Source organism: Trichomycterus rosablanca, chromosome 16, assembly GCF_030014385.1.
Source record: "Trichomycterus rosablanca isolate fTriRos1 chromosome 16, fTriRos1.hap1, whole genome shotgun sequence".
In the NCBI taxonomy this organism is placed as follows: Eukaryota; Metazoa; Chordata; class Actinopteri; order Siluriformes; family Trichomycteridae; genus Trichomycterus; species Trichomycterus rosablanca.
This window is the reverse complement of record NC_086003.1, coordinates 14,774,388-14,844,117: the sequence shown is the minus strand read 5'-3', so window position 1 is coordinate 14,844,117 and position 69,730 is coordinate 14,774,388. Positions and strand designations below refer to the sequence as shown.

The 69,730-nt window shown below is 39.5% G+C and overlaps 5 protein-coding genes across 6 annotated transcripts in view; all 5 read left to right on the top strand.

Moving 5' to 3' along the window:
* The window catches only part of LOC134330438 (E3 ubiquitin-protein ligase RNF14-like), a 9,325-nt gene extending 7,198 nt beyond the window's left edge, over positions 1-2,127 (top strand). For both annotated transcript variants that reach the window (XM_063011576.1, XM_063011575.1), the window contains exon 6: positions 792-2,127. In XM_063011576.1, the coding sequence (XP_062867646.1) occupies positions 792-917 (126 nt within the window). In that variant the 3' untranslated portion in view covers positions 918-2,127. The remainder of the gene's footprint in view (positions 1-791) is intronic.
* Positions 2,128-11,195: 9,068 nt separating this feature from the next.
* LOC134330245 (E3 ubiquitin-protein ligase RNF14-like) lies at positions 11,196-21,496 on the top strand. Its single transcript, XM_063011291.1, has 6 exons — positions 11,196-11,350; positions 11,429-11,559; positions 12,919-13,440; positions 16,307-16,535; positions 17,352-17,521; positions 19,110-21,496. Exons 1-6 carry the CDS (start codon positions 11,203-11,205, stop codon positions 19,233-19,235), a joined length of 1,326 nt encoding a protein of 441 aa, XP_062867361.1. The 5' UTR covers positions 11,196-11,202; the 3' UTR covers positions 19,236-21,496.
* A 189-nt stretch (positions 21,497-21,685) lies between these two features.
* On the top strand, positions 21,686-33,213 carry rnf14 (ring finger protein 14). The gene is made up of 8 exons (XM_063011240.1): positions 21,686-21,769; positions 23,097-23,263; positions 23,342-23,472; positions 24,123-24,644; positions 28,409-28,637; positions 28,747-28,919; positions 31,841-31,971; positions 32,698-33,213. Exons 2-8 carry the CDS (start codon positions 23,116-23,118, stop codon positions 32,750-32,752), a joined length of 1,389 nt encoding a protein of 462 aa, XP_062867310.1. The 5' UTR covers positions 21,686-21,769; positions 23,097-23,115; the 3' UTR covers positions 32,753-33,213.
* A 4,599-nt stretch (positions 33,214-37,812) lies between these two features.
* endou2 (endonuclease, polyU-specific 2) lies at positions 37,813-47,713 on the top strand. The gene is made up of 6 exons (XM_063012012.1): positions 37,813-37,914; positions 42,401-42,497; positions 42,681-42,802; positions 44,024-44,136; positions 45,902-46,055; positions 47,389-47,713. Exons 1-6 carry the CDS (start codon positions 37,813-37,815, stop codon positions 47,635-47,637), a joined length of 837 nt encoding a protein of 278 aa, XP_062868082.1. The 3' UTR covers positions 47,638-47,713.
* A 3,096-nt stretch (positions 47,714-50,809) lies between these two features.
* On the top strand, positions 50,810-69,501 carry LOC134330160 (NEDD4 family-interacting protein 1-like). Its single transcript, XM_063011166.1, has 8 exons — positions 50,810-50,978; positions 63,123-63,210; positions 64,176-64,306; positions 65,343-65,430; positions 66,278-66,402; positions 67,075-67,141; positions 67,656-67,781; positions 68,654-69,501. The coding sequence occupies exons 1-7, from the start codon at positions 50,949-50,951 to the stop codon at positions 67,757-67,759; spliced, it is 633 nt and encodes a 210-aa protein (XP_062867236.1). The 5' UTR covers positions 50,810-50,948; the 3' UTR covers positions 67,760-67,781; positions 68,654-69,501.
* Positions 69,502-69,730: the final 229 nt, after the last annotated feature.

Here is a 69,730-nt window from a genome sequence, read left to right as displayed (position 1 = left end):
CTGAAGAAGAATGTCTCTCCATTAGTACAAGCACAAGAGCAGCTGGGTTGTGCAGCATGATTCAAAGTCCTGACTTGAATTTCGTTGATATGCCGTGGCAAGACTTCTCATGCTTGAAAACCAATGTAGCCAAATAATAACAATTCTGCAAATATGAGTGGGCCGAAATTCCTCCACAGCAGTGAAGCATAGTCGTAGTAGCGTAGTCAGTTTGTCTTCCACTGCTGGGGGATCCCTGATTGCAGTCGAGGTGGGTATATTGCTGCTCACGCCTCCTCCGACCCATGCACAGCCCTTAGCGGAACCCTTTTTCACCCATGCGTTCTGCATAGGCGCCTCTCTATCTGCTAATCAGGGTCCTTACACCCACATAGTCCGGGCATCCCGCCCTAGCAGAAACGTGTCTGCTGCAGGCACTGCCAGTTATGCTCACTAGATGGCACCCAGCCAGAGTTTCGAACTGAGGAGTTCAGAATCTCTGCGCTGGTGTGCTAGTGGAATATCCCGCTGTGCCACCTGGGCGCCCCTCCACAGGACATTGAAGACTGTTTGCAGGTGATCACAAATGTTTGATTGCTTGTTACTGCCAAGAGTGGGACAACATGTTATAAGGGTTTTAGGGGGGTTTAGGTTTTATATAAAACTAAATCTTCAAAAGATGGAATGATCATTTAAAAGCTGTATTTTGTATCTACTCATGTTTTTTATTTTATATTAAAATTATTGTGTTTCTCCACTAGCATAACTGAAAAGTGATATGATCTTGTATTTTTTTCCTCTTTGCTCTCCAGAAGGAAGAAGGCTGTAACAAAATGACCTGCTCCTTCTGTAAACAGCACTTCTGTTGGACCTGCCTAGCACCTCTCTCCAGTGAGGACCCCTACAGCCACTTCAACGAACCCGGCTCGAGGTGCTAGAATAGGTACACTCTCTGCTTTACATGTAGCTGCTCATTGTTTATATGTACAGCCCAACTAAATTCACGGGAAAATGTGCTTAATTTCATGGACCTTGTAAATAACACTCATAAATTGAATGATAGAATCAATGGAAGCTACAATACACAGCACGGCCTACTTTAATAAATGAAAGACGAACATTTTTGTCCTTGTTTTCACACAACTCCCCTCTGCAACCACATAATCTGTTGGGAGTTTTCCAAACTCAGTTACCCGAGTCTTGTTTTTATCTGCTTTAGACTTCGACATCTTGGACATTTTGTCGAACTGATTGCTTAGTAACCGAGCATCTTTAGAGTTCTCTGTGTTCATAAAGTAAGAAATAAACTGTACATAGACAAACTATCTAGAGCAAAATACTTTACTGGCTTGTTCTTTTGAGGCACAGCACAGACTACACAGAGATGATCATGTGTGTAGAAAAGCACACTTTTACTTTGACTATGGAATCCCCAAAGGGACAAAATACACTCAGTACGTAAACACATTCATCAAACATTATTAGCACACTACACCACAGAAAAGTCTTATACAGTAATATCCGTGAATTAGGTAGGGCCTTATTTATGTGGCTTCCGATATCAGCTACATTTAGCGTACTGTGTGACCCAGTTTAAGCTTAGCACAGCATATATTCAGATAAATAAATTTCTACAGGTAATACTTCTATATAATTCTTTTAGGCTGTAAGCAGCCAGTCTATGGGTAGAAAGAACTAAGATTTTGCAGCAGCCAATAAGAAAAAGAGGATTCTCTACTTTTAAATACTGTATATTGCGAACCAATCCTCAAAATAGTGTGCAGTATGAGGCGGCTGTCAATTTACACCCTACTTGTGCCTACCTTATTGTCAAAATTTTCATGGAACACCTGACTATAAACTTACCAAACCTATCAAAAGAATATGAGAGTTGCTCCTTTTGCATCTGTACACATCTTTACACATCTTTATTATACTGTTTTTATAATACATACCTAACTAATCCTATTTTTATTCATGTGCGTATTATTATTACTGTTATTATTATGTATGTAGTACTATGTACATAGACATAATGCCATATATGTAAATAGCTATAGTTATAATTATATATTAATCATAGATATATATGTTTACTATTATTCTCTGTTTTTTTGCACAATGCTACTATTTGCACTTCTGGTAGATGCTAACTGCATTTCGTTGCCTTGTACCTGTACTGAGCAATGACAATAAAGTTGAATCTATCTATCTGTCTGTCTGTCTGTCTGTAACAGCATTTAATCTGTTGGAATTTGTGGCCTTCCACTGTCCTATAAGGTTACCGACAACAGTATAAAAAGATCCACAAAGTTGAATCAGTTCATGTGGACACAAATTTGTTGTAGAATACGTTTCCTCACTCATCCAAGTAACTTCTTCAGTCAGAGCTGGTGGTGAATACATTCCAAATTCGTACATAATTTTAAGTTAGGTGCCATCGAACAGTAAGTGGTTTTCTGTTGTTGATTTGGTTTTAGCATTTCAGTACATAAAGATCTTCTAGTGGTACCACTTACACGTTTAACAGATTATGCCAAGGATGTTGCAAATCTCCAGCCATCTAAAACCAGGTGTTGAGCTCATTGCATCTTACACCAGGATCAGCTTTGCTGATTTGCTTACCCATTGCAGAGCAATGTGCACATAATACAGTGATGTTGCAACAGCTCATTAAAGAGGGCCACAAGGCTAGCTTGTCTAAATTACATAAATTTACCTTAATTACAATCAATTTGACATAAATTGGTCAAAGAAACTGAACTTTTTTTCAGCGTTAGAAAAATTAACAAAATTCCCAAAGCCAGTACTTTCTTTTTTGGGCATGTGCTCTTTTTTTATTAATACTTATTTTATATTGGAGGCACCAAAGAGAGACATTGCTCATGGGCAACAGCAAGAAATGAGGACAATAAAAAATGAGGACAATAAAAATTTTGTTGACTTTGCAAACCATTTTTACATTAGGACTAATACCTTTAGACCTTTTTAGTCAAACGGTGAACAAAAAATTGGGTTGTATGTTGAAATGACTCTCATTACAATTAAAATATGTACTGTTCTACCCTGATGTACTGTTCTGAATCCTGCTACCCCATTGACTACAGAGGAAAATGGTGAACCAGATGAGTGTGCTGCTCTAACTAATGAACTTTGTTACCTTAGATTTGACCTACAGGAGACTGCACTTCCAAGTTCTGATGTAGACTTGTTTGTTGACAGATCAGCTTCTCACAACACTGAAATGGGCAAGAGTCAGATGGGCTTGTGGTCACTGCTCATGATGTAATTACAGGTTATTTACCATCACATTACTCTGCTCAGGCAGCTGAACTACATACTTTAGTTGAAGCATGTAAGTTTGTGAAAGGCAAAACGGTAACTATTTACACAGACATTAGGTATGTATTTGGAATGGTCCATGATTTTGGAAGCATAAAAGGCTTAATGCTATCCTATTTCGCTCCCCATCGTAGCTGCGCTCGCTTGCATGCCTCAGCAAAGAGTGAGATGGACCTTTTTACTTGCACACGATATACAGTAGAACTTCGCCCCCATTACATCAGAGTTCATATATACAGTGGTGTTCAAAAAAATAGCAGTCCAACACCATTAACCTGATAAATCACTGTTTTTAGTAGAAATGCTATTTCTACATATCAAAAAATTTACTTGAAAGTGTAGTAGAGTAATGACAACAAAACAAACCCAACAATTAGGACATGCATGCCACTCATTCTGAGTAATCGAAGCATTGATTGAAAGTGGGTTGTTCAAAATAATAGCAGTGAGGAGTTCAATTGGTGAAGTCATTCATTCTGCAGAAGAACGGGTGTCAATTTTGGCCCTTATTTAAGGTAGGAGGGTGGCAAATGTTGCACAGGTTGGTCATAGCACATTTCCTTCTGAAATACTGGGTAAAATGGGTTGTTCCAGACATTGTTCTGATGAACAGCGTACTTTTATTAAAAAGTTGATTGTAGAGGAAAAAACATACAGAGAAGTGCAGCAAATTATAGGCTGCTCAGCTAAAATGATCTCAAATGCCTTGAAGTGACAACCAAAACCTGAAAGACGCAGAAGGAAGCGTGGAACTACTGTTCGAATGGATCGAAGAATAGCCAAAATGGCAAATACTCAGCCAATGATCACCTCCAGAAAGATCAAGGAACATCTGAAGTTCCCAGTGAGTACAGAAGATGATTAAGTGAAGCCAATTTACCAGCAAGAACTCCTTTGCAAAGTCCCGTTGTTAAGAAAAAGACATGTCCTGAATGGGTTCAAATCTGCCAAAGAACACATTGACTGGTCCAAAGAGAAATGGCTCAACATTTTGTGGACTGGTAAAAGCAAAATTGTTCTTTTTGGGTCTAGTGGCCGTAGACAGTATGTCAGACGACCCTCGAGCACTGAATTCAAGCCACAGTACACTGTGAAGGTAGTAAAGCACGGTGGTACAAAATGATGATATAGGGATGTTTTTCATACCATGGTGTTACGCCTATTTATCACATACGAGGGATCATGGATCAGTTTAAATATATCAGAATACTTGAGGAGATCATGTTGCCCTATGTCGAAGAAGAAATGTCCTTAAAATGGGTGTTTCAACATGACAATGACCCAAAACATCCTGGTTACAGACAAACAAGATTAAGGTAATAGAGTGACCAGCCCAATCCCCTGACTTCAATCCCAGAGAGAACTTGTGTTCTGACATCTGAAACACGTTTTTTTGAGGCGAAACCCAAAATTGCAGAAGAACTGTGGAATGTCGTCTAATCATCCTGGACTGGAATACCTGTTCAGAGGAGCCAGAAGTTGGTCGACTCCATGCAACACAGATCTCAGAAACAATTGTTATGCCACTAAATATTAGTTATTATTAGTTAAATATTAAAGTAAAGTGAAACCTCAAACATTTTTTTCAGTTTATAGATACAATTGAGTTTTTAAAGAAAAATGCTGACACTGCTATTTTTTTGAACAGCCTAATATTCATTTTTCTTAACTTTCTGTAAAGGATGAACACAAACTGGCTACATTTTGTTAATGTTTTGAATTAGAATTGAAAGTGGAGTATTTTCAGTGCATTTGCAATTATGGAAATAAAAGTTATCATAATGATTTTGTGCTTTATTCACTTTTTTAAAATCACTGCTATTTTTTTGAACACTACTGTACATAAAACGCTTTTTGTTTTTAAAATGTTATATTCAGTATTGTCATTTTCAAATCTACTGTACATCAATGCAAGTATTAATGATTCAAAAAGAACAGTAAAACTAATATTATTTTTAGGCAGAGCTCTATAGTCATAAGTGCTATTTTTAGAAAACTTAGTGTGGTCCCTGCGGGTGACCAGGTGCCCGCGTACACCGTCTTGGTGACCCCTGGTGTATTTCCAATTAACCTGACTGCATGTCTTTTGACTGTGGGTGGAAACCGGAGCTCCTGGAGAAAACCCACAATGACACGGGGAGAACATGCAAACTCCACACAGAAAGGACGCAGACCGCTGAGAATCGAATGAAGATGAATAAAAGGCAGAGGAGAACTACTGTACCTTCAGGCACTTTAATGACACACTTCCCGTTGTGTACTTACCTATTTTCATTTTACTTTACCTTGTTCATTCAGAATTTAAAAAAGGCCCAGAATACTGACCTAGCACCCTAGTTTTTTCAGTAATTTTATTGTTGTTAATTTATATGAATAAATTATAAATCTTAGTGAGTGTACTCCTAGAATAATGGTTATTCTGCTGCTGTTCATGTTATTTTTAATTAAATGTACCAAGTAATGCCAAAGGAAACCATAATGTTCTGTTTACAAAGTGAAGACATCAGTACAATCAGTGATTGTAAAGGTTGAATCCTGAATGTAATTGTTATGGCTGTTTATGTCATATTCTTTAAAATGTCATGCTCTTGTTAAACAGTAAATATACACAGACTGATAAATTTGGCTTTTTTCTCTTTATACACTGCATATTCATGAATGTGTTAATTTCCTTTCTTTACACATATATAAGCATACAGTCATTTAATATTAGTATGTAGTGTTAGTGAACGATTACCATATTTATCAGAGAATAAAGTGTCGATCATCTGTGAGTCGAAGCCAGTTGAATCGATTCTACAGATATTGAATCGACTCTCCCTAAAACAATCAGAGAATCGACTCTTTCGAGACCGCCTGTTTGTGTCATTTCCTGTGTATCTTGGGCTGCCGGCTGTCCGGAATTGTTTTCTTCATCCACAGGTAAGACAACCATGATATTAATTTAACGCTGATTTACAGAGTTTATTTACCAAATTGGAAGCCAAGTTATAAATGAAGTTTAAATGATACACTCAGCAGTTTGCTTGCTAGCAGGGTACGCTTGTTAGCAGTGTATTTCACTAACGTTCATTTAAACCTGAACCTGAATAGATAAGTAATGTAACAGTGGCTCAAAGTACAGAACCCGCCTTCAAATTCTGTCGTTTGCCAGATAAACCAGTTTTACTAAGTACTCGTTAACTGGAGTTAGCTGCGTTGGCTAACAAACTAGTTGAAGTCTTAGCATGGTAGCCTACTAAGTTTTCTCTCCTCTCATAATACAGAAGGTTGACGAATGTAAGAAGAGCAACCTGTAAATGAATAAAGAAACTAGCACAGTGGCCTTCAAAGGTGTACTACATGTAACAATAAAGTAATTACCATCCCACCTTCCTCTGTGTCATGTATGAAAACCACAAGAATGCACAACTGACCTCGAGTTTTGATCCTTATGTAAATATGATGCAATATTGGGGAACGGATGGCAGGAGCTTCAGTCACAAAAAATGCTCAACTGGCCAAAGCATTACTAGAAAAAAATGACCAGAGAGACTTTATTGTTTTAGTTTGATTAAGTTATAAACAGAAAAACAACTGTTTAACAGATGATTAAGAATGTCAGTCAATACAAAAAGATCTGATTGATCCCCTGATCAATATAATGGTACATTGTTATCTGAATATGACCGCGCTGATATTCAGATAAAAATGTACCATTACATTACAGGGCTCTAGTGTGCGACCAGCCGTTTGAGGGGAAAAAAGTGTCCGCGACTCTGAAAGTCTCCCTGTGGTTCAACAACAGACACACATTAGGCCCATATCGTGGTCTAAACCTGATTACACTCCGCTACCTACCTACAACCCTACAACAGCTGTGAGTGAACGAGCATCCACAGTCAGGGGCGGAGCCAGGGGGGGGGGGCGACCAAACACGCAATTCAACAGCGCACCTCAAGCGAGTAGTTCTCCACCAAAACAGTGCAGTAATACACTCAACATCAATGTCAACCACCAACACAATTACAGAAGAAGTAGTACTACTGAGTACTAATACTACTGAGTACTAAAACTACTTAGTACTACTACTACTTATTAGTTGTGGCGCGCTACGAGTAAAGGCACCACTGCGTTCCAGTGTTGCCAGATTGGGCGGTTTTCCTCTAAATTGGGCGGTTTTTTTGAAAAACAATTTAATAGCAGTTAAATAACACTTTTATTTAAAAGAAAATATTCCGTTTTAAGAAGCTCCAGCATTGTAGAAGGCTATTAAAAGTAAAGTCAATTTTCAATGCTGATTTGGCTTAATAGTGTTGGTCAGTCTGTATCATATGCATTCACGCCTAGCATGTTCTGGGGTTCAGTTGAGTCTCATCAGTACACACAAGTTTGCAGTCAAATGATCAAGTATTGCAAAGGAATATCTTTGAAATTCTTCCTCGTAATGTTAAGGTTATAGGCTATATTTTAGTTTTTTTACTTGTCAGGGAAAATGAGAAAAAATAAAAAGCTTATTATGCTAGGCTTGATGTAATTCTACATGGCACTCACTGCCTGTATAGGTAAATGAGTGAGTGACCAAAACACTACTAGATCAACAGCCACTAGCCACATACAAAAAATAAGGTATCAGACAGTTTCTGTGCCACCCCTGTGTGAGCAATGGTCTCAGTCTGGCCACCCCTATGGAATTTGTCTGGCTCCGCCACTGTCCACAGTTGAAAAAGAAGCAGATGAAATAGCTGATAAGAGATGAAGGACTAATTCAGTGGTGTATTCAGCTTGTATTTCTTGCCAGAAACCAGAAAAGAGGTTTGCAGGTACAGCCATCCAATTTTGGTGTTCTTGGCAGTTTTTCTGACATTTGTATTATTTATATCGATATCGGAATTATATCGTATCGACTGAAATTAGGAGTTATATCGTGATATAAATTTTAGCCATATCGTCCAGCCCTACACACGATGCAATTTTGATGATTAAAAATACGTATTACTTCATATAGATAATACATCCCGATCCCATCTGAGCCGATTCTATGAACACATGATATAAACTTGCTTTTGATGTAGATGAGAGCAGAAAACATTACAGAGCCGAGCAGAGACAAAAGTTCATCAATTACTAAGTTGGTTAGTTCAGGATCCTCTGCTTTGACTGACTAAACTTTTACCTTCACAGGCAGAACGAGTCTGACTCGGTTATCTCTCTGTGGTAATAGCAGTGTAATTAAGCCTGAGCTTTATAATGTAAGCTAGTCACACAAAATGTTCCAGTAACTGGTGTTTATTTAAAACCGCGACATTCATTACAACAGTAAAAGAGATAACTGTGAAAAGAAACTCACGATTCGCATCATATGAATCGACTCATGACTCACTTATAGCGACACTGTGAACAGAGCATCTCCGACACCTTTCTTAAAGACACACACACGTACTATAACAGCACTCATTGTTTAGTCACCGATTTATCTTCACAGTTAGCCGTATTTTTAATCTGGATAACATTAAACGTGCGTTTGTGCGTGGTAATAACTAATCAAATATGTCTCCTGTGGATGAAAAATGAATTGCTTTAGTTTTAAAAGTAAAAAAAAATAAATCTCATAATGCCGCGCCCCCTGGACAGGCACTCGCGCTCCTCCAGACAGGTATTGGCGCCCCCCCTTTCTTGTTTGTTTGTTTGTTTGTTAAGATTTGAACGTCATGTTTTTTACACTTTGGTTACATTCATCACAAGAACAGTAGTTATTCATTACACAAGGTTCATCATTTCACACTTGTTTATTTCAAACAGTCATGGACAATTTTGTATCTCCAATTCACCTCATTTACATTTACATTTTCAGCATTTAGCAGACGCTTTTATCCAAAGCGACTTAAAGTACAGTTACAGTATACAATCTGAGCAACTGAGGGTTAAGGGCCTTGCTCAAGGGCCCAACAGCAGTAACCTGGCAGTGTATGTGTGGTGGGGCTTGAACCAGTGACCTTCTGATTACTAGTCCAGTACCCTAACCACTAGGCTACCTCACTTGCACGTCTTTGGACTGTGGGAGGAAACTGGAGCATCCGGAGGAAACCCACACAGACACGGGGAGAACATGCAAACTCCACACAGAAAGGACCCGGACCGCCCCACCTGGGGATCGAACCCAGGACCTTCTTGCTGTGAGATGACAGTGCTACCCACTTAGTCACTGTGCCCCCCCCTTTCTTGTAGAATTGTGCTTCAAATAAAGAACTTTATATTGACCAGATTGTTAGTTATTTACAAGTCAATATTGCCTATATGGACAGCGATTTAAAGAAAAAAAAAGAAAAGAAACTGCGGTGTTAAATGCGATGTGGTCAAAAATTTGGGTGCACCTAACTTTTGTGCTGGTGCACCTAAGAAAAAAAGTTAGGTGCACCAGTGCAACCAGTGCAAAAAGTTAGTCTAGAGCCCTGCATTAATCAGGTGATTAATCAGATCTCTTTGTATTGATTGACATTCTTCATTCATATTCATTCATATTTAGTGCCCCTAATTATAAGGCACAAAGGGTCACTGAAAGGTTTGGTTGTATAAAACAAATATTTATGCAGCGGCTTTCAACCTTTTTTCCTCTTAGACCCCCCTGAGTTCAAAATAAATTTCTGGAACCCCTTTGACATGGGTTATGATCTTATTTTTACATCCTTTCAGCAAGGATGACAAAAGGTATTGTGTTATTGCTCATGGGAAATTCAGTGCATCCATGAGAAGGAATATTATCTTGGATTTGTCTAATTTTGTTTGATATAGTGGGTTTACATCTGGTGAAAGGGCGACACGGTGGCTAAGTGGGTAGCACTGTCACCTCACAGCAAGAAGGTCCAGGGTTCGATCCCCAGGTGGGGCGGGTCCGGGTCCTTTCTGTGTTTTCTGTGCATGTTCTCCCCGTGTCCGCATGGGTTTTCTCTGGGTGCTCCGGTTTCCTCCCACAGTCCAAAGACATGCAAGTAAGGTGGATTGGAGATGCTAGATTGTCCATGACTGTGTTTAATATGGACTTGTGAACTGATGAACCTTATGTGGTGAGTGGCTACCGTTCCTGCCATGAATGTAACCAAAGTGTAAAACATGATGTTAAAATCCTAATAAACAAACAAACATCTGGTGAAATTCTACTTCAACGGGATCTGCATCAATAACTGAATCAGAGTCTTTTGTAGTTGCCGTCTGTTGACTTGCATTTTTGTGGTGGGCAAATCAAATATCTGTCCATTCTCAAAGACCCAACATAGGCTGAAGGAAGTTTAAAATAGATCTATATGACATCACAAGAGATCTTCCATATGCCTATAGCCTGTTGATTTTCCCATCCCATCACATGTGATTCTTTATTTTTTTTTTTTTTTTTACTCTCAATTAAATGCAATGAGACTTCCCTATAGATTCTGCCCCCTGCTATTATAGAGGATTCTAAACAGGGAGTATTTTTTATTTTGTGAAAATGGTATCCCCTCCCTCTTGAACAGTTCAAAATGCCAAATATGTTTAAAATAAAACGAATTTATGGCAACCGGAGTGGGATTTAATTAACCAATACTGTTTGAATTGGTGGGCTAGTAAAATAGACTTTTGCACCACTTTGCAGCACCTTTACTCACTGCTGATTTGGAGATATTTCAACCCGGTTGGCTCTTAGGTATTTATTCCTGACTTCTGTATTTAACCTGAGTACCTTGAGTAACTACCATCAGCACAACATTTAATATGTTCCTTGACTGTCACATACACAACTGTTATGAGACAGATATGATAATGATAATACTCAAAAACCTGCATACCTGTCAACATACAGTTTAGTGTACATTGTATCACTGACAGATGTCTGTCTTATGTTCATTCAGGAATGGTCAGTGATCCTCAATGGAGGACCGGGAAGCCCAAGATGATGAACTGCTGGCTCTAGTGAGTATTTATGATACAGAAGAGTTTCGTAGAGCCAAATCAGGCCAGGAAGGTGAAATCCATCTGTGTCTTGAGCTTCCCAAGGACTTCAAGCTGCTGGTTGATGGTGAGGCTGCTTTAGATTCATTCTAGTGTGCTGACCACTAGTTTCTCTGTGTGACCTTGTATTTATTTGCATTACCAGGGGAAAAACGCATGGAGTATGACGTGTCATTTTTGCCTCCCCTGGTTTTAAGCTTTGAGCTCCCTGCAGATTACCCTTCCACATCAGCACCAGTTTTTACCCTGAGCTCCAAATGGCTGTCCAGACAACAGGTGAGGAGGATTCTCTTTTATATAGATTATGGAAGAGCTGCTCAGTGCTGTTTTCTTATGCTTCACCACCAACTGGTCTTGTAGACATGAATTTGATCTTTGCCCCATTCACTTTGTGAATGCACCATGTACAGGGCAACACAGCCACACCTTCACTTACCTCACTAGGAACCTAGAAGCAAGATCAAATTCATTCAAATTAGGTTCCTAGAAGTTAACTACCTCACTTCTAGGAATCTAATTTGAATGTTTTTTTTTTTTTTTTTCTATTTTTCCAACATTTTTTCCTAATTTTCTCCCCTAATCTAGTTGTGTCAAATTACCCACCGCTGACTGAGGACACTCCTCAACTGACACAAGCCCCCTCCGACACGTCCTCAGTACAGACTGCCACACCCCCATCAGCATTATTACTCAGCCCTGTGCAGGCGCCATCAATCAGCCCGCAGGGGTCGTAATTGCACCAGTTATGAGGACCCATGATCCGGCTTGCCCCTAACCCTATGAACAACAGCCAATCGTTTATGCAGAGCTGAGATTCGGTTACAATGTATTCGAAAACCCAGCTCTGGTGTGTGCCACCTGAGCGGCTTAATTTGAATGAATTTGGGATGTAGGATCTAGGATCCCAGAAGTGGGGTAACGAAGGTGTGACTGTGTTGCCCTGTACATGGTGCATCTACAAAGTACACTATATGGGCAAAAATATTGGGGTACCCATTCTTAATATTGAATTCATATGTTTCAACCGAAACAACTAAAAACAGGTGTAATAAATAATTAATATAAAGGAAATATGTGATTCCAGTTCCATTTCTATTTTAACAGCATTTCTTTTTGAAGTGAGATGTCCAACAAGGTCATGGTCAGGTGTCTAAATACCTTTGACCATATAGTGTGTTTGCCCCCTGAAAACACTTTGACAACTTTTTGACCCTTCATTTACTCATGTTATACCACATCTTTATTCTAGTGTGCTCGGGGTGTGTCCGGTTTCCCCAGAGTCACTGGGCGCAATGCACTAATACACCCCGGATAGGACGCCAATCTATCATGGGGCCTTGGCCACCCCCTTCTTTCTCCCTTAAACATAACTAGTCATGTTTGTATGTACATACCTATATCTTAGGCCCTACGTAATGAAAATTGCATCATGGACCATGAAATGAGCCTTTTCCCATGTAATATGCAATTTGCTGTTTTTGTGTTTTGTGTTTATCGATTTAATGTTTTCCATTCGTGTGCCTCATGTTTGAGGCATTAAAATCCTAAACGGAAGCTTTTATGTGTCAGTATGGAGTCTACTTGAGTTTTCTGTTCAGTATTCATAAAGCATTTTATTCTCATTCCATTCATCAGCTAACAGCTCTATGCAAGCGACTAGATGAGCTTTGGCTGGAGAAACAGGGCAGTGTGGTGATCTTCACCTGGATTCAGTTTCTCAAAGAAGAAGCTGTGTACTTTCTGGGCCTGCAGTCTCCTCTGAAGATCCCCAGCAATAGCAGAAAACATCCACAGCTTGACCGCAGCATGAGTGAGGGAGCTACGAAACAAGCAGAAACCGCCGGGGTGGAGAAGAGGAAACAGCCAGAACTGGACCCTCGTGCCGTTATGGAGGTGGAAGCTGACGCTGACCTGCTACGTCTGTTGCTGGACTTTGACGAGGCGCAGCGGCAAAAGGTTTTTGATGGGAAACCCTTCTGCTGCGGTATCTGCTTCACTGAAAAGCTGGGCTCCAGCTGCATGCTCTTTAAAGAATGTGAGCATGTTTACTGTAAAGCCTGTCTGAAGGAGTACTTTGAGATTCAGATTCATGATGGCAACGTCCAGTGCCTTAGATGCCCTGAACCGAAATGTACCTCTGTGGCTACTCCCTCACAGGTATATCATAGTCGTAGACATGACTAGATTTCTTACATAGAAAAATCTTTAATTCCTGGAAGTAAAAATAAACCACAGATGCATGTTGACTACAGTACATAAGATGGTATGTGTACAAGACCACAAGCTTGTTTGGCATCCCATTTGCAAACCAGTCGTTAGAGTGACCAAGAGTTTGGAGTGAGTGGTAAGTTGGGAGCATTGGTATAGTCAGGCAGAGAAGAGCTGGTGAACAATTCACATTTACAAATAATTCCAAAACATGGTCACTCTGTGCAGTGTAATTTGTGGACAGTACAGTTGTGCTGGGACAGGACAGGGTCGTCCTCAAATAGTTGTCAGCATTTCATTTATTTTATATAATAAGCAATGGGTGTGGCTAAAATATCTGAACTTAATATGTACAGTGGTGCTTGAAAGTTTGTGAAACCTTTAGAATTTTCTATATTTCTGCATAAATATGACCTAAAACATCATCAGATTTTCACACAAGTCCTAAAAGTACTGTAGATAAAGAGAACCCAGTTAAACAAATGAGACAAAAATATTAAACTTGGTCATTTATTTATTGAGGAAAATGATCCAATATTACATATTTATGAGTGGCAAAAGTATGTGAACCTCTAGGATTCACAGTTAATTTGAAGGTGAAATTAGAGTCAGGTGTTTTCAATCAATGGGATGACAATCAGGTGTGAGTGGGCACCCTGTTTTATTTAAAGAACAGGGATCTATCAAAGTCTGCTCTTCACAACTCATGTTTGTGGAAGTGTATCATGGCACGAACAAAGGAGATTTCTGAGGACCTCAGAAAAAGAGTTGTTGATGCTCATCAGGCTGGAAAAGGTTACAAAACCATCTCTAAAGAGTTTGGACGCCACCAATCCACAGTCAGACAGATTGTGTACAAATGGACGAAATTCAAGACCATTGTTACCCTCCCCAGGAGTGGTCGACCAACAAAGATCACTCCAAGAGCAAGGAGTGTAATAGTCGGCGAGGTCACATAGGACCCCAGGGTAACTTCTAAGCAACTGAAGGCCTCTCTCACATTGGCTAATGTTAATGTTCATGAGTCCACCATCAGGAGAACACTGAACAACAATGGTGTGCATGGCAGGGTTGCAAGGAGAAAGCCACTGCTCTCCAAAAAGAACATTGCTGCTTGTCTGCAGTTTGCTACAGATCACGTGGACAAGCCAGAAGGCTATTGGAAGAATGTTTTGTGGACGGATGAGACCAAAATAGAACTTTTTGGTTTAAATGAAAAGCGTTGTGTTTGGAGAAAGGAAAACGCTGCATTCCAGCATGAGAACCTTATCCCATCTGTGAAACATGGTGGTGGTAGTATCATGGTTTGGGCCTGTTTTGCTGCATCTGGGCCAGGACGGCTTGCCATCATTGATGGAACAATGAATTCTGAATTATATCAGAGAATTCTTAAGGAAAATGTCAGGACATCTGTCCATGAACTGAATCTCAAGAGAATGTGGGTCATGCAGCAAGACAACGACCCTAAGCACACAAGTCGTTCTACAAAGAATTGTTAAAGAAGAATAAAGTTAATGTTTTGGAATGGCCAAGTCAAAGTCCTGACCTTAATCCAATCGAAATGTTGTGGAAGGACCTGAAGCGAGCAGTTAATATGAGGAAACCCACCAACATCCCAGAGTTGAAGCTGTTCTGTACGGAGGAATGGGCTAAAATTCCTCCAAGCCAGTGTGCAGGACTGATCAACAGTTACCGGAAACGTTTAGTTGCAGTTATTGCTGCAAAGGGGGGTCACACCAGATACTGAAAGCAAAGGTTCACATACTTTTGCCACTCACAAATATGTAATATTGGATCATTTTCCTCAATAAATAAATGACCAAGTACAATATTTTTGTCTCATTTGTTTAACTGGGTTCTCTTTATCTACTTTTAGGACTTGTGTGAAAATCTGATGATGTTTTAGGTCATATTTATGCAGAAATATAGAAAATTCTAAAGGGTTCACAAACTTTCAAGCACCACTGTAATACTGTATACTTATATACTGTAGTACTGTATACTTAAGGCCATGTAGTGTATGTATGTTTTTCCATTGCATGTATTTAGTTTTTATCAACCGCTTTATCCTGGTCAGGGTCGCCAATCCATCACAGGGCTTCAACCACCCAGCTCCCCCAGAATAGCCAATCATGTCTGTGTCGAGGCCCAGCCAGACGATAGCACTGCTGAAATTTAAACCTGGATCTAAGTGGAATAGACACAGTGTATGTTGATGTTTAGGGGGAATCTGGCATAAATATAGATGGATTTAAAACAGCAGTTGATTTTTTAAAAATTATTATTTTTATCCATGTGAATAATATTGTTTATCAGTGAAGGAAGTTTGAAGCTTTTCAGACAGTATTCATTTCATATGGGCCATTCCACCGAATCAGTGCCATTCCCGTCCCCAGGACATCATATGAATAATTGTATATGAAACTATAAAATGCATTTTTTTAATTGAGCAAAGTGCTTTGCACATTGATCTAATTGCAAATTTAGAATATATCATTTAAAACGTTAATAATAACTCCCTATAACACTGTAAAAATAGTATTTTTTCATGTTTCCACTCTCTAACTACACATTAGAGTAAAATCTTTCAGAAATCCTTTTGTCCTTGCATTGTTTCGTGACTCCATATCCCATCTATGTTTTTAATATTCATTTTCTATAGAACAAAATTATAGTAATGTGGTTAAAATACATGTTTTAGTCATGTCCCCAAGTCAGTCCTGTTGCCCTAACATTCGGTGGAATGGCCCATATACAGTATAGCCAATTGGAAATGTTTAAATGTAGGAGTGATTCACTTGTGTCTCACTAACAGGTAAAGCTGCTGGTTGGGGAGGACGAGTTTGCACGCTATGACCGCTTGCTGCTGCAGTCCAGTCTGGACCTGATGGCGGATGTTGTGTACTGCCCACGGACCGCGTGCGGTATGGCTGTGATGCTGGAGCCAGATGCCAACATGGGCCTGTGTCCATCCTGCCGTTATGCCTTCTGCACACTGTGCAAGCGCACCTACCACGGTCTCTCACACTGCCCCCCTACTGTCGGTAAGTGACTTGGATTGACGTTGTTGTAGCGATATAAACAGTATTGGTGGAAGTCTGTCTAGGCTGTGTAGGTACCGTTATTCACTACAGCGAGACTTCCAACACTTAACTTTCCAAGATCCACTACCACTATCACCAGAAAAATTATGCGTCATGTCATGGCTAAGGAAATCGATACTGAAATCGATACTGGTCCATACCCACCATAGAGATAAACTTTTTTTTCACTGACCAGATGATGTTTGGTTAGTGGGCCATTTCCGAAACTGCATTGACACTTACATGGTATCATCATGACAGGGTGTGGTGTTCCGGTAATAAGTGTATAAGGTGCAGCAGTGATGTAGGAATTACTAGAAACACATACCCTGGTAGCACTTGTTACAGGTGTTTTCCTTTTTATGTGTGTTAATCATCCTCTAGTCTTTCATCACGGGACCCTTTCTGATCATAGGATGCATTTGGCTTTATAATTTTGGTTGGAGCACTGTGCCTAGAACTGCTAGTAGTGGGGCTAGCATAGTATGGTGCTGCGTCACTCAAGTGTCATACAGATCTACATGTGAATAAACTGTCAATGCTGTCAGGAAATACTTTCAATGTTGTGTATTGTTCGTCGCTCATTGGAACAGCCAGCAAAAAGGGGTTTTGCCGTGTACCATGTGAAACATGTAAGCACTGCAGGAAGCAGCACTATACACACATCCTTACGATAAATGAAGCATTAACTGCTTATGATGTAAAAGCCTACACATTTAACTTCCATTTTTGTTCTCTGAAACTAGAAGCAATGTGTTTGTTTTTGTTGTTTTCCAGAGGAGCTTCAAAGACTGCATGAAGATTATCTTAATGCCAGTGCGGAGGAGAGAATCTTCTTGGAGCAGCGCTTCGGGAAGCATGTGATCAGGCGTGCCCTAGAAGAATGCAGCAGACAGTGGCTTGATGAGAACTCCAAAAATTGCCCGCGCTGTGGCAGTCACATCCAGGTCAGTGGCCACTGTTACCCCTCTAGAATTTGAAAAAACGTGAATTATATAGAGTTATATAAACCAAACCACTTAGTTGTGTCACAGCATGGTGACATTCGCGAACATTGTTAGTAGAAAGTGTAACATGTTTTTTTAATGTTTATGGAGGGTTTGGGTATTCTGGTTTTCTCTCACATTCCTGTGGTAAACTGGCTACTCTAATTGTCCCTTGGTGTATGCATATTAGTAAATTTGTGAGTGTTGCCCTTTGATGGATTAGTACCATATGGAGGGTGTATTCCTGCCTGTCCAGTGTTTCTTGAAGGCCCTAGACCAGGGGTGCCCAAATAATTCCTTATAAGGGGCCAAAAGTTAATCTCAGTGAAGGGCCACGGGCCAAAACTAAAAGGTTATGTTATTTTAAAATTGCATTAAATTAAAATATCATGTTTTTATTGTTAAATAAAACACTACTGTTTATTTTAATTAACAGTGCTTTTATTGATTTCAACGAATGATAGAAAATCTTTCTTTTTAGAAGCAAATGTAAATTTATAAAGAAAAACATGCAGAGCAAAATATTATCTTTAAAAGAAGATGAGATTTAGAGGTAATATAAACTGAGTAATATAGAAAGAAAAGCAACTTTTTTTCTGAAAAGCTCTGTAAAACTCAATGAGCTTTGTTAAATTAAAGTTGAAAACACTTTGATGGTCCACTTTGTTAAATATGTGAAAAAGATTAAGCTTAAACACTTAAGGTTAGATTAAACAATGTAAATTTTGCATTACAGAACACAAGATGCGCATATGTAACAGACCTTGATGTTTTGTTTCGTAATGCAGACGGATGTTATACTCCTTTAGCACAGTCATATTAAAAATTCATATTCATATTAAAAATATTAAAATGTTAAATGTTCGTTTATCCGTATGCCACTGCCTTATACGCTTCATGATTAACAGCCTCATCATAGGTTATCTTTGCTGTCAGGAGCTCCACAGCGCCCCCCTCTCCTCTTTACTGTTCCCAGCTACTGACAAAAGTGGGCCCTACTTTGATCTTACGAGGCGGGCCGAAAAAAAGAGACGGCGGGCCCACGGGCCCCAAATTGGGCAGCCCTGCCCTAGACCCACAGTGTTTATTTAAAATCTTTAAATGAATGGTCATATGTGTTGTCTATTACGTTTGAGTCTTATTGTGTTTGCGTCTTTTTCGTCAATTCTGTAACAGGCCCACCTGTCGTGGAGATCGGCAGTGGGTTCAGATTAAAGAATTATGTCCATCTGCCCAGCCACCAGTGGCTGGCAGGGGGCATGGAGGTGCAGATGACTGTGTATGGACAGTCTCTGTGTCTCATCAGCAGTGAGCCTTTAATAATACATGTCTTTTTGGGCTTCTGCTTGCTGGCTTGTTGGTTTTTTGTTGTATAAAGGTATAAAACTAAATCTTCGAAAGATGAAACGATCATTTAAAAGCTGCATTTAGTGTTTACTCATGTTTTGTTTATTTTATATTAAAATTATTGTGTGTGTTTCTCCACCAGCATAACTACTGAAACTGAAAAGTGATATGATCTTGTATTTTTTTCCTCTTTGCTCTCCAGAAGGAAGAAGGCTGTAACAAAATGACCTGCTCCTTCTGTAAACAGCACTTCTGTTGGACCTGCCTAGCACCTCTCTCCAGTGAGGACCCCTATAGCCACTTCAACGAACCCGGCTCACAGTGCTAGAATAGGTACACTCTCTGCTTTACATGTAGCTGTTCATTGTTTATATGTACAGCCCAACTAAATTCACGGGAAAATGTGCTTAATTTCATGGACCTTGTTTTTGAAAAATCACGGATTTCATGGATTTTTAAAGAAAAGTGCCACATTTCATGACAGTCATTAAATAACACTCATAAACTGAATGATAGAATCAATGGAAGCTACAATACACAGCACAGCCTACTTTAATAGATGAAAGACAAACATTCTTGTCCGTGTTTTCACACAACTCCCCTCTGCAACCACATAATCTGTTGGGAGTTTTCCAAACTCAGTTACCCGAGTCGTGTTTTTAGCTGATTTAGACTTCGACATCTTGGACATTTTGTCGAACTGATTGCTAGTGTGACCGAGCAATAAATTATGAAATAAACTGCACGTAGACAAAATCTAGAGCAAAATACTTTACTGGCTTGTTCTTTTGAGGCGCAGCACAGACTACACAGAGATGATCATTTGTGTAGAGAAGCACACTTTTTCATTGACTATGGAATCCCCAAATGGACAATACACTGAATGCGTAAACACATTCATCAAACATTGTTAGCACACTACACCACAGAAAAGTCTTATACAGTAATATCCGTGAATTAGGTAGGGCCTTATTTATGTGGCTTCCGATATCAGCTACGTTTAGCGTACTGTGTGACCCAGTTTGATCTTGGCACAGCATATATTCAGATAAATACATATCTACAGGTAATACATTCTTCTTTCAGGCTGGAAGAAAGAACTAAGATTTTGCAGCAGCCAATCAGAATAAAAGGATTCTGAGCTAATTGTACTGTACTTTTAAATACTGTATATTGCAAAACTTTAAAATAGCATACAGTATACTGTCAATTTACTACCTACTTGTGCCTAACTTATTGTCTACATTTCCATGGGACACCGGACCATAAACTTATCAAACCTATCAAAACAATATGAGGGTTGCTCCTTTTGCATCTGTTTTTATAATACATACCTAACTAATCCTATTTTTATTTATATGCGTATTATTATTATTTTGTTTATAGTACTATGTACATAGACATAATGCCATATATGTATATAGCTATAGTTATATATTAATCATAGATATATACGTTTACTATTATTCTCTGTTTTGCACAATGCTACTATTTGCACTTCTGGTAGATGCTAACTGCATTTTGTTGCCTTGTACCTGTACTGAGCAATGACAATAAAGTTGAATCTGTCCACCAATCCATCCATCCATCATGCATTTATTCACCTGCACCAGCCGAGTTCATGTGCGAATCAGCCCTGTGCACTGAGAGCCACACCCTGATCAGCATTATTCCTCTACATTGTGCAGACCTCATCTACCAGCCAGCAGAGGTCGTAAATGGTTCAGTTATGAGGTCCCTATCCGGCTCCTTAACCCTGTATGTACAACAGCCAAACGTTGTTCAAATAGCCGCCCAGCCCAGCAACATGCCCTGTGGGCGACTCGCATGGTCCCTACGGGCGACTAGGTGCCCATGCGCACTGTGTTGGTGACCCCTGGTGTATTTCCAACTTAACATTACTGCATGTCTTTAGACTGTGGGTGGAAACCGGAGCTCCTGGAGAAAACCCACACGGACACGGTAGAACATGCAAACTCCACACAGAAAGGACGCAGACTGCTGAGAATCGAATGAAGATGAATAAAAGGCAGAGGAGAACTACTGTACCTTCAGGCACTTTAATGACACACTTCCTGTTGTGTACTTACCTATTTTCATTTTACTTTACCTTGTTCATTCAGAATTTAAAAAAGGCCCAGAATACTGACCTAGCACCCTAGTTTTTTCAGTAATTTTATTGTTGTTAATTTATATGAATAAATTATAAATCTCAGCGTGTGTACTCCTAGAATAATGGTTATTCTGCTGCTGTTCATGTAATTTTTTAGTAAATGTACCAAGTAATGCCAAAGAAAACCATAATGTTCTGTTTACAAAGTGAAGACATCAGTACAATCAGTGATTGTAAAGGTTGAATCCTGAATGTAATTGTTATGGCTGTTTATGTTATATTCTATAAAATGTATTGCTCTTGTTAAATAGTAAATATACTAACAATGACTGATAACCTTGGCTTTTTTCAATTTCAATATAACCTTATGAACTGATGAACCTTGTGTAATGAGTAACTACCGTTCCTGTCATGAATGTAACCAAAGATGACGTTAAAATCCAAATAAACAAACAAACAAATACACTGCATCTTTATGAATGTGTTAATTTTCTTTCTTTACACATATATAAGCTTACAGTCATTCAATATTAGTATGTAGTGTTAGTGAACATTAACGATTACCATATTTATCAGAGACCAAAGTGTTTAGAGTCTGTGAGTCGAAGCCAGCTGAATCGATTCTACAGATATTGAATCGGCTCTCCCTAAAACAATCAGAGAATCGACTCTTTCGAGACCGCCTGTTTGTGTCATTTCCTGTGTATCTTGGGCTGCCGGCTGTCCGGAATTGTTTTCTTCATCCACAGGTAAGACAACCATGATATTAATTTAACGCTGATTTACAGAGTTTATTTACCAAATTGGAAGCCAAGTTATAAATGAAGTTTAAATGATTCAGTCAGCAGTTTGCTTGCTAGCAGGGTACGCTTGTTAGCAGTGTATTTCACTAACGTTCATTTAAACCTGAACCTGAATAGATAAGTAATGTAACAGTGGCTCAAAGTACAGAACCCGCCTTCAAATTCTGTCGTTTGCCGGATAAACCAGTTTTACTAAGCACTCGTAAAACTCGTAAAAGTTTGTTAGCTGCGTTGGCTAACAAACTAGTTGAAGTCTTAGCATGGTAGCCTACTAAGTTTTCTCTCCTCTCATAATACAGAAGGTTGACGAATGTAAGAAGAGCAACCTGTAAATGAATAAAGAAACTAGCACAGTGGCCTTCAAAGGTGTACTACATGTAACAATAAAGTAATTACCATCCCACCTTCCTCTGTGTCATGTATGAAAACCACAAGAATGCACAACTGACCTCGAGTTTTGATCCTTATGTAAATATGATGCAATATTGGGGAACGGATGGCAGGAGCTTCAGTCACAAAAAATGCTCAACTGGCCAAAGCATTACTAGAAAAAAATGACCAGAGAGACTTTATTGTTTTAGTTTGATTAAGTTATAAACAGAAAAACAACTGTTTAACAGATGATTAAGAATGTCAGTCAATACAAAAAGATCTGATTGATCACCTGATCAATATAATGGTACATTGTTATCTGAATATGACCGCGCTGATATTCAGATAAAAATGTACCATTACATTAATCAGGTGATTTATCAGATCTCTTTGTATTGATTGACATTCTTCATTCATATTCATTCATATTTAGTGCCCCTAATTATAAGGCACAAAGTGTCAATGAAAGGTTTGATTGTATAAAAGAAATATTTATGCTTTATAGTATATAGATCTTTATTGTATAGAGCAGTGGTTCTTAACCTTTTTTCCTCTTAGACCCCCCTGAGTTCAAAAGAAATTTCTGGAACCCCCTTGACATGGGTTATGATCTTATTTTTACATCCTTTCAGCAAGGATGACAAAAGGTATTGTGTTATTGCTCATGGGAAATTCAATGCGTCCATGAGAAGGAATATTATCTTGGATTTGTCTGATTTTGTTTGATATAGTGGGTTTACGTCTGGTGAAAGGGCGACACGGTGGCTAAGTGGGTAGCACTGTCACCTCACAGCAATGAGACAGATATGATAATGACAATACTCAAAAACCTGCATACCTGTCAACATACAGTTTAGTGTACATTGTATCACTGACAGATGTCTGTCTTATGTTCATTCAGGAATGTTTAGTGATCCTCAATGGAGGACCGGGAAGCCCAAGATGATGAACTGCTGGCTCTAGTGAGTATTTATGATACAGAAGAGTTTCGTAGAGCCGAATCAGGCCAGGAAGGTGAAATCCATCTGTGTCTTGAGCTTCCCAAGGACTTCAAGCTGCTGGTTGATGGTGAGGCTGCTTTAGATTCATTCTAGTGTTCTGACCACTAGTTTCTCTGTGTGACCTTGTATTTATTTGCATTACCAGGGGAAAAACGCATGGAGTATGACGTGTCATTTTTGCCTCCCCTGGTTTTAAGCTTTGAGCTCCCTGCAGATTACCCCTCCACATCAGCACCAGTTTTTACCCTGAGCTCCAAATGGCTGTCCAGACAACAGGTGAGGAGGATTCTCTTTTATATAGAGTATGGAAGAGCTGCTCAGTGCTGTTTTCTTATGCAATGGCTTATTTGACATTAAAGATGTTGCCCATAAACACTCTAGTCTGTTCTAACAAACTACAGCAAGACAGAGTAGACAGAGACAAGGTAGAGTGGTTGCTGCACCACCAACTGGTCATGTGGACATGAATTTGATTTTGCTCCGAGGTTTCTAGAAGTGAGATAATGAAGGTGGGACTGTGTTGCCCTGACCATGGTGCATCTACAAAGTACACTATATGGGCAAAAGTATTGGGACACCCATTTTAATTATTGAATTAAAATTAAGCACATTTTCCTGTGAATTTAGAAGGCCCTACCTATAACCAGCAAATAAGTCATGATTTCATTTGAAAAGATAAATTCATTTGCAAAAGTGGACACACAAGACCCACCCTCAGTGTGCATAGGCCCATTTACAGGCGTAGACAGTTCGCTGCAGCTTTAGCCCAGACTTTTAAACTGTACTTTTAAATGCCTTTTTATCATTTAAATCATGAATATTTTGCATTAAAATCCTAAATGGAAGCTGTTTTGTGTCAGTATGGAGTCTACTTGAGTTTTCTGTTCAGTATTCATAAAGCATTTTATTCTCATTCCATTTATCAGCTAACAGCTCTATGCAAGCGACTAGATGAGCTTTGGCTGGAGAACCAGGGCAGTGTGGTGCTTTTCACCTGGATTCAGTTTCTCAAAGAAGAAGCTGTGGACTTTCTGGGCCTGCAGTCTCCTCTGAAGATCCCCAGCAATAGCAGAAAACATCCACAGCTTGACCGCAGCATGAGTGAGGGAGCTACGAAACAAGCAGAAACCGCCGGGGTGGAGAAGAGGAAACAGCCAGAACTGGACCCTCGTGCCGTTATGGAGGTGGAAGCTGGCGCTGACCTGCTACGTCTGTTGCTGGACTTTGACGAGGCGCAGCGGCAAAAGGTTTTTGATGGGAAACCCTTCTGCTGCGGTATCTGCTTCACTGAAAAGCTGGGCTCCAGCTGCATGCTCTTTAAAGAATGTGAGCACGTTTACTGTAAAGCCTGTCTGAAGGAGTACTTTGAGATTCAGATTCATGACGGCAACGTCCAGTGCCTTAGATGCCCTGAACCGAAATGTACCTCTGTGGCTACTCCCTCACAGGTATGTCGTAGTTGTAGACATGACTAGATTTCTTACATAGAATTTAAGTAAAATTTAAGTCGTTAGAGTGACCAAGAGTTTGGAGGGAGTGGTAAGTTGGGAGCATTGGTAAATTCCAGCAGAGAAGAGCTGGTGAACAATTCACATTTACAAATAATTCCAAAACATGGTCACTCTGTGCAGTGTAATTTGTGGACAGTACAGTTGTGCTGAAACAGGACACAGTCTTCCTCGAATAGTTGGCACAAGTTGGAAGCACTTAATTTATTATATATTGTTAATTATACAGTGGGGAAAATAAAAAAGTATTTGATACACTGTCGATTTTACAAGTTTTCCCACCTACAAAGAATGGAGAGGCCTGTAATTTTTATTGTAGGGACACTTCAACTGTGAGAGACAGAATAAAAAAAAAAAAAGTCCAGATAATCACATTGTATGATTTTTAAATAATTCATTTGCATTTTATTGCATGAAATAAGTATTTGATCACCTACCAACCAGCAAGAATTTTGGCTCTCACAGACCTGTTAGTTTTTCTTTAAGAAGCCCTCCTATTCTGCACTCATTACCTGTATTAATTGCACCTGTTTGAACTCGTTACCTGTATAAAAGACACCTGTCCACACACTCAATCAATCACACTCCAACCTCTCCACCATGGCCAAGACCAAAGAGCTGTCTAAGGACACCAGGGACAAAATTGTAGACCTGCACAAGGCTGGATGGGCTACAGGACAATAGGCAAGCAGCTTGGTGAGAAGGCAACAACTGTTGGTGCAATTATTAGAAAATGGAAGAAACACAAGATGACTGTCAATTTTTCTCGGTCTGGGGCTCCATGCAAGATCTCACCTCGTGGGGTAAGGATGATCCTGAGAAAGGTCAGGAATCAGCCCAGAACCACACGGGAGGACCTGGTTAATGACCTGAAGAGAGCTGGGACCACAGTCTCAAAGATTACCGTTAGTAACACACTACGCCGCCATGGATTGAAATCCTGCAGGGCACGCAAGGTCCCCCTGCTCATGCCAGCACATGTCCAGGCCCGTTTGAAGTTCGCCAATGACCATCTGGATGATCCAGAGGAGGCAATGGGAGAAGGTCATGTGGTCAGATGAGACCAAAATAGAGCTTTTTGGTATCAACTCCACTCGCCGTGTTTGGAGGAAGAAGAAGGATGAGTACAACCCCAAGAACACCGTCCCAACCGTGGAAACATCATACTTTGGGGGTGCTTTTCTGCACATGCGACAGGACGACGACTGCACCGTATTGAAGGGAGGATGGATGGGGTCATGTATCACGAGATTTTGGCCAACAATTTCCTTCCCTCAGTAAGAGCATTGAAGATGGGTCGTGGCTGGGTCTTCCAGCATGACAATGACCCGAAACACATAGCCAGGGCAACTAAGGAGTGGCTCCGTAAGAAGCATTTCAAGGTCCTGGAGTGGCCTAGCCAGTCTCCAGACCTCAACCCCATAGAAAATCTTTGGAGGGAGCTGAAACTCAATGTTGCCCAGCGAAAATCCCTGCTGCAGTGTGTGCAAACTTGGTCAAGAACTACAGGAAACTGTCTGACCTCTGTAATTGCAAACAAAGGATTCTGTACCAAATATTAAGTTCTGTTTTTCTATTGTATCAAATACTTATTTCATGCAATAAAATGCAAATTAATTATTTAAAAATCATACAATGTGATTATCTGGACTTTTATTTTTAGATTCTGTCTCTCACAGTTGAAGTGTCCCTACGATAAAAATTACAGGCCTCTCCATTCTTAGTATCAAATACTTATTTTCCCCACTGTATACACCTGTAAGCAATGGGTGTGGCTAAAATATCTGAACTTAATATGTAAGCAGGGTGTCATTATACTGTATTTTTTAGGCCATGTAGTGTATGTAGGTTCAACCACCCAGCTCCCCCAGAATAGCCAATCATATCTGTGTCGAGGCCCAGCCAGACGATAGCACTGCTGAAATTTAAATCAGGATCTAAGTGGAATAGACACAGTGTATGTTGATGTTTAGAGGAAAAAGGGGGAATCTGGAATAAATATAAGTAGATGGATGTAAAACAGCAGTTGATGGCCCATATACAGTGCCTTGCAAAAGTATTCAGCCCCCTTGAACTTTTCAACCTTTTGCCACATTTCAGGCTTCAAACATAACGATATGAAATTGTAATTTTTTGTGAAGAATCAACAACAAGTGGGACACAATCGTGAAGTGGAACGAAATTTATTGGATATTTTAAACTTTTTTTAGAAATAAAAAACTAAAAAGTGGGGCGTGCAATATTATTCAGCCCGTTTACTTTCAGTGCAGCAAACTCACTCCAGAAGTTCAGTGAGGATCTCTGAATGATCCAGTGTTGACCTAAATGACTGATGGTGATAAATAGAATCCACCTGTGTGTAATCAAGTCTCCGTATAAATGCACCTGCTCTGTGACAGTCTCAGAGTTCTGTTTAAAGCGCAGAGAGCATCATGAAGACCAAGGAACACACCAGGCAGGTCCGAGATACTGTTGTGGAGAAGTTTAAAGCCGGATTTGGATACAAAAAGATTTCCCAAGCTTTAAACATCTCAAGGAGCACTGTGCAAGCGATCATATTGAAATGGAAGGAGTATCAGACCACTGCAAATCTACCAAGACCCGGCCGTCCCTCTAAACTTTCAGCTCAAACAAGGAGAAGACTGATCAGAGATGCAGCCAAGAGGCCCATGATCACTCTGAATGAACTGCAGAGATCTACAGCTGAGGTGGGAGACTCTGTCCATAGGACACAATCAGTCGTACACTGCACAAATCTGGCCTTTATGGAAGAGTGGCAAGAAGAAAGCCATTTCTCAAACATATCTATAAAAAGTCACCTGGGAGACACACCAAACATGTGGAAGAAGGTGCTCTGGTCAGATGAAACCAAAATCGAACTTTTTGGCCACAATGCAAAACGTTATGTTTGGCGTAAAAGCAACACAGCTCATCACCCTGAACACACCATCCCCACTGTCAAACATGGTGGTGGCAGCATCATGGTTTGGGCCTGCTTTTCTTCAGCAGGGACAGGGAAGATGGTTAAAATTGATGGGAAGATGGATGGAGCCAAATACAGGACCATTCTGGAAGAAAACCTGTTGCAGTCTGCAAAAGACCTGAGACTGGGACAGAGATTTATCTTCCAACAAGACAATGATCCAAAACATAAAGCAAAATCTACAATGGAATGGTTCACAAATAAACGTATCCAGGTGTTAGAATGGCCAAGTCAAAGTCCAGACCTGAATCCCATCGAGAATCTGTGGAAAGAGCTGAAAACTGCTGTTCACAAACGCTCTCCATCCAACCTCACTGAGCTCGAGCTGTTTTGCAAGGAAGAATGGGCAAAAATTTCTGTCTCTCGATGTGCAAAACTGATAGAGACATACCCCAAACGACTTGCAGCTGTAATCGCAGCAAAAGGTGGCGCTACAAAGTATTAACGCAAGGGGGCTGAATAATATTGCACGCCCCACTTTTCAGTTTTTTATTTCTAAAAAAAGTTTAAAATATCCAATAAATTTCGTTCCACTTCACGATTGTGTCCCACTTGTTGTTGATTCTTCACAAAAAATTACAATTTCATATCGTTATGTTTGAAGCCTGAAATGTGGCAAAAGGTTGAAAAGTTCAAGGGGGCTGAATACTTTTGCAAGGCACTGTATAGCCAATTGGAAATGTTTGGATGTAAGAGTGATTCACTTGTGTCTCACTAACAGGTAAAGCTGCTGGTTGGGGAGGACGAGTTTGCACGCTATGACCGCTTGCTGCTGCAGTCCAGTCTGGACCTGATGGCGGATGTTGTGTACTGCCCACGGACCACGTGCGGCATGGCTGTGATGCTGGAGCCAGATGCTAGCATGGGTCTGTGTCCATCCTGCCGCTACGCCTTCTGCACACTGTGCAAGCGCGCCTACCACGGTCTCTCACACTGCCCCCCTACTGTCGGTAAGTGACTTGGATTGACGTTGTTGTAGCGATATAAACAGAATTGGTGGAAGTCTGTCTAGGCTGTGTATAGAAGCAATGTGTTTGTTTTTTTGGGGTTTTTTTCCAGAGGAGCTTCAAAGACTGCATGACGATTATCTGAATGCCAGTGCGGAGGAGAGAATCTTCTTGGAGCAGCGCTTCGGGAAGCATGTGATCAGGCGTGCCATAGACGAATGCAGCAGCAGACAGTGGCTTGATGAGAACTCCAAAAATTGCCCACGCTGTGGCAGTCACATCCAGGTCAGTGGCAACTGATACTAGAATTCGAAAAACGTGAATTATATGGAGTTATATAAATCAAACCACTTTGTTGTGTCACAGCATGGTGTCATTCGCGAACATTGTTAGTAGAAAGTGTAACGTTTTTTTTTTTGTTTTTTTTTATATTTATGGAGGGTTTGGGTATTCTGGTTTTCTCTCACATTCCTGTGGTAAACTGGCTACTCTAATTGTCCCTTGGTGTATGCATATTAGTAAATTTGTGAGTGTTGCCCTTTGATGGATTAGCACCATATGGAGGGTGCAGGCACGTGCACAGACATTTTTGGGGGCAGGTGCTCAAGCCAAAAAAAAGGCACCCATTGCCAAAATGATTAATAAAATTAAAAAAAAACAAAACAGTAGGATATTTAAATTATATATTTATTTTTGTTAACACAATCAATACACATGTAATCAAATAACTCAAATGATCAAATTGCATAAATAAATGAAAAACAGGCAAAAACAAGGCCATATGGGATAAAAATAAGTAAGATTTTAAATTGAACAAAACTAGTAAACTTGTCTAATTTGTAAAACAGTAAAACTGTCTCTAAATTCTCTGTCTGTCTGTCTGCTGCAGTTTGTCCCCCTCCCCCTTCATTAAACATGACAAACGTCAGTAAACAGCTGGACAAGGCTTTGAAATCACGTATTTCATGACTCATGAGTACAAAACGTGTAGGCTATGCGTTATGCATGGATGCTCTTTGTATGAAACACTGTCATTACCTGTCTGTCTGCTGGAGAAGTGTGTAGCAGCGGTTTGGCCTGGCGCTCAGCACTGCATGATTGCTAACCGGAGGAGGAGGAGAGAGGAGCAAGGCGGGAGCTTGTGCGCGCCGCGGATCAGATCTGGGCGGAATTCTCACAAGAACTCAGATAAATGCCCGTCAGATATCAAAACACTTTTGGGGGGAATAGATGACCGAGAGGGTAATTTTTATTTTTTAATATTGATGAATGTAGAAAAAAATTGGGCTCTAGCAGAAAAAGCACTTTTCTCATCCAGGGCAAAAGGGCAGGTGCTTGAGCACCACTAGGGGTCTATCTGTGCACGTGCCTGGGAGGGTGTATTCCTGCCTGTCCAGTGTTTCTTGAAGGCCCTAGACCAGTGGTGGGCTGTTTAATCCGGCCCGCTGAGTATTTACAAAATTGTCCTAAAACCGCATTAATTTCACCTTTTTTTTCTGCCATACCCTGCGTTTTAATTGATTCCACTAGACGGCGCACGCCAAACACTACCGACCTTTGCCAAAGCCGAGTCTATCTGGTCTACACACAGATTCGTTACATTTGCCATCGCACTGAGCCCTACTACCCCTCTGGAGTCGCCTATCGCGCCAGCATGATCTAACCACTTGGCTGGTTTAAAACGTCACACATAAACCATTAACTTATGTCGAAAGTGCTGCTTTAAACGCTGAATTGGTTTTGTTTAGACGGCGATACCCCAAGTACAAACAATGATAAAAATACATTTAAAAAATCACATTCACGCATGTGTAAACGTGCACATAATAGGGTCAAAAATTCATCCTTTAATCACGAAAATTTTTGTCACCAAAAGTTTGAATGTCACCAAAATTCGATACACTGGCAAAAAGGGTGACCAACAACACTGTTCCCACTGAAACTAAAAAAGGTAGGTGGGCAATCTTTACTTCTTTATTTCACATGAGTGTCACATGTAATTTATATTAGTTCCAAACCCCCACCCCCGCACCCACCCGGTCCATCTGTCAAATTTTAAAACCCAGTGTGGCCCTTGAGCCAAAAAGTTTGCCCACCCCTGCCCTAGACCCACAGTGTTTATTTAAACTCTTTAAATGAATGGTCATATGTGTTGTCTATTACGTTTGAGTCTTATTGTATTTGGGTCTTTTTTGTCAATTCTGTAACAGGCCCACCTGTCATGGAGATCGGCAGTGGGTTCAGATTACAGAATTATGTCCATCTGCCCAGCCACCAGTCTTTTTGACTGTCACAGAGTAACCATGCAAGGAGGCTCTGCAGAGAGTGGTAAAGTCTGCACAGAGGACCATCGGATGCAGCTTACCACCCATCGGGGACATATACACAACCAGGTGTAAGGAAAGAGCCGCCTGCATCTTCCGTGACCCCACCCACCCTGCACATGGACTTTTCACCCCCCTTCCCTCTGGTAGGAGGCTGCGCTGCATCCGAGCAAAAACAACAAGACTGAAAAACAGCTTCTTTCCGGATGCAGTCAGACTGCTAAATTGCTCCACCCCTCATGTACTGTCTACGCACCAGTTACCTTAAACACCTGTGACCTGGTGCTGCCTTTTTCTGCTGCTATACTTTGAATCATGCACTTTAGATCCACATAAAGCTGCTGTAGTTCCTGTGCAATACTTGTGCAATACTTGAATGTATATGTAAATATTTAAAATTCCTATCTTAGTTATTTCTTCTAGTTTTTTAAGTCTTAAGTTTTATTTTTACTTAAAAAAAAAAACAGTTTTTTTTTTGCTATTTATATTTTATTATGTTTACACACACCGAAACTGCATTTCGTTCTAATCATGTACTTGGTTTTGAATGACAATAAAGCTGAGTCTGAGTCTGATGTTGGACGAACGAGTTGCCTCCAGAGCTGGTGGTATTGCTTCCTTTTAACTGGAGTCCCACAGATAAATCCACACTGGATGGGGGCTGTGTCAGTTTTTGTTAACCAAATTCAGTTGACAGTTTGGTCTAATTTCATTAGCCAAGCCAACCAGGGCATAAATACTGCCAGAGTCATTTAAAAAGCTGCATTTCGTGTTTACTCATGTTTTTTTATTTTATATTAAAATTATTGGGTGTGTTTCTCCACCAGCATAACTGAAATTAAAAGATGATCTTGTATTTTTTTTTTCCTCTTTGCTCTGCAGAAGACGCAAGGCTGCAACAAAATGACCTGCTCCTTCTGTCAACAGCACTTCTGTTGGGTCTGCCTAGCACCTCTCTCCAAAGTCAACCCCTACAGCCACTTCAACAATCCCAACATGCAGTGCTATAATAGGTACACTCTCTGCTTTGTGTAGCTGTTCATTCTGTATATGGCTTTAGATATCAGTTACATTTAGCATACAGTGTGACCCAGTTTAAGCTTAGCATAGCGTAGTCAAGCTGTCTGTATTGGCCTTGCTTTGTGCACCAGGGCTCAGTTATGCTTGAGCCAGAAACATTGTCCACGAGGTAGAACTTAGAACCACAGACAGACTACCACATAAGAGTTTAGGTGAGTGGAAACCAGAATAAGCAGAGCAAAGCCATGTTGTAATGGGAGACAGTTACCCCAGGTCTTTAGGACCCTGGTGCAATTATGTTATCACTCACGCTCACTCACTTTCTAAGCCGGTTATCGTAATCACTGTGGCGGGTGGCTGGAGCCTATACCAGCTCTCAATGGGCGCAAGGCACACAAACACCCTGCACAGGGCGCAAGTCCATCACAGTGCAGACATACACAAAAACACAGGGCAATTAACAGTTAAGACCAATTAACCTGACTGCATGTCTTTGGACTGTGGGTGGAAACCGGAGCTCCCGAAGGAAACCCACATAGACACGGGGAGAACATGCAAACTCCACACAAAAAGGACCCAGACCACTGGGAATCGAACCCAGGACCTTCTTACCATTATGCTATCAGTCACCCTTCATTTGTAGCTGAAGTGCTCTGTTGTAAGTTTGTAACTGGTACAGGGTCATTCTGTTGTTCTTAAAACATTTCTTTGCTTTCTAGATTGTTCCAGGGAATTGAAAATGAGGATGATATTTCGAGTGATGAAGATGAATGAAAAGCGGAGGACAACTACCTTTAGGCACTTTAATAACACGCTAGATGCTGCTTCCTGTTGTGTACTTCCCTATGTTCATTTTACTTTACCCTGCTCATTCAGAATTTAAGAAAGACCCAGAATACTGACCTAGTGCCCTAGTCATTTTATTGTTAATAATTTATCTCTGTACGTTTAATACAGATCAAATTAAATAATAAATCGTAGCAAGTCTGCTTCTAGAATAATGGTTTTCTCCTGCTGTTCATGTTATTTTAAGTCATTGTACCAAGTAATGCCAAAGGAAACCATAATGTTCTGTTTACAAAGTGAAGACATCAGTACAATCAGTGATTGTAAAGGTTGAATCCTGAATGTAATTGTTATGGCTGTTGCTGTAGAAGTATTCTTTAAAATGTCATTATCTTGTTAAACAGTAAATATACTAACAGTGACTGATAAACTTGGCTTTTTTCTCTCCATACACTGTTAATTTTCTTTCCTAACACACACACACACACACACACACACACAGCGATAACATTAAAACCACCTCCTTGTTTCCAAACTCACTGTCCATTTTATCAGCTCCACTCACCATATAGCAGCACTTTGTAGTTCAACAATTACTGACTGTAGTCCATCTATCTTCTCTGCATGCTTTATTAGCCCTCTTTCATGCTGTTCTTTAATGGTCAGGACTCTCCCAGGACCACTACAGAGCAGGTATTATTTGGGTGGTGGATCATTCAGAGCACTGCATTGACACTGACATGGTGGAGGTGTGTTAGTGTGTGTTAGTGTGTGTTGTGCTGGTTCTGATAAAATGGACAGTGAGTGTAGAAACAAGGAGGTGGTTTTAATGTTATGGCTGATCGGTGTATATAAATCATACAGTCATGCAATATTAGTGTGTAGTGCTCAGTGAACATCAACGTAAGGCACTTAAGAAAAAACAAAATACTGTATGTTAATTTATAACAAAATATGTATTAGCAAGAGATAATGGCTTTTAAAGCTTTACAGTTTGCTTTGTGCATTTTTTCACTCTGACATGACTCAACATGACATTTTTATTTAGCTTTTCTGGTGTTATCTAACATAGTGGTGCGGTGATGGCATAGTCAGGTTTAAGATAAGTGAAATTTCTGTTTAAAGCTGACTTTGTTCAGTTGGCTGAATTGTTGAATATTAAATGTGGTGGACTGAATAATTAAGTAACCCTAAAAACCCTGGAGTTTATACTTTTTTTAAAATAAAATGTTATGTTTAATATTATGGTATTAATATCATGACAGCTTACAAGCACTATGTCTCCTGGCTAATACTGTCCCCACGGTGAAACATGCTGGCAACAGCATCATGCTATGAGGGTGTTTATCTGCCCTTTGCAACAGAAGAAATTGAGGAACTAATGAATTCAAATAAAAACAGGAACATCTTTAAACTAGAGAGTGCATTTCCGGAGAAAATGCGAGTGTGATTGCCGTGTGCCGGTCGGCGGGCGTGCGCAGGTCGGGGGCGCGCATGCGTTTAGAAGTGGTGCGGTGCGTGGGGTGTGAATACTTTCTCCCAGACAGGCCACTGTATCTGTGCACAAGCTGTGGTGTGAGCACAAGTTCACTCTGGGTGTGTTTGAAAAGCCAAACCTGTAAAAAAATGCATTTCTGCACGTTTGTACTGCTTACAAATCAGTACTCATTCATTTACATGTGATTATCACTGCAGGGGCCATGGTATTGCGCAATCTATGATCGGCTGTGTCTCATTTACAGCTTTCAGGCATAGTGCACTCAGACTTCGGTCCCTCTTTTAGCATTTAGCAATTCCCATTGATTTCAATGCATCCGTTAGCCTTGAAGCTAACGGATATAAATATCTTTGTTTCTGTTGCAGCGCGAACGATATGACGCTCACTGCAAAGTCTAACTGCACTATAATTTCATTCTGTGCAGCGTTTTCATCTTAAAAATCACTAATACTTTAGTTACAGACCAAAATAAGTCAGATTTTTTGGCGGCCGCCATTTTCTATTCTCAGAACGGCCTGAAGATGCCGCCTACGTCATCACGTTGACGTTCTGTGGAAAGCCAAAGGTGTCAAGATTTTTGTCCAAAAATTCGGGCAAAAACGGGCATAAATGCCACACGGATGGGCGTATCCGGATGATTTTTTGGATTTGGGCGCTAATTAATGACCCGGTCGATCAAGGGTTGGAACGGCGTTGATAGCTCGAAATTCATTTCAAAATGAATGGGAGTCAATGGGGAAAAACGGGCACCTTAAAACGGGCACTGTGCCCACAGTGTTGGTTCGATCAAAAAGTTGTATACAAGCGCTCTATTCCCGTATGGGCCGGACGATTTGGCGCTGGAACGGGGTCGATATCTCGAAAACTGCGGGAGAAGAAGCACGGACAAAAAACGGGCAGAATAATAATAATATATTGAAAACGAAAATAACAATAACAATAGTGTGCTTGCATTCTGCAATCACACTAATAAAACCTTGAAAGTGTGCACAAGCTCAGACTTGGGCAACAGTTTACTCTTTCAAACCTGGAATGACCAAAAGCATACAGCCAAAAATACTTCACGTCAAGTCTCTGAATGTCTCTAAATGGTCCGGCAAAATACCAGGCTTAAAATCAACTGAACATGAGAGACTTGAAAACTACTGTTCAAAAAGCTCACCATCAAATCTGACAGAGCTTGAGAGGTTGTTATGAAAAATAGCATAAACTGCTCAAATCCGGGTGTGCTGAGATGTGTTAAGATCAGTGGCGGCTGCTGGTCTTTCAAAGAGGGGAAGCTCATTGTCGGCTTACATCATAAAATTTGTCAATTTATTTACACATAAATTCTGCCCTCTGTTCCTTTTACAAGAAATTGGCCTGAAATGGGTTGCAGCAGTTTGTCTTTCGACTTCACTCGCAAAATCCGCGATGGGACTGAAGCTCCTAGTGATTAAGTGACTAATGAAGCGTATTGCTTTGGCAATACGAATGTCCCTATTTGTCATGCCAATAAAGCTTCTTTTGAGTTTGAGTTTGAGAAGTGACGGTGTAGCGCTCAAACGAGCTGTCAATCAAAACGGGATTCAGCCTTTCCACTGATCCTCCAATTATCAAAGCTCAGCGTCCAGACCAGCCTACAGCCCCATTCACCCCCAGAGACGCTCAGCGTCCAGGGGTGGGACAAAATCGAGGCATTTATCCAATGACCAGCGAGTTTCAGAGCATTAAAAAAAAAAACTCAACGCAGTCCCATAGAAGTGAAGAGACGCTCAGCTTCTGCGGGCAAATGCATTGACGCTACGGGAATGTATGAGTTAAGTTAAGAAAATCGAGTCGATTTGTGATGATTGGCTGATTCTGAACGAACTCGTCTTCGAGATATACGTGTTCTAACGCATTTGTAGTCAATGAAATGTTAACACAACTGTACATATCTGACCATTTAATTTTGGACATTTTAGGGGAAGCTGAGCTTCCCTTGCAGCAATTTATAACACATACGCTGATCAGCCATAACATTAAAACTACCTCCTTCTTTCTACACTCACTGTCCATTTTATCAGCTCCACTTACCATATAGAAGCACTTTGTAGTTCTACAATTACTGACTGTAGTCAATCTGTTTCTCTACATACTTTTTTTAGCCTGCCTTCACCCTGTTCTTCAATGGTCAGGACCCCCACAGAACCACTACAGAGCAGGTATTATTTAGGTGGTGGATCATTCTCAGCACTGCAGTGACACTGACATGGTGGTGGTGTGTTAGTGTGTGTTGTGCTGGTATGAGTGGATCAGACACAGTAGCGCCTCAGGAGTTTTTAAACACCGTGTCCACTCACTGTCCACTCCATTAGACACTCCTACCTAGTTGGTCCACCTTGTAGATGTAAAGTTAGAGACGATCAATCATCTGTTTCTGCTGTTTGAGTTGGTCATCTTCTGGACCTTTATCAGTGGTCACAGGACGCTGCCCACAGGGTGCTGTTGGCTGGACATTTTTGGTTGGTGGACTATTCTCAGTCCAGCAGTGAAAGTGAGGTGTTTAAAAAATCAGCGCTGCTGTGTCTGAGCCACTCATACAAGCACAACACACACTAACACACCACCACCATGTCAGTGTCACTGCAGTACTGAGAATGATCCACCACCCAAATAATACCTACTCTATAGTGGTCCTGTGGGGGTCCTGACCATTGAAGAACAGCATGAAAGGGGGCTAACAAAGCATGCAGAGAAACAGATGGACTGCAGTCAGTAATTGTAGAACTACAAAGTGCTCTTATATGGTAAGTGGAGCCGATAAAATGGACAGTGTGTGTAGAAACAAGGAGGTGTTTTTATTGTTATGGCTGATCGGTGTATATAACTGTTTACAAAGAAACGTCCATAATGTCTAAAATAAAGGAACTGCAGTTCCTGACCTTAACCCTGTTGAATACCACTGACCTCCTAAATACTTATTTAACTTGTAGAAAGCCTAAAGACTGGAGCATAAATGCTCTCATAGCCTCAAACCTCATATTAATGCCCATGGTTTTGAAATGGAATGTCCAAAAAGCTCCTGTTCAGGTATCCACATACATTCGGCTATGCATTGTATGTTACACATAGACCCCCTGTCATTATTGTGGGACATTCAAAAGCATCATGACCAAACCTTAATCCCTTTGGCTAGAGTTGCTGACATGTGCTAACCTTTTCGAATGGACTCTCTGCTCTTTTCTCTCTGCTGCTTCATGCACTAATGTATTTCCTATACAGTCAACATTCACTGATCACACACTCTTAAACCTGCGTGATTCTACAAGTTAGCATTAAAACTGTCTGCATCACTTGAGGTGAGTGGGTTTGGTTCTGAAGAACACTGCTGAAACTGTAGCTCAGTCATACGTAAATATTTGTCAGCGTCTTTATTATAATTTAGACAGAAATGTGTTTTGTTGATAATTATATAAATCTGTGTTGTTATATAACAATATTTGGTTGAATTGACAGATTCTGTTAATGTTTTGATTTTGCTTAAGTTAAACTCCATAACTGTAGTGAGTCCTTTAGTATAAACATCATGATCGAAAGTGACCCAGAGCTTTCAGCTATGGTGCAAGAACTTTGGGACAATGACATCAATCGCCTGAGACCCGGGACAGATTATCGAATATCTCTACAAGTAAGTACCTATGAGTATATGTATATATACTGTATATTTACATAATTCCTGTCCATTTTCCCCCATTTGTACTGTTGCTGTGTCATATAAACATATACATCCACCTTGTAAATGATGTCATGATAGACTGAACTATAGTGCCTGTTTAGCATATGGTAGCATTGGGCTAACAATCAAAAGATTGTCAGTTCGAATCCTGGCTCTACTATGCAGACACTGTTAGGCTCTCGAGGGGCGCGGTACAATGGCTGATGCTGAGCTCTGACCCCAGCTTCCAAGCTGGGATATACAGAAAAACATTTAATTGTAATGTACATGTGTATGTATATATGACAAATAAGGGCATCTTCTTCTATTCTATTTTATATACAGACAAAATATGTGAACACCTGACCATGAGGTTGTTGGACATCCCATTCCAAAGGCATTAATATAGAGTTATATTAATATATGGCCTACACTTTTCCAAGAACTATTTACAAAATTTGGAGAGAACATTCAGTTAAACAAGCATTTGTGAGATCAGACACTGTTGAATGCTGAAGGAGAAAGCCTAGCTTACAAAGTGTAAAACAGCATTTAAAAAAGTTGAGCTCTGTGCAGACCATTGGTGTTCCTCCAAACCAAACTTATTAGACCAAATCATTATGAGCCTTACTTTGTGCACAGGGACATAGTCAAGTTGTCTTATTTATCTATTAGCAAAGGATGTGGCTAAAACACTTGATTAGAAAATATGTCCTCATAATGTTGGTTAAATAGCATATATTTAAAGTCAAAGGTTCATTTGACATGCCATGTCAGTCTTGCAATTTCAATACTTTGTGTAACTCTTTATTCTAAGATTGCTTCAAATATGATTCACTATAGCTAGTGGCACATAAATATGGCTAGTTTGACTGTACCCATTAAAAAGCACATGAAACAGTGGTCTCTTGCCAAGGTTAGAAAGAAATTCCAAACTTTCGTCTTATGCTTAGAGGACAGTTTGGTCTGCAATTTGAAAAAAAAAAAAAACATTAAAGGAAAAACGACTGTCATCAATTTAAAGCTGATAGAAGATTGGTTACACTGTTCACTGTCAAGTAACTTCACATCACCATGGATTTAGAGGAAAAATACCTGCAAAAACATATTTTATGCAAGGCAACATCTAATTTCATGGTGCTGTAAAGCTTCACTGTGGACCATAAGACCCTTTATTGCTTACACTTTTTTATCATAATACATCTGAGCAAATTCTCACTGATCATTCTCACAGCATGAGTTGACAGTTTGGGTTTTTCTACTAGCCTTGGCAGGAGCCACCATTCCTTGTACTTTTTGTTAGCTGCAGTAAAACCAACTACAATAGGAGTTCTGGTGAACTACAGCTGTGCAGCTACAACAGTAGAAGTTAAGGTGAACTACAGCTGTGTAGCAACTACAATAGGAGTTCTGGTGAACCACAGTTGGTGGAATATAGCTGTGCAGCTACAACAGTAGAAGTTCAGGTAGACTACAGCTGGTGAAATACAGCTGTGCAGCTACAATAATAGAAATTCAGGTAGACTACAGCTGGTGGAATACAGTTGTGCAGCTACAACAGTAGAAATCCAGCTGAACTACAGCTGTGTAGCAACTACAGTAGGGGTTCTGGTGAACTACAGTTGGTGTAATATAGCTGTGCAGCTACAACAGTAGAAGTTCAGGTGAACTACAGCCATGTAGCAACTACAGTAGGAGTTCTGGTGAACTACAGTTGGTGGAATACAGTTGTGTAGCTACAATAATAGAAATTCAGGTGGACTACAGCTGGTGGAATACAGCTGTGCAGCTACAACAGTAGAAGTTCAGGTGAACTACAGCTGTGTAGCAACTACAATAGGTGTTCTGGTGAACTACAGTTGGTGGAATACAGCTGTGCAGCTACAATAATAGAAATTCAGGTGAACTACAGCTGTGTAGCAACTACAATAGGAGTTCTGGTGAACTACAGTTGGTGGAATATAGCTGTGCAGCTACAACAGTGGAAGTTTAGGTGAACTACAGCTGTGTAGCAACTACAGTAGGAGTTCTGGTGAACTACAGTTGGTAGAATATAGCTGTGCAGCTACAACAGTAGAAGTTCAGGTAGACTACAGCTGGTGGAATACAGCTGTGCAGCTACATTAACAGAAATTCAGGTGGACTACAGCTGGTGGAATACAGCTGTGCAGCTACAACAGTAGAAGTTTAGGTGAACTACAGCTGTGTAGCAACTACAGTAGGAGTTCTGGTGAACTACATTTGGTGGAATATAGCTGTGCAGCTGCAACAGTAGAAGTTCAGGGAGACTACAGCTGGTGGAATACAGCTGTGCAGCTACAATAATAGAAATTCAGGTAGACTACAGCTGGTGGAATACAGCTGTGCAGCTACAACAGTAGAAATCCAGGTGAACTACAGCTGTGTAGCAACTACAGTAGGAGTTCTGGTAAACTACAGTTGGTGGAATATAGCTGTGCAGCTACAACAGTAGAAGTTCAGGTGGACTACAGCTATGTAGCAACTACAGTAGGAGTTCTGGTGAACTACAGTTGGTGGAATACAGCTGTGCAGCTACAATAATAGAAATTTAGGTGGACTACAGCTGGTGGAATACAGCTGTGCAGCTACAACAGGAGAAGTTCAGGTGAACTACAGCTGTGTAGCAACTACAATAGGAGTTCTGGTGAACTACAGTTGGTGGAATACAGCTGTGCAGCTACAATAATAGAAATTCAGGTGGACTACAGCTGGTGGAATACAGCTGTGCAGCTACAACAGTAGAAGTTCAGGTGAACTACAGCTGTATAGCAACTACAATAGGTGTTCTGGTGAAATACAGTTGGTGGAATACAGCTGTGCAGCTACAATAATAGAAATTCAGGTGAACTACAGCTGTGTAGCAACTACAATAGGAGTTCTGGTGAACTACAGTTGGTGGAATATAGCTGTGCAGCTACAACAGTGGAAGTTTAGGTGAACTACAGCTGTGTAGCAACTACAGTAGGAGTTCTGGTGAACTACAGTTGGTAGAATATAGCTGTGCAGCTACAACAGTAGAAGTTCAGGTAGACTACAGCTGGTGGAATACAGCTGTGCAGCTACATTAACAGAAATTCAGGTGGACTACAGCTGGTGGAATACAGCTGTGCAGCTACAACAGTAGAAGTTTAGGTGAACTACAGCTGTGTAGCAACTACAGTAGGAGTTCTGGTGAACTACAGTTGGTGGAATATAGCTGTGCAGCTGCAACAGTAGAAGTTCAGGGAGACTACAGCTGGTGGAATACAGCTGTGCAGCTACAATAATAGAAATTCAGGTAGACTACAGCTGGTGGAATACAGCTGTGCAGCTACAACAGTAGAAATCCAGGTGAACTACAGCTGTGTAGCAACTACAGTAGGAGTTCTGGTAAACTACAGTTGGTGGAATATAGCTGTGCAGCTACAACAGTAGAAGTTCAGGTGGACTACAGCTATGTAGCAACTACAGTAGGAGTTCTGGTGAACTACAGTTGGTGGAATACAGCTGTGCAGCTACAACAGGAGAAGTTCAGGTGAACTACAGCTGTGTAGCAACTACAATAGGAGTTCTGGTGAACTACAGTTGGTGGAATATAGCTGTGCAGCTACAACAGTAGAAGTTCAGGTGGACTACAGCCATGTAGCAACTACAATAGGAGTTCTGGTGAACTACAGCTGTGCAGCTACAACAGTAGAAGTTCAGGTGAACTACAGCTGTGCAGCTACAACAATAGAAATTCAGGTGGACTACTGCTGGTGGAATACAGCTGTGCAGCTACAACAATAGAAATTCATGTGGACTACTGCTGGCAACTTGTTCTTTTTTTGTATAAATATAGCCGTAATTATATGGGCAAAGAACAAGTCACCAGCTGTAGGCTACCTGAACTCCAGTTGCAGTTGCTGCACAGGTCCAGAATCCTGGAACCTAAATTGTCATTGTTTGGAGTGTGTTGTTCCTGTCCACACAAAGCTTTACTCTGGTTACTTTGGTTTTTTTACACACACACACAAAAAAACATGCTGGTTATTATTTTACTTAGGTGTAAGAAAGTAGATTGGTGTCTGTTCCAATGTGTGTTCCTATCTTGTGCCCCACCTCTTGGTGCAGAACTGGCCTACACCTACCATTCAATATCACATTCAGTTATATTTACACTGGAATAAATACAAAAGGCTAGTCAGAAAGCACTTACTACTGTGCTACTGTGACTGCTCAGTAGATTACAGCAGTCGATTCTTCTTTATGACTTTGTCTATTACATTTACATTTTCAGCATTTAGCAGACGCTTTTATCCAAAGCGACTTACACAATGAGCAATTGAGGGTTAAGGGCCTTGCTCAGGGACCCAACAGTGGCAACTTGGTGGTGGCGAGGCTTGAACCGGCAACCTTCTGTTTACTAGTCCAGTACCTTAACCACTGAGCTATCACTGGCCCTAATTGTCTATTACAGGGAAAAGCACTGAACACCACTGATGGGAGTGAAATACCTGGCGTTCCCTTGTTCACTTATGTGGATGAGTCCATCTTCAGAAAAGAGACGTTCCTGGGTAAAGACTAGATCTTGCTATCACTGTTCATCTGTTTCATCCAAAACGTTCTATTTCATGCACTTTAGGTTAATAAAACATGTTTTTTGTTTAAAATACATAAAACAGTAGAAATGTATGAATAATGAGAAACATAAAAAGAAAGGTTAAAAAACATAATACAGTAGTTTTGTAACTTTTCAGCCTTCATTTCTCTCCTGGATAATTACGAGAGTGATGCTGGTGAACCAGAGGTTGTTACCCCAGAGGAGGAGGCAGAGATTTACAGGTTTCTAGATGCCGTCATAAAGACTCCTGCAATGAAGGTAATACATAGAGTGACTAAAAATCGGTTGTGAGAAAGGCCTTCTCATTCAACATCAGCAAAAATTCCCAGACAGAAATGCACCTGAGCGGTGTGTGGAGTTTTTTCCCCCCCCTTTTTCTCCCCCTTTAGCGCATTCAATTGTTCAATTTGCATCGTGCTTCCTCTCTGTCTATGCCGAACCCTGCCTTGACAGAGGAGATCGAAGCTAACCCATATCCCCTCCGAAACATGAGCAGCAGCCGGATGCATTTTTGCCACCTGCACATTGATGAGTTTGGCGCCACCTAGCGTTGCATGCAGAGAGACACACCCTAAGGGCACTCTTCCTCATCTCTGTGCAGGCGCCTCTAATCAGCCGGCAGAGGTCGTAATCGCATTCTGACAGAGAGAGACCCACATCCGGTTCTTTGTCCCACCCCCCCACTGAGCAACCGGCCAATCGTTGCTCATACAGCCACTCAGCTTCGACCGGTGAAGCAGAGCTGGATTCGATACTATGTACTCAGAATCCAGCCCTGGTTGCAGCGTGTCTATTTTACCGCTGCGCCACCTGAGCGGCCTGTGTGTGGAGTTTTCTGTGCCAAAAACAAAAAGGACCATTAGTGGAGAGATGCAAAAGCCAACATCTGTCATGGCTTAATCAGTGCCCATGGCATGTGTTACTTGCATATGTGTGAAAAGCATCATTGACACAAAAGCATATATTAAGATATTAGTGAGACACATGCTGCCATCAGAGAGACGTCTTGGTTATTTTAGCAAGACAATGTCAGGCCTCCCTTATACTGCACAACCTCCAACAGCGTGGCTTAACAGACACAGAGTGCATGTGCTTGACTAGCCTGCCTGCAGTCCAGATCTGTCTCCTATTGAAAATGTATGTAGAGAATCAGTGACCATGGATTGTTGACCAGCTGAAGTCTTGTCTAGAAATGGGTTAAAATTTTACTTGTAAAACTGCAAAAATTAGGATCCTACGTTTTTAAATGATTAAACAAGTGTAATTAATAGGAAATATGATGTAACACAGTGCTAAACATGTCTCTGTCTCAACTTTTATTAAGTGTGTTAAAGATGTTAAATTTTACATTATGAAATACTATTAATACTCTTAGCCATTTGTATAGGTAATAACTAGGTAAGCCTTCACATGAAACGATTTTTAACACGTTGGCAAATTTGTGATAATTTTTGTTTTATGCTCCTTTATTGATCTCAGATTGTCCATAAGTATTTAGAGAAGAAGAATCTTTCTCCAGTGGATGCAGATGCATTCAAGAATCAGCTGTACCACATCTGGTTTGAGCTGTATGCCAGGAAAGGATCCATCAGGTACGGATAAATAAACCACAAAAGCCAAACAGGCATGTGCATTAAAAATAATGTAGGATTAGTCATGTTTTTGTACATTAAGAACTACAGTGGTGTTCAAAAAAATAGCAGTCCAACACCATTAACCTGATAAATCACTGTTTTTAGTAGAAATGCTATTTCTACATAGCAAATAATTTACTTGAAAGTGTAGTAGAGTAATGAAAACAAAACAAACCCAACAATTAGGACATGCATGCCGCTCATTCTGAGTAATTGAAGCATTGATTAAAAGGGGGTTGTTTAAAATAATAGCAGTGAGGAGTTCAATTGGTGAGGTCATTCATTCTGCAGAAGAACGAGTGTCAATTTTGGCCCTTATTTAAGGTAGGAGGGTGGCAAATGTTGCACAGGTTGGTCATAGCGCATTTCCTTTTGAAATACTGGGTAAAATGGGTTGTTCCAGACATTGTTCTGATGAACAGCATACTTTGATTAAAAAGTTGATTGTAGAGGGAAAAAACATACAGAGAAGTGCAGCAAATTATAGGCTGCTCAGCTAAAATGATCTCAAATGCCTTGAAGTGACAACCAAAACCTGAAAGACGCAGAAGGAAGTGTGGAACTACTGTTCAAAGGATCGAAGAATAGCCAAAATGGCCAATGATCACCTCCAGAAGGATCAAAGGAACATCTGAAGTTACCAGTGAGTACAGAAGATGATTAAGTGAAGCCAATTTACCAGCAAGAACTCCTTGCAAAGTCCCGTTGTTAAGAAAAAAACGTGTCCTGAATGGGTTCAAATTTGCCAAAGAAACAAATTGACTGACCCAAAGAGAAATGGCTCAACATTTTGTGGACTGGTGAAAGCAAAATTGTTCCTTTTGGGTCTAGTGGCCGTAGACAGTATGTCTGACGCCCCTTGAGCACTGAATTCGAGCCAAAGTTCACTGTGAAGACAGTAAAGCATGGTGGTACAAAATGATGATATGGGGATGTTTTTCATACCATGGTGTTACACCTATTTATCGCATACGAGGGATCATGGCTCAGTTTGAATATATCAGAATACTTGAGGAGATCATGTTGCCCTGTGTTGAGGAAGAAATGTCCTTAAAATGGGTGTTTTAACATGACAATGACCCAAAACATCTTGGTTACAGACAAACAAGACTGAGGTAATAGAGTGACCAGCCCAATCCCCTGACTTCAATCCCAGAGAGAACTTGTGGGCTGATATCTGAAACGTGTTTTTTGGAGGCAAAACCCAAAAATGCAGAAGAACTGTGGAATGTAGTCTAATCATCCTGGACTGGAATACCTGTTCAGAGGTGCCAGAAGTTGGTCGACTCCATTCAACACAGATCTCAGAAACAATTGTTATGCCACTAAATATTAGTTCAGTAATTTAAAGTAAAGTGAAACCTCAAACATGTTTTTCAGTTTATAGATAATCTTTTGATAATAATGAGTTTTTAAAGAAAAATGCTGGCACTGCTATTATTTTGAACAGCCTAATATTCATTTTTCTTAACTTTTTGTAAAGGATTAACACAAACTGGCAAAATTTTGTTAATGTTTTAATTTAGAATTGAAAGTGTAGTATTTTCAGTGCATTTGCATTTATGGAAATAAAAGTTGTTATAATGATTTTGTGCTTTATTTGCTTTTTTAAAATCACTGCTATTTTTTTGAACACCACTGTAAATGGTGTAGTTTTATATTAGGAACTAAAGAGTGTGTTATAGACAGTTTCCTTCATTCTGTTTCTCACTCTGTCTACAAGACCAGACTCCTCAGGGTTTGAGCATGTGTTTGTAGGTGAAACTAGAGGTGGACACACTGTTATTGGATTCCACAACTGGATACAGCTGTATCTGCAAGAGAAGCTTGGCCACATTGACTACAAAGGTTACAGTGTACAAGTCAACTCTCCTCAGGTTGGTTTCTGATATTTTGATCTAGCAGAACAACACAAATGATTTATGTAAGCTTAAAATAAGTATCATTACTCTAGTAGTCCTGTTTATTAGTTTCTAAAATTCACTTATTCATTAATTGTCTGTTATACCACTGCTTACCCTGGTCAGGGTCATGGTGAGTTTTATTCACTGGGTGAAAGGCATGAAACGTCTCCAGTCCATCACAGGGCACTCAAACCTAGGGGGACTTTTGTATCTCCAGTAAACCTGACTGCATGTCTTTGAACTGTGGGAGCAAACCCGAGCACCTAGAGGAAACCCACACAGACACAGGGAGAACATGCAAACTCCACACCAAAAAGCATCCAGTCTGCCCAATAATTGCCTTTGGTCTTAACATTGCTTACAAGTTGCTCCTGATGTGCGGGTAGAGTTGGAGAGTTTGACTTTGTAGACGAACTCAAAAAATGTCGATTCTTGGATTTTGATACTTGACCAGGTTTGATTGATTTCTGACTCAGGCTTAAGGACTTTTCTGTGTCTGAGGCCAGATGGTGATGTAACTTATTGCAGCTGCGACAAAGATTAGTGAAAATGCTGACACAGGTAGTGGAGGAACACAATGTGCATAGCTTTATCCTCCATACATGTTACATGTTTTTTTGTATTTCCTGTTTATACACTTCCCCCCCAACCTAGTTGTATTCAATTACCCGATCATATTTCGCCTCTATTGCTTTAGAACTCCAGTCCTCACCGAGCGAGTCACATCAGTTACACATCCCCTCTGACACGTGTGCAGAACTGATGCCAGGCGAGTTAATTTGGGGATCCGTTTCATGCACGAGAGTCATGCATCAATCTACCACCATCCCCTTTCTCACTGTACAGGCACCATCGATCAACCAGTAGTGGCCACAATTGCAGCAGTTATGAGTGAATTCTCTTCTGCCTCGTCTGCAGCCTTGTCCCTTACAAACACAGCCAATCGTGTGTCCGTGTTAGCGCCCGGCCGGCTGATAGCAGAGCTGAGATTCAAACTTGAGAGCTTGAGATCTCAGCACTGGTGGGCTAGTGTATTATATGGCTGCTCCACTCAAGCGCCCCCATGTTTATATCTGTGTATATTGTGTATATTGTATATTGTGTAAAATCATTCAGTGTTTAATATACAATAACAGAAGCAATCAAAACGGGGGCACTTACTTTTTTACCCCATGGCTTATTCATTTCAAATAGTCCTTTACCATCTATTAACCACACATGTATAAATAAAACCTTTTAAAAATATTTTCCACACAGCTAAACACAATGCTGGTTTTAAAAATACTGATAAAAATGTTGTTCACAGCCGGACGAGAACAAACACATCTTGGCCCTGCAGTTCAGCTGGAAGAATGGCATCAAGCCCAAAGGGAGCATCTTCATCGGTGTGAGCCCGGAGTTTGAATTTGCCCTGTACACCCTGTGTTTCCTTACATCTCCCAACGAACGAGTCAAAGTATCTTTCAGCCTGTACGATGTGGAGATTGTCTGCCACCACTATAACCAAAAGCACATAGGGACAACGTACCCTGTTTTAGTCAGATACAGTGAGTAGGAGGAACTCTTTCTTATGGGTTATGAGTTTTGCCTTTTATATTTTTATCTAATAGAGAAATATCAACAATAAATACTGAAGAAATGATTAACAGTCTTTTTTTTCTTTTACAAATCAACATATACTTGTACTGGCATTAATGATAAAATACAGACAGATAAGAAAGAACTTGAATAAATCCAGTGGAGAAACATATTGTGCATATATGCTTTACAGAGGTGTAACTTTACTTCAGCAGTTACATAATACCATATTATGTGTGCATAGATGAAAATGTCTAACAACGTTTATTCCACTTCACATTTAGAAAAGAAAGGTCATCTGTCTGTGAGCTAAAGCTGAGGCATAATTGTGTTATGCAGTCAAATGGTGATGCAAGACACAACTGCAAGTTAACATTTAAATAAACAGGTTTTTTTTGTTTTGCCAAAGCCTAGTCCTAATCCCAACTTAAACCCTAACTTTAAGAAACAAGCAGTTCATGGGCAAAAATCCAGCAGTGTGTTTGATTTAAAATGTATCCACAGCACTGTGAGAGATTAATATGAAATGACTTTTAGTTGCAGTCTGTGATTCTGAAGGAGGTGCAACTATTTATTAACTATTAATCATCATTATGATTTCACAAGAGTAATATAGGCATTGGATAACTTTGTCCCTTAAATGTAATGATGTTTTACACATACAAAGTTACAAAGGCAATAAAACTGGGCCAACTGTGTGTGTGTGTGTGTGTCCATCCTGTATGTATATGTTTGTCAGAGTCCATCGTGTGTGTGTGTCAGAGTCCATCATGTATGCATGTGTGTGTGTGTGTGTCAGAGTCCATCATGTGTGTGTGTGTGTGTGTGTGTCAGAGTCCATTGTGTGTGTGTGTCAGAGTCCAACGTGTGTGTCAGTTCATCATGTATGTATGTATTTATGTATGTGTGTGTGTCAGAGTTCAATGTGTGTCAGAGTTTATCGTATGTATGTATTTATGTGTGTGTGTGTGTCAGAGTTCAACGTGTGTGTCAGAGTCAATCATGTGTGTCAGAGTCCATCATGTGTGTGTCAGAGTCCACCATGTGTGTGTGTGTCTGTCAGAGTCCATCGTGTGTGTGTCAGAGTCCATCATGTATGCATTTGTGTGTGTCAGAGTCCAACGTGTGTGTGTCAGAGTTCATCATGTGTGTGTCAGAGTCCATCATGCATGCATTTGTGTGTGTCAGAGTCCAACGTGTGTGTCAGAGTTCATCATGTGTGTGTCAGAGTCCATCATGTATGCATGTGTGTGTGTGTGTCAGAGTCATGTATGCATGTGTGTGTGTCAGAGTCCACCATGTGTGTGTGTGTGTGTCAAAGTCCATCATGTATGTATGTATTTATGTATGTCAGAGTCCATCATGTGTGTGTCAAAGTCCACCATGTGTGTGTCAGAGTCCATCATGTATGTATGTATTTATGTATGTCAGAGTCCACCATGTGTGTGTCAAAGTCCACCATGTGTGTGTCAGAGTCCATCATGTATGCATGTGTGTGTGTGTCAGAGTCATGTATGCATGTGTGTGTGTCAGAGTCCACCATGTGTGTGTGTGTCAGAGTCCATCATGCAACTATTTATTAACTATTAATCATCATTATGATTTCACAAGAGTAATATAGGCATTGGATAACTTTGTCCCTTAAATGTAATGATGTTTTACACATACAAAGTTACAAAGGCAATAAAACTGGGCCAACTGTGTGTGTGTGTGTGTGTCCATCCTGTATGTATATGTTTGTCAGAGTCCATCGTGTGTGTGTGTCAGAGTCCATCATGTATGCATGTGTGTGTGTGTGTGTGTGTGTGTCAGAGTCCATCATGTGTGTGTGTGTGTGTGTGTGTCAGAGTCCATTGTGTGTGTGTGTCAGAGTCCAACGTGTGTGTCAGAGTTCATCATGTATGTATGTATTTATGTATGTGTGTGTGTCAGAGTTCAATGTGTGTCAGAGTTTATCGTATGTATGTATTTATGTGTGTGTGTGTGTCAGAGTTCAACGTGTGTGTCAGAGTCAATCATGTGTGTCAGAGTCCATCATGTGTGTGTCAGAGTCCACCATGTGTGTGTGTGTCTGTCAGAGTCCATCGTGTGTGTGTCAGAGTCCATCGTGTGTGTGTCAGAGTCCATCATGTATGCATTTGTGTGTGTCAGAGTCCAACGTGTGTGTGTCAGAGTTCATCATGTGTGTGTCAGAGTCCATCATGCATGCATTTGTGTGTGTCAGAGTCCAACGTGTGTGTGTCAGAGTTCATCATGTGTGTGTCAGAGTCCATCATGTATGCATGTGTGTGTGTGTGTCAGAGTCATGTATGCATGTGTGTGTGTCAGAGTCCACCATGTGTGTGTGTGTGTGTGTCAAAGTCCATCATGTATGTATGTATTTATGTATGTCAGAGTCCATCATGTGTGTGTCAAAGTCCACCATGTGTGTGTCAGAGTCCATCATGTATGTATGTATTTATGTATGTCAGAGTCCATCATGTGTGTGTCAAAGTCCACCATGTGTGTGTCAGAGTCCATCATGTATGCATGTGTGTGTGTGTCAGTCATGTATGCATGTGTGTGTGTCAGAGTCCACCATGTGTGTGTGTGTCAGAGTCCATCATGTATGCATGCATGTGTGTGTCAGAGTCCATCATGTATGCATGCATGTGTGTGTGTCAGAGTCCATCATGTATGCATGTGTGTGTCAGAGTCCACCATGTGTGTGTGTGTGTGTGTGTGTGTCAGAGTCCATCATGTATGCATGTGTGTGTGTGTCAGAGTCCATCATGTATGCATGTGTGTGTGTCAGAGTCCATCATGTATGCATGTGTGTGTGTGTCAGAGTCCATCATGTATGCATGTGTGTCCGTCCATATCCATATCCAGTCATATCCATGAACAAAAGGAAAATCTGTATACATTTTGCATCAGTGTTGAAAGCAAATTAGTAGTAAGTAAAGAAAATACAAACCATATTTCCAGAAAAGTTAATATGTTTTATAAAATGCAACATTATAAAACAGAATAAATCCATAAATAAACAAATAACACGGTGTTTGTAGTATTTTTTCAAAGAACAAAAAAACTACAAATCCCATAAAGCATTGCGAATGTTACGAAAGCAGTAAAAGCCATTAGATGTGCTGAACTGGTGAGGGCGTTAGTGTTCTACATTACCGGAAGTGTGAAAAGGCCAAGGGGTGGACGGAGACAAACACAAACACGAATCATTCCATAAGGCTTATTGTTGACTAAGTTAATTACATTTTAATTATTTAAGCACATTTGTACTATTTAGTGAGGATGGTGGAACCGAGCGGCAGATACCAGCAGGTAAGAAAAACGTAATTGCTAGCAACACTCGATATAACTAGCATAGGTGGCTAACTTGAGGTTTTGAACCTAATACTACTGTACTAAATAGTATAGAAAGATAATAACACCATTATGTATAGGTGATTTTAGTTTTTACTGTTTAGTATGCTAGTATACAGGGCGTATGTAGTGTTTAATATCTGTAGAGGAGTATTATTTATACAGCGCTAATTATCTGTGTTGTTTGGCGTGGTGGCCATTTATATCTCCACTGTTTACTGTCATCAAGAGCAATTCATCAGCGATCATTTTCTTACACAAACTGTTGTGTTTTAATCAGCTAATTTATTTAACCAACCATGTAATCATTCAACTGACCGTTTGTTCCATTTAACACAGAATTATTTTTGCTATTTGCTATTTGTAAAAGGTGTCTAGCTTTGGGTGAACTATTCTAAATTATGATTATTATTAAGACTACAGTGGATTTAGATAATATTCAGACCCACTCACTTGATTTTAGATTGATATGCTTGCCCTTTTCATATAGAACATGTTTTTATATGTTAAAAATTTTTCTTAAATGTATTAAAAGCCAAACACTTAAATGTTTTAATTACTGGAGTATTCAGACCCTTTTGGTCAGGTGAATCTTGCATATTTTCAAAATAATTTTTAACAACATTTTATTTTATTAGAATGTTAATCAATAACATCTTCAATGTGTCGTCACTATTTTTGATGCGATATGTATGTGTGTTTATGTTAGTAAACATATAGCTAGTTATAGTTAGTGATATTTCCTGTGTCCAGACTTTAGGGACACCCTGTAGAGCTCTGTTCGAGTCCACAACATTTTATTTTATTAGAATATGAATCAATAACATCTTCAATGTGTTTCCACTATTGGTGATGCAATATGTATGTGTGTTTATTTTAGTAAACATATAGCTAGTTATAGTTAGTGATATTTCTGTCCAGACTTTAGGGACACCCTGTAGAACTCTTTTTGAGTCCACATGTTACGCTTTGAATTATTTGAACATAGTTTGAAAAGAAACACATCTGGATCCGAAGCCATAAAATCCGAGGAACTGTCAAATTGTGTCAAGGCATAGATCAGAGCAAGGATATAAAACATTATAAAAGGCTTTGAGTGTTCCCACAATCCATATTTCAAATCATTTTGAAATGGATAACATCTAAAACAAACTTGAGTTCCTCAGCTGTTTGGGCTTCTTCAAATAAATACATAATGGTTCTGTATACTTTTATGTATAATAGATTTCATTTTCTAACATTTATAATGAAACAATTACACTCAAACTCAAAGTACATGCTTTCACGTTATTTTGAGTGTACATTGATGGGTTAAACTGGCAATTAAATCCACTAGAAATCAAATGCATAATAAAATAAAGGAGTCTGAAAGCTTTTAAAATTGACTATAAATAGAGAAAGATTTAGAACTCTAATATTATCTGCAGAACTTTAAATTAAGTTAAATTAAATTTGCTTTAAATTATTTACAGTTGAATGATGCATCAAGTGAACAAAGAACATGAATAATGATGTGTACCTGAATATTTTAATACTGACGTTACAATTATTCCGCTTCTACTATTAACATTTCTGTGATGTTATGTAAGTTATATAAGCTGTTTAGTAAGCTGAGAGAGATCATTTCACTCAACCAAAAGGGCGAGACACCAGTGGGGGTATTGTATAAAAATTTACTAGAGTTTTGACTTGCCATTAGAACTTGCCACATCAAACCTGTGTGGCCGTCAGACAGAGACCAAAATTTAATCCATAGTCCTTATCGATTTTATCAGGACAACGAGGATTTTGAATAGGCATACACAGTTCTGGAACAGAGTGCTTTGAAGACTTTGATGATTAGATTGAACGTGCTTTTTATTCCGTTGCGTGTGTGTCATGGGACAGACAGCAGGATGTCACGTGGTTTTGACGATGGTGGAAAGTCTCTTGTAGCTGAGTAAATTTGCTTTGTTCCATTTCCTTTGCGTTTACTATTAGGTTGCATATTTTTGCCATGCCTAGACAAAACGCAGCATATGTTAAAATTGCCATATTTGATATCTAGTACATTTTTATAAAACAACCCTGTTATTAACCAGTTTGCATTTCTCAGTTTTACTTTAAGCAGCTAAAGCTGTCTCTGCATTGATAGATCATATTTGTTCACATCGTACAACTAGTTTCAGTGTCACATTTTGTTGGTGCAAGATTTGGTACAGATGCCAAATTTAAGTCAGTGTGCCATGTCTTGATATAGTCTGGTTATAGCATACATACATTAAACACCTTCAGTTTAATACTGTGGGGAAAATGCCTATGCAAAATAAACAGAAATGTACAGGTTAACATTTTCTAGCCATGTAACTTATTTAATACTTAATAGGTTGTTTTGGATATTTTGTACATGCGAATAAAATAATGATTGGTTTCTTGTTATCATTTATTAAAGATAAATAGTGTATAGGATCAGACAGTATTTATTAAAACATATATATAGGAAAAAGAAAAGAGGCCAATGTAATGCTGCATTCATATGATGCTTTGTGTAATTCAGGGCCGGAGTGGGCCCCTTTTTCAGCCCGGGAGTTTTATGCCTAAACCCGGCCCACTTTTTCCATGGAGAAGAAATTTGAATAAATGAAACAGCAGCTAGCTCTTACAACGCCTTTTTATTGGGTATATAACAGAAAACACTTCACTTAAACATGTTCAATTCAAATTTAAATCAGATAAAGATTTTAAAGGTAAAAAAAATTTGATAAAGATGAAAACGTATTTACATTTGTACTGGAGCAAAATTTGAAATAAAAATAATTTGAAATTAATATTGCATGTCTTCCCAGCAGAGAGGTGCTCTATTGTTAGGTTTACACTAAACTCTTTAAGTAGCTTCACTACACGCATGTTTAGTAGGCTACCTACAGCATCAAAAGCCTCCTAAGCAGTGCACTGGTTTCTGCAACTTTATTAATAACAGTGTTATTGTCTAGAGACATGGCTTATCTGCTGCTCTGAGGCCTATTTTGCTGAATAACATAACATGAACATAACATGGTGTGAAATTGATAGTGATTTAGGCTAATTGTCTCTTTGTTAAAATAAATTAGGCTATCGTGCTGACATCTGTCTGAACAATTTAACAAATATCATGTATTTTCTCTACATTATATTTTACATTACAAATAACTATCCTAGTTTAAATAACTCGGTTAGACTATCCTGTCCCTTCAGTAGTCAGTAGCTTCCTCGGGATCATCAGTACAGTAGCGTCGGAACAAAACATTCCATTAATGAGTTAGGCTATTTAATATATTACACTTCAAATTATGTTTATTATTTTCAGCTTGAAACTGGATATTTGTGATTAATGGTGTGTATTGGGTTCTACAAAATAAACTACGCTAAGTTGACATTGCAAATGTCCATATCTCTCTTTACCGGCTGCAACTGGGGTCTGTCCTCTGGAAAACAAGTCTGTTAATTTGGCACATTTGGCAGCATCTTCTTCCAACCCCCTTTTTTTTTTTTTTTTGAACTGGTTTTTTATTATTTATCACACAGAACAATACATACAAATTTCCAACATGTATGAGATGTATTCATAATCACAAAAAAGAAAAAACAAAAGTGGTAAAAAACATAAATTAAATAAATAAATAAATAATAATAATTAAGAGAAGAGGTATTTACAGTTCTTGCATTTCAGGCATTAATGGTAACCATTTTTTGTTAAACAAATCTGATTTTAGCTGTAATCTTGCTGTAATTCTCTCCATAATAAAAACCTTTTTAACCATATCTCTCCATTGTATAATGTTAGGTGGTTGAGGCTTTAACCAACACACTGTAATCGCTTTCTTTGCTACCAGAAGCAGAATTCTTAATAAATATATCATGTCCCCGTCAGTCACATTGTCAGGTGGTATACCTAGTATATATAGTGCAGGGTCTAATGCAAATCTGATTCCTAAAATTTTAGTAATCTCTTTTTGAACTCTTTTCCAAAATTCTGATAATTTAGGGCAGTCCCAAAATGTATGAGTCAAGTCCCCCACTTGTCCACAATTCCTCCAACATAGCTCAGATGTATTACTATATTTTGATGTAACAGAAGGTGTATTGAAGTATCTCATTTTTATTTTCCAGTCAAATTCCCTCCATGTTGGACTATTAGTTAGTTTATGGCCTGCTATGAATGTTTCTTCCCATTCGTCATCTGTTACTATAATATTTGCCTCTAACTCCCATTTTTCTTTAACCTCTATATTATTATCTTCAGAGTCCGCCTGTAACGCTTTATACAGTTTAGATATTATTCCTTTTTTAGTCTCTTCTTCTGCATATGTCATTAATAATTCCTCTATTTTTGATGATTCTCGGCAAATATTCTCCCATTCCCTATGTTTCTGGAGGTAGTGTCTTACTTGGAGGTATTTATAAAAGTTGTGAGTTGGTAGTTCAAATTCTTGTCTAAGTTGTTCATATGACTTCATGTTTTGCCCACTGAACAGTTGTGCAATGTATATTAACCCATTATTTGCCCACATTTTGTATCCTGCATCCATAGTAGATGGCACAAAATCTGGGTTTATTGCTATTTTAGTGGCTCTACAAATGGAATTGGATAATTTTAACTTCTTTCGCACCACTGTCCATATTTTCATTGTTCCCCTGATCCATTCATTTCCTATTTTTAATTTTCTCTGTGTTCTTTCAGTTAAAAATGGAAGTGACTCCAATGGTACCACTTGGCATGACCTTTGCTCCATTCCCACCCATATTGCATCTGTCTCTTTAGTTATCCACATGATTACCGCTCTCAATTGTGCAGCCCAGTAGTAATTTTTTAAATTAGGTAGATTTAATCCTCCTTTGTCTTTTGGACAAAGAAGTGTCCTATATTTAATTCTAGCTTTCTTATTTTGCCACACAAATTTTAATATATATTTATTTAATACTTTAAAAGTAGAGCTAGGAACCCGAATAGGCAGTGATTGAAATAAAAACAACAACCTTGGTAGGACATTCATTCTAATAGTTTCTATTCTTCCTGTCAGGGTCAAAGGCAATATCTCCCATCTAATCAAATCCTTTTTTATCTCCTTTATTAATTTCCCATAGTTCTCTTCATATAATCCAGATGTTACAGGTGTGATAATAATACCCAGGTATCTAAATCCTTTATTAGTCCATTTAAACTGAACTTTCCCCTCTAGTTCTTCTGGACATTTTCCTGAGAGCATCATAGCAATTGACTTAGATTCATTGGTTTGGTATCCTGATAGTTCCCCATACTCCTTTAAGTTAATCAATAATGCTGAAATAGATGATGTTGGCTCACTAATGTATATCAATATATCATCTGCAAATAACGATACTTTATGTTCTATGCCCCCATCATCTCTTATTCCCTTTATATTGTTATTTATTCTTATTGATTCGGCCAATGGTTCAATACATGCTGCGAACAATAATGGACTAAGACAATCGCCTTGTCTTACTCCTCTTTTAAGATAAAAAAATTCTGAACAGTAACCATTAACTCTTACCCATGATTTTGGATTTTTATATATTACCTTTACCCATTTTATGAAGGTTGGATGAAACCCAAAAACTTCCAATGTATGATATAGAAAATTCCATTTTACTCGGTCAAATGCCTTTTGTGCGTCTAGGCTGAGCAACATGGTTGGCTGGGGATTCTTTTTAGTGCATGACACAATGTTTAACGTTCTCCTAATATTATTAGCCCCCTGCCTCCCTGGAATAAAGCCTGTTTGATCTGTTTTAATTAATTTAGTTATGTATCTCTGCATTCTTTGTGTCAGTATGCTTGTTAATATTTTCATATCCATGCAGAGCAAACTAACAGGTCTATATCCCTCACAAGCAGTTGGATCTTTGCCCTCCTTATACATGACTGAAATAATGGCCTCTGACCAAGTTTTTGGTGGGTCATCTGATGATAAAGAATAATTAAACACGCTAGCTAACACTGGTGTAATCTCTTCTGCAAATTTTTTATAAAATTCTCCCGGGAACCCATCGGTGCCCGGGGATTTATTATTTTTAAGGGTTTTTATTGTATCCAAAATTTCCTGTATTGTAATTGGTCTTATCATTTCATCTGCCTCTTCTTCTAATAATGATGGTAACTGTAGTTTTTCAAGAAATGTTTGTGTTTTTTTGTCTGTGATGTCAGATTCTGAGTCATTATATAATTCTTTATAATATTCTGCAAAGGTCTCTGCTATCTCTTTTGGCTTTCCCAGAATTTGTTTGGAAGTAGGGTGTTTGATTTTCGAGATTGTCCTATTTGTTTGTGCTTTCCTAAGTTGGAATGCTAGTAGACGGCTTGCTCTGTTGCCCATCTCGTAGTACCTTTGACTTGTAAAGCGTAAAGCTCCTTCGGCTCTATATGTCAAAAGTTCCTCTAGTCTGTGCCTGGTGTTTTTCAATTCGAGAAGTGTGTTGTTATCTCCTTTACTTTTATGTTCTATTTCCAATTCTTTAATTTTACTCTCCAGGTCTTTTTGTAGTTTCATCCGTATTTTTTTTAGTCTAGATGTTATTTCTATTATTTTTCCTCTTATTACTGCTTTACCCCCCTCCCATAAGATTGACGGTGATACTTCACCGTTATCATTTAATTGAAAGTATTCCAGTAAGCTTTGTTTTATTTCTTTTACCACCTTCTCATCTGACAGGATCGATACATTAAGTCTCCAGTATTTATAAAAATATTCTTTATCTATCTCTATTGTTAGTGTGATGGGGGCATGATCACTTATAGTTATGCTTTCTATGTTACAGTTCAGAACTTTGTGGGTATATTGCTGGGAAACACAGAAAAAGTCTATTCTTGAATAACTTCCATGTGGATTTGAATAGAAGGTAAAATCCCTCCCTCTTGGATTATTATTTCTCCATGGATCTACTAGACCTAATTCTCTAATCAAATTATTTAGTGCCTTAGATTTTGTTGTGATTGGTCCCTGTTCTGGTGGCAGTCTGTCTATTTTCCCATTCTGTACCACATTAAAGTCTCCTCCCATTATTATCATCCCCCTTCCATTACTGGTAATCACGTTTGCAATGTTTTTTTTAAAAAATATTTCTTTCTCCTTATTCGGAGCATACACATTCAATATCGTTAGAGTTATATCACCTATGTAGCCAACTACCATTACATATCTTCCCATGTTGTCTTGTATTACATTTTCTGCAGTAAATGGTACGGACTTATTGATTAATATGGCTACACCCCTTTTTTTCCCACCTGAGGCGTAAAATACTTGATTTACCCAATCCCTTTTCAGTTTTTTACATTCACCCTCCATTAAATGTGTTTCCTGTAGCAAAGCAATTGAGCACTTTAGTTTTTTCAGTTGGCTCAAAATCTTCTTCCTTTTGATGGGGTGGTTTAGTCCATGAACATTATACGAAACAAGATTCAACCTATTCATATAATTTTCTTTTGAAACATATTGGTTCTGTACCTCTTAGAAAACAATACAGTTAAATAAAGCAAAAAAACCACATTGTACAAAAAATAAACAATACGCATCTCCTTTCGAACTAATGTACAATAACAACAGTATGTGACTTCCAAAAGTATCATGCCCAGAGAGATGTGGCATGTTCTCTCTGGGAGAATAATGCTATGTGCATCTGCAACTTCCCAGCTGTTACACAAAGTTGCCATTTACTCTAACTGAGTGTCTATCTAACTCCACCCAACCAATATTATTGTTGTTTTATATAAACAATGTCTCATTAGCCTCCTTTATTTATGTAAAGTGTATTCTACATTAGGCTGATGTTAATTGTCTCTTTAATTTCAAGGACTATATTCATTTATGTGTTTATTCAAATCATTTCTTTGAGCCCTACCGTACTGCCCATATAAATGAATTCAGTCTATGGGGTCCTGCCAGTTAGCCTCTGTATTTTGCATCTGTTTTCTTTTTCCCCTTCTCCTTGTCGCCATGGTCCAGTTTTCTTGTGTCATCCCTCTCCGTAGATTATCTGTCTCATCTTCCTCCACACTGATCCCCATTTCCCTCAACATCGGTGCCGCTTCTCTTAGTGTGGCATAGGTTTTAGTTCCTGATTGCAATAGCACTTTCAGCTGTGCAGGGTATGGTGATTGTGCCTTCACGTTTTTCTCCTTTAGTTTTTTAATCACGTCCCTCACCTGTTTCCTCTTTTTCTGTACTTCGGTTGTGTAGTCTTGATTAAAGTAGACAATCCGCCCCTCGTACGTGATCTTTTGTTTCCACGCTTGCTGTATTATGTGATCTTTTATCCGACAGTCTAAGAACCGGACAATGATTGCTCGTGGGGGGGCGTTTTCTTTCGGTTTAGGAAGCAGAGAACGGTGTGCTCTTTCAATACGGATTTCTAGATCATCCGCGATTTGCATTGACGTGCGAATAAATTCCGTTATAAAACCGATAGTGTCATTTTTCTCAGATCCCTCCGGAATGCCATGAATCCTTATGTTGTTACGTCTCATCCTTGACTCTAAATCGTCACACTTTGCGGCTAGTTTTACCTCTTGTTGCAGTAGAAAAGCGACTGACTTCTCCAGCTGCGCTGTTCTGTCCTCCGTGTTTCCCAGCCTTTCTTCCATGTTTACTGCGCGATTTTCTAGATTAGTTGTTCTTTCCACTAACTCTCTCACACTTGTTTCTAATCTTGCCAAAGTTCTTTTGCTATCATTCACTGCATCTGTGTGTTCTTGTCTGAGTTTGCGGATTTCCATCAGTATTACCGAGTCTTGTTCTTCTTCCGCTATCAATTTCCCCCGCGCCATCTCTTTCTCAACTTCGGTTCCTCCTTCTGTAGTATTATCTTTCCTTACAGACCTCATTTTCCTTTCCATCTCTTTCGCTGGGCTTCCTCAGTCCTTTCTTTATAAGTTTATTTCTCTTTCTGCCGTTTATGTCGCTTAAAGGTGCTAATTTTAATTGGTTTTATTAGAGCTATGTTTTCTGCTGCCTCCTTCTACATAGCGCCACCGGAAGTCCCAACCCCCTTTTTTTAACTGGCTTTTTCGGCTTCACCTTTACTTTACTTTTACCGGCGCTCCAGAAAAGACGCCTCGGGTGCCAAACCAACTTAAACTTTGGGAGGGGGGGATTCCCTCAGATGGTAGAACCCATCTAATCTACTGTGATGTAGGGGCTGCGCTGTCAGATGAATGAATGCAAGAAGAAAAATAGAAAAGTGACAGATGTGTCAAAATTATTTTTCCCAACCGGCCCAAACTCGAGATTGACATGAGCCGGCCCATCGGGAATCCTCCCGAATCTCCCGATTAGCCACTCCGGGCTTGGTGTAATTGCATTCTACGGAAGGAGATGGTGCCGTTTACCTTGCCATTGAGCTACGTTGAATGTAGCTTGTCCCAGCATTCAAAGTTCAATCTAAATGAACTTTGATCCAGTTTGCTGCTGACCTTTTCAGTCACCACCACTAAGACAAATTGTATATATGTTGTAATCAGAAGCGAAGCACAGGCACATTGGAGATCGCTTAGCAAAGGAAACAACAGGAGGAAAAGCTGTAAGCTGCAGACTCCCTCCATCAGATATAAAACAATCACAGCCTATATTAAAACATGTGGCAAAAAGAATGGGAAAAGCAAAAGCAGAACAAACTCTACAACATCCACCCCAACATCCACCCCAACATCCAAACACGACCAAAACTACGGACTGAAAAGAGACTGGAACAGACGTCATATACAAGATGTCGTATTGGGCACTCTCGCCTAACACATATACACCTGGTGAAGGGAGAACGCCCACCGATATGTGACCACTGTAATACACAGATAACCATTGAACATTTATTGACAAAGTGCACAAAATATAACATAGAATGGCAAAGTCTCGCAAAACCAAACACAATGGTTGAAAATTTTAACAAAACCAAAACAGAAACTCTAACAATTGTTTGAACATTACAGGGCTGATAATACACATCTAGAGCTAAACACAGAAAGGACAGTAGACAAAGAACATGAACAAATAACCTGAACAAAATCTAGGTACCTATCTTGCCATGAGAATGACCAATGGGTAAACATGGCGTTAAACAACAAACAAACAAACACAGGCATATTGGAGAGAACCTAATTCCCACTGTTTCACAAAACCTTTAGTGCTAAGTCATTCCAAAATCTGGCATGAAATTGTGAAAAAGAATACAGCATGGTGACCAGTCAGCTGTGAAATGTGGAGACTTCGTTTGCAGTTTAGATAGCAGGCTTCCTCTTCCTGGTATCGTTTGCCTTGGCTTTATAGCTCTTCATTATAACAAATGTTAAAGAATCCACATTATTCTTTTGCTGGGCTTTTCATTTTCTCATGTCTCCAAATGACTGCATGTGAAAACACTGCCAATACTGTCAGTCAGCACTGTGTATTGTTTTAAGCTTGCTGCCCAGTGGCATAGCCAGCAAGCAGAAAGCAGTTTTGATGTGCATCATGTGAAAGGCTTAAAGGCCATTGTTAGAGATGCATGAGTACCGATACTGGTATTGGGTGTTTGCCCAATACCGCGCTCATTAACTTGTACTCGTACTCGCAAACGAGGCTCCGATACTAAACATCCGATACCGTGTGCCTAGTGCACGTTGCTGCATTATGCCTGGTTCACACTACACGATTTTCTGATTTGTCGGGTCGCTGTACAGTTCACACTATACCACTGAATCTTTTGCACTCCGGAGTCTTTCAATCGGTGTATATTTCACACTACACGACTGATCGGTGATAGGTCTATCACCAACTGAAATCTCAGGCGAGCTTCTCTGATCTCCCAAACTACGTTGTTTTTTTTGTTTTTTTACAAAAACACACGTGAGAAGTGACGAGGGGTTTAATGATACCACGTCCAAAAATGCACGTCAACAAGTAGCGAGTGATCAAAGTGTTTGTGCGCTGATGTGCAGCGTCAAATCAAAGAGGAAAAATAAATGAATCTGAGTGGATTTGGCAACACGAACAGTATGGATTGTTCTATAGTAAGTTGGAGGTTAATAAATATTTTTGCAATGCAATGTTGGTGTTTTGTTGTTATGTTTTGTAGAGAACGATCAAGTCAGAAATACTGTAAAATGTGTGTGTGCCGGTGTATTCTGATATAAACTATATTAAGCCCCTGTCCCACCTGTTTACACTCCTCTCCTGCGTTTCCCCTCACACTGTATCCTGCGTTCTTGAGAGCCGAGTTTTGATCGCCGAGCGAACACCGAGTTGCTCCCGAGCCGGCAAATCGAACGTCAGATATCTGATGTGAAATGTGCGACTGGGAATGAGTGATATGTCGAACAGCCAATGAGAACACAGGATACGGTGTGAGGGGAAACGCAGGAGAGGAGTGTATACAGGTAGGACAGGGGCTTAATATAGTTTATATCAGAATACACCGGCACACACACGTTTTACAGTATTTCTGACCTGATCGTTCTCTACAAAACATAACAACAAAACACCAACATTGCAAAAATATTTATTAACCTCCAACTCACTACAGAACAATCCATGCTATTCGTGTTGCCAAATCCACTCAGATTCATTTATTTTTTCCTCCTTGATTTCATCACATCAGCGCACAAACACTTTGATCACTCGCTACTTGTTGACGTGCATTTTTGGACGTGGTATCATTAAACTTCTCGTCACTTCTCACGGTATTCTAAATAGGTATCGGCAAGTACAAAAATACATGTACTCGTACTTGTACTCCGTTGGGAAAAAATGGTATCGATGCATCCCTAGCTGTTGTAATGACTGAAGATTTATAACAAACATGGTGTATTTGTGATAATACACTTGTCATGTTCTCTTGCATACATATACCATGTTGTGTTGATAACATTATCTTACAATTAACAGGCAAGAAGCTGATAGTGTAAGCGTGACGTCTGTATAAAAGCACTTACAGGTCATTGTCGTCATAAAAATGTGATTTGGTTGAAAATCACGTAATCAAAGACACTTAATTTCCATTATTCAGTTTTTTTTTTTGTTGTTGCTGGGACTGTTTTGTTTTTTTGCACTATGATGATTAACCCTACAACCTTTTTTTTTTCCTTGATTTTCTAAGTTGTGCAATGAAGATGAACAAGAGGAAAGACCTCAGGTGGCCACTGATGAACCACCTCCTTACAGCAGCATTGCAGCTGACAATGCAGGTACAGTGCAGCTACAAATAATTAAATACAATCTTACAGTGAACAGTTATTTACAGAAAACAAGTCATCCAGAAGCAGAATTTCCTATTGCATATAGAAATGCATGATTAATATTTGAGGCAAATTTACAAACAATAAGAATAATAAGATGAAGGCCTTAGTTTATCATATATTCATATACATGTCTACAGTACAATTAAATTTTTTTTCCACATACCACATTGTTTGGAAGTTAAGGTCAGAGCGCAATGAGAGTCAGTCATTGTACGGCAGTCATTGTACTTGCTTAAGGACAGAATCCAGAGCCTGGATTTGAACCACCAGTCTTCCGATTGGTAGCCCAAAGCTCTACTCACTAGGCTACCACTTTCTTTCATAATATTTATCAAAGCAGTTGTACAAAAATACCCGTCACATAGAACTCTGGCCTTTAATCATACCCATGTAATGCAAGAGCACCAAAAGCTGTGAAAATCACGTCGCAAACTGTGAGCGTTTGTTGTTTCCTGTCTAATAGGCAATGTGCTGTGAAAACTTTAAGGTTTGTGTATAGCGATTTAACATTTTTCATTCGGGTTGTGTTCAAGTTCCTCATAAATTTGCACTATATATGAGGTGGTCCCTAGCAATCCTACGGCAATAAAGTTAGCAATCGGTTAGTCAAAATGTCCAAGATGTCGAAGTGTAAAGCAGCTAAAACACAACTTTTGTAACCGAGTTTGGAAAACTCCCAACCACATCTGTGGTCACAGAGTGGGGTGTGCTACTCTAAATTTGTGTTTGGGAAGCCTTCACTCTGTTAACAGGTAGGCTTCAGATTCACCACACCTCATATCAGAATGATAGCTAATTAAAAAAGTAACAACTTAACTCATCACTACTACTGGCAAAACATATTACTCTTTTTTTTTTTATCTGAAATGCTTGGGCTGTTTTTGAGATTAATTTTCTTTTTCCCCCTCCAGCATACTTCGATTACAAAAATGATACTGCATTCCCGAACCCTCCATCCTACAACGTAGCCACATCACTGCCATCATATGACGAAGCTGAAAGAAACAAGCCTGAAACTTCTGTCCCAATGGTAGCAGGGCGAGTAAGTATCACAGACTGTGCTCACACCTTTTGTTAACATACCTATGACCTGGTATCCTAACATAAGATTGAACTCTATAACTTTAATTTCATTTCATTTTCATCAACCACTTTGTTTTAGTCAGGGACATAGCGGGTCAGGTTCTACTCAACAAAAAAAACAAGAGACTGTAAGAATTAGGAACAGGCTGTTTGACTTAGTAACAGAAGATGAGACACTGTCTGTTTAGTCACTGTGTGCTTAAAACGTTTAGCAATCATACAGATCACATTCAGATCATTGCATTTCCGGTAAAATTGGTACAGTATTAAAGATGACATTTTATGTTTTTGATAATCGTGGCATGAATTTTAAGTCGCTTGGATTGCCAACACCTTTTACCCCATGGCCACCTACATTGCTAGCCATTAGGCTTTGGGTTCAAGACTTTTGCAATTGCACTTTGTCTTGCTTTTTTGCAATCTACAAATGAGCTTTTTTTCCCTGCAATGAGACTCTGCTTCCACCTGGGGGTGATATGAGATGATAAACACCTGTGTGTTAAAAATAGAAGCAGTGTTTTCATTGCTGATGTAGCGATCTCTAATTATTTATTCTTTCTGTGCAGCCCGGTGATGAATGACCCACAGACCTGTACTGGTCCGTGGCCCGGTGGTTGGGGACCACTGGTCTAAAACACATTTCAATTTTTTACGTTTTAATAATTATACCAATTTGAGGGTGGCTCGGTGGGTAGCATTGTCGCTTCACAGCTAGAAGGTCCTGGGTTCGATTCCCTGATGGAGTGGTTCAGGTCATTTCTGTGTGGAGTTTGCATGTTCTCTGCGTGTTAACGTGAGTTTCCTCTGGGAGCTCCGGTTTCCTCCTACAGTACAAAAACATGCAAGTGAGGTGAATTGGAGATACAAAATTGTCCATGACTGTTTGACATTAAAAATCTTGTGTAACTACCTGTCCTGTCAGAAATGTAACCAAAGTGTGTAAAACATGACATTAAAATCCTAATAAAATATACCTATTTGATTTTTTTTTGCAGGATGACGACTTTCTGGTCAGAGAAGACTTTGAGGATGCAGATCAGCTGCGAATAGGCAATGATGGCATTTTCATGTTGACCTTTTTCAGTAAGTGTAGCATGTAGTTGGAACATTCTTAGGACCTTATTACACACATTTTTATTAGCCTTTTTTTCTCCCACTGTGGCTTAGAAAATGCTATCCAGAAACCCCTAACCTTGTGCACCGCAAGCATTAGTGATGAATTTATTGAATTGCTAGACATCCATGCTGGATTGCTAGACATCCATGTATTATATATCGGCTTTGCAGTGTTTATTTTTATTTCATTTTCATTTGCGCTTCATTCTGGTCAGGGTAAACATTGAGCGAGAGGCTGGAAGACCATGGACTGGGTGCCATTCCATCGCCAGGCTTTGGCTACCATAAACCCAGCCAATCATTTCTGTGTAGATGCCTCGCAGGCTGATGGACTAGTGCAGTAGACTTCTAGACTGCAATAGACTGCTTCCTTTGGGGGATCTGAGTTCTCCCACTACTTGAAACAGACACAATGATGTCACTGAGATTTCTTTGAGTTGTTTTTCTCCAGAGTGGAAAACAATGCAGTTTTAAGATTTGCCATTACCCAGCCTTTGGGTCTGTGCTGGGCTGGTGATTTTAAATGATACATGTTATTCTCTTCACAATCATGCATTCATATTGCATAAAATATTTTTGGAATTAAGCTGCTTTTCACTCTTGTGTTTGCTGGGTTACATTTAGCCATGACTGAATCATTTAACCAATTAAAGTAAATATAATTCCCAACAGCTCTTGGAACTTTACCTGGCATAAAGCCCCAGGTTTTTCTTTATCTAGGTTCACCTCTCAACCATTTAACTCAATGCTAGCATCACTCTTTAAAGTGTAGTGGTTTGATAACCTTTGTTTTTCTGTTTTTTTTCCCCTTAAGTGGCATTCCTCTTCAACTGGATTGGCTTCTTCCTGTCTTTCTGCCTCACCACTTCTGCAGCAGGACGCTACGGAGCCATCTCCGGTTTTGGCCTCTCCATTGTTAAATGGATCCTGATTGTGCGAGTATGTCATCCTGCAGTTAACTCTTTTTTGTTTTTTATCGTCACTACACAATTTAGTAATGTTACAAAAACATGTACAGTGGAACCTCGATTTAACAGACCTCCAGTTAACGGATTTTGGATTTAACAGACAAAATCTGGAAAATGAAATGTCCGTTTTGATTGTTTAAAATTCCACTGAGAAGCGTACCAAGACCAGTCGTTCAGTAATTGTCCGCTAGCTGGTGCACGTCCCCTCGTTTACATGAGTGATAGGCTTTGTGTTGCCTGGGAGGCTCGCTTTGTTCTCACCTTTCACTCTGGTTTTGTTCTATGCTTAATTTTTGCAAGTTATAGTGTGTAGTGATGGCTCAAAGTGGTAAGCGAAGGAGGGTACACCATTTTTAATATTTATTTACAGGTTTTACATTATACATTTACATATTTATGTTATTTATTTTACTGTTTATCATATGTGCATGTTTAGCACTTTTGTGGACCTTAGTGCTGTGTTTTCATACATCCCCCCCCGCCCTTTTTTAGTCTGTTGAATCGAGGTTCCTTTGTCTTTGTATTTCTATTTCAGTCATTTAAAACCCAGCAGTGTCACTCATCCCTTAATTATTAATCTTGGCTATATTACATTGTAATTATTGATACCTATTTATTGGTTTTATTTGGTATGCATTTCCAGTTCTCCACATACTTCCCTGACTACCTTGATGGGCAGTACTGGGTGTGGTGGGTTTTCCTTGTCCTTGGTAAGTAGATGGATTGCGCAGTCTTTTTATTTGCTTAAAATGTTCATACATCATACAAAGAACTAATTAGTAACATAATCTAAAGTTCCACAAATCACCTCTCTCCTAGACTTCCATTCCTCCATGCATGTATGGTCATCATTAGTGTGTTTAAACGTACAGGAAAATATAACTAATCTGATTTGGATCTGGCTTTTGTAAACACCATAGTCTGATATATCTAATCTTGTTAGAGGAAATCATACAAGTTCACCTGTTAAAAGATGAATGATGTGTCATTTGCCACAGTGTACTTTTGAATCAAATAAAAGTGACTCTTAAAATGACACTTAAAATGTGTGAACTAATGCATATGTTGCACCAACACGATTGCTAGTGGAATACATGGAGAATAGCGCTATCCTCTGTGAGATGCAGTCTGCGGGTGCGCACGTGTAAAGCTGCAGCCCTTCCAAGACTGTCTGGATTGTTGACATACAGCTCAGTTTTAACAATGCGTTTTTTTGCCCTGCAGGTTTTCTGCTCTTCCTCAGGGGCTTCATCAACTACGCCAGGGTTCGTCAGATGGCCGACTCTTTTTCTACTCTGCCGCGAACCAGAGTCCTCTTCATCTATTAAAGCACCAAGTTTTTGCATTTGTGTAAGTGGAATAGTGTTTGTATATATATATATATATATATATATATAAAAAAAACCCAACAATAAACAGTTGTCATCACGGTAGCTTATGATTCCAAAACTAAAGTTCAGTACTCCTCTTGGAGGGCTGAATTGAGTATTGGAACAGTGGAAAACTGTTCTGACTGTGCCTGTGGGAATTCATCCAAATTTTTTATAAATTGCAAGTGTGTGTCTGGATCTGTTCAGATTAGTGTGACAGGCTGCATTCATAGTGCAAGAACAAACAAAAGGAATCCCGGGCCTAATCTTGCAGTCTGAATAGAACATTGATGATCAGATTCACCCATCCATCATGACCTTTAAAAAAAATAAAAATACATAAATAAGAAGAATATAACACTCCAGTGCTGAAATTCTTAACTCTTCGAGTTCAAATCTCGGCTCTGCTACAACCGTCTGGGTGCCCCTTAGCATTCACAATTGGCTGCTAGTCTGCTTGGTTGGAAAAGACCGGACTAAAAAGAGGGTGGGGTCTTCGACACTGTGTAAGGACCCTTGCTTAGTAGCCTGAGATGCCAAATCCAGTGAAGTACGGGCGAATAGAAAGAATGGGTCGATGGACTGCACATGCATCGGAGGGAGCATGTGTCAGGTAAATATACCCTCCTCAGATGTGATCAAGGTCTCCAGTAGTGGAAGACTAATTGGCTGCTCTAAACTGGGAGAAAAAAATGAGAAAATGAATAAATTAAATAGTAAGAAACTTAAAATATTATGATTTATTTTGAACTGTACTTGTAAAAAATATTCGTTATTAGAACAGGTAAACAAATGTTACATCCTGAATACAAATACAAAAATAATGCTGATTTTTTTCTTTTTCTTTTCCAGCTCCTTATTGGCCGCCGATGAAGTCCTGACTGCGCCAAGCTTTAAGCTGGTATTTAAACAAATAAATAAAAATGAAAACCTTTTCTGTGCATAATCTACTAAAGGGAATGTCTGTTGTTTCCAGTGATGATGGGTGAAGTGTTTTTGATTTTTTAATTATTATTATTGTTATTATTATGCTTTGTATAATGCAAATTTATCATTGGATTGCACATCACTCTTTTCTACATTCCTAGAAGGAAACTAGGTCTGTAATGTAACTGTAAACAATCATTCATGATCGATCATAAAATGATTTTTGCAATCGGATATAAAAAAAAATCTAAAAATAATCAGCTTTGTAGTATTGGCATGCGTTGTGCCCTGTTATACAGAAGGGGGCAGTATTGTTTTTATTATCATTGTTTGCCTAGGTTTTTTTTCTTTTTTTTCTTCTTTTTTTTTTTTTCTTCAGTAACATTTTGACAGAAACAGCCAGTCACTGCTGGTGACCATTCACTAGAATCCTTTCCTTTCTCTCAATGGTAATGTGGTTAATAAACTGAATGTAAAGCAGTGCTTTTCTGCTCTTACTCTCCGTCTGTACATGATATGAAATTAAAATCGCTCCCATTTTTAGGATGTTGCATTTGATGTAGGTCAGGCATTCTGCTTTTATTGTCTGTATTTATTTGAAACATGGAACATGCCCTATAAACTGAAGTAAATGTTGTAGTGACTATTATGGAATGCTTTGCACATGTATTCTACACATCTCCCCATCTTAAATTGTTACTCAAAACGATGTAAATATATTTCTTTATTTAAGTATTGTACGTAATAAAATAAATCTTCCTTGAGACACTTTATTTAACAGATCTGTGTTATTTTTCGGTAATGAAATAAAGCACTGTGCATTTAATGGTTTGGTTAGGAGGACAGACATGAGTGCAGTTGCCTGTTTTTCTGCTCTGAAGCTAACCCCAAACGTCCGGCTTTTACCATCAGAGCAGCCAGTTCTCTTTCCGTCTGATTCCTACTGGAAGCACCGGGTAATTGAGTCCTCCTTTGATTAGGTGAATGCACCCTTATTGAAGA

What these genes read in the sequence shown, in the direction of transcription:
- LOC134330245 (XM_063011291.1), top strand. Translation starts at nt 11,203, where the DNA reads ATGGAGGACCGGGAAGCCCAAGATGATGAACTGCTGGCTCTAGTGAGT. An exon ending in AATGGCTGTCCAGACAACAG is followed by an intron (nt 11,560 to 12,918) that starts GTGAGGAGGATT and finishes TCCATTCATCAG; the next exon opens with CTAACAGCTCTATGCAAGCG. An exon ending in ACACTGCCCCCCTACTGTCG is followed by an intron (nt 16,536 to 17,351) that starts GTAAGTGACTTG and finishes GTTGTTTTCCAG; the next exon opens with AGGAGCTTCAAAGACTGCAT.
- rnf14 (XM_063011240.1), top strand. Translation starts at nt 23,116, where the DNA reads ATGGAGGACCGGGAAGCCCAAGATGATGAACTGCTGGCTCTAGTGAGT. An exon ending in CTGTGGCTACTCCCTCACAG is followed by an intron (nt 24,645 to 28,408) that starts GTATGTCGTAGT and finishes TCTCACTAACAG; the next exon opens with GTAAAGCTGCTGGTTGGGGA. An exon ending in AACATGCAGTGCTATAATAG is followed by an intron (nt 31,972 to 32,697) that starts GTACACTCTCTG and finishes TTTGCTTTCTAG; the next exon opens with ATTGTTCCAGGGAATTGAAA.
- endou2 (XM_063012012.1), top strand. Translation starts at nt 37,813, where the DNA reads ATGATCGAAAGTGACCCAGAGCTTTCAGCTATGGTGCAAGAACTTTGG. An exon ending in ATTATCGAATATCTCTACAA is followed by an intron (nt 37,915 to 42,400) that starts GTAAGTACCTAT and finishes TGTCTATTACAG; the next exon opens with GGAAAAGCACTGAACACCAC. An exon ending in GCCAGGAAAGGATCCATCAG is followed by an intron (nt 44,137 to 45,901) that starts GTACGGATAAAT and finishes TCTGTCTACAAG; the next exon opens with ACCAGACTCCTCAGGGTTTG.
- LOC134330160 (XM_063011166.1), top strand. Translation starts at nt 50,949, where the DNA reads ATGGTGGAACCGAGCGGCAGATACCAGCAG. An exon ending in TCCCAATGGTAGCAGGGCGA is followed by an intron (nt 64,307 to 65,342) that starts GTAAGTATCACA and finishes TTTTTTTTGCAG; the next exon opens with GATGACGACTTTCTGGTCAG. An exon ending in AATGGATCCTGATTGTGCGA is followed by an intron (nt 66,403 to 67,074) that starts GTATGTCATCCT and finishes ATGCATTTCCAG; the next exon opens with TTCTCCACATACTTCCCTGA.